The sequence below is a fragment of the Nomascus leucogenys genome, chromosome X, assembly GCF_006542625.1.
Source record: "Nomascus leucogenys isolate Asia chromosome X, Asia_NLE_v1, whole genome shotgun sequence".
NCBI lineage: Eukaryota > Metazoa > Chordata > Mammalia > Primates > Hylobatidae > Nomascus > Nomascus leucogenys.
This window is the reverse complement of record NC_044406.1, coordinates 100,130,000-100,202,088: the sequence shown is the minus strand read 5'-3', so window position 1 is coordinate 100,202,088 and position 72,089 is coordinate 100,130,000. Positions and strand designations below refer to the sequence as shown.

The following is a 72,089-nucleotide window of genomic DNA, read 5'->3' as shown; positions in this document are numbered from 1 at the left end:
AATGATAATAATTAGTATTTTTGAAATCTCTTTGATTTGCATACACTTCATACTTTGGAAGTGCTCTCCAGGATCTTGTAATCTCACATAAATATTCTAAATCTTGTAGATCATAGGAATAAGTTCCTAGAACACTACATTTCAGTGGGGCTTATTTTGGGGCCGAGGGAAAAGTTATTTCCTTCCCTTGAAAGTAGGCTGTGTATTTATGTCTTTGCTAAAGGATAGAACCCCCAAGTCCGCATTCTTTCTCTGTGTGAGGAGAGGGGAGAGAGAAAGAGAAAAAGAGATAAAAATATTTTAAGGATGAAGGTGGGAATGTCAACATACACTGTCCTGAGAGATAGCAATTTGGATTGCAGCCCTCCTCTGTTAGAATGGGGTGGAGGATTGAAGAAAGTCACGACCTCTTATATTTCCTTCCAAGCCAAGCTTCTGGCTCCCATCCTGGGTTATCAACTTTTTACATTTGTGCATTTGATTTCTCTGTAAGTTTCAAGATTCTTGAAAACAAGGGTCATATTTTTGTGTACTCTGCAGAGCTTATCACATCAGAGGTGAAGATATAAAATAGATGTTTGTTTTTTAATTCAGTGCCACAGAGGCACACACAGATATACACACAATTAGTTGTTTGTTCATATAAAATTTCCCAGGCTTCCTGACTTTAGCACTTGAGGATATATGGCCTAGCTCTTTCTTACCAATTCCCAATTCTCTACAAGAATGTCAGCAGCATCCATTAGGGCAGGCTTAATCTCCTGAGTTCTAAGGAAAATTTATACCCCTCATTTCTTCTACTGGCCAAAGTCACCTTCGCCATATTCTTTAGGGAGATCTTAAAATAGCAGAAAGATCCCAGTTTCCAGTTCCAACCCTATTCCAAATTGGTTTTGCAACCTTAAGAAAATTACTTAGCCTATTTGTGCCTCAGTATTCTCAACTCTCAAATCAGGTTCATTAGGCCTCACTTACCTGTTTTACTTGTTTGTAGCAGTTACCAAATTAGTGAAGAACATCAAATGGTGTCACTGAAGAAAGAGAACTTAGAAATCATCTAAAGCAGCCTGATGTTTTAGAGAATCACTGATATTCATAATTACCCAAAGTCACACAAGAGGAAATCTGTGCCTGTGTTTCACTTTTGTATTCTAGTACTACTTTCTGTTAAGATTCTGAAAGCACCTGGAAAGGTGCAAGTGCAAAATGTTATGATTGGTATTTGTTATATGACTCCTTCAAGCTCTGCAAGGAATGCTGAGGATGATGAAACTCATGACAGCAATGCCTTTATCAGTGGTCATAATAAGATACTGGCACTTCAGCTGCCAAGGAAGGGGTAGGAAATTAGGCAGTGTCTTTTAATAAATTAAAATCGAAGTCTCCAAGATAATAATGAAAACAGCATCTGCATATAGAAAAGATAGCTAGAACCCGGGACCTGGCTTTTGTTTCCCTAGACTTGCCTTCCTCTTGAGAGTGTTACTATTCCATCTTGCCATCTCCATGCTGGCTATAAGGTGTAGTGATGGTTAGCTAGCGGGGAAGAGGTCGTTTCCCTTTTGTTCCCGTGGATGGACAAATTACAGATAATGAGGTATTCATCATAATTTTCTGTAGCACAGCTGAAATCAGGCTCTTATTTTTCACAAGATGAATAAACATTTAGAGATAGTAGGAGGGAAACAAACTCAAAAACATGTAACTCTATAATCTTATTTCTAAAATCCAAGATACTCATCCTCAGCTTGTCATTTCCCAAAAGATACATTCAGACCAAGCTTCCAGAATACCTCCATGTGGCCACTTTAACCACTACTAGAAACGTTTGCAGTTATGTAAGATTTCCTAGAATGACGTGCTTAAGAGGAACTCTATTTTCCTTGCTGTTGTTGCTTACGACTCACCTTTTATTTTGGAGGGGAATTAAAATATCAACTTCAATGTATTGTTCAGTGAAGATAGCAATATTTGAAACAGCATGTATAGTAGGTCACCATTAGTGTGAAAAAATGGTATACTCACACATACCTACATACAATATGCTTGTAAATATATGGAGTATCTCTGGAAGGATCCATAAGTAACTGGTAACAGTGGCTACCTTTGGAAAATTTGACTGGAGGATTGAGGCCAAGAGTGGGAAAGAGGAAAATAAACTTTTTACTGTATACCTTCTTGTAATGTTTGACTTTTTACCATAGGCATATGCTACTTTTTAAAAAACAATTTATATGTTACAATTTTTTAAAGAATACAAATAAATACCAGCTTTATAGCTGATAAGCTGAATTGGAGAATGTGGCTTGGACCTGAAGCTGAAATGAACTTCTACCACAAATCTAAGGACTTTCAGATCCCCCACTCCGAGGGGACAGAGTTGAGTCTACATAGCATATGTTTGGCAGGCTAGGTAGCGAAGGACTGCAGTCTTTTCCACACCATGCTGTGTGGAATAGGCTCAAGAGCCAAGAGGGGCCTAGGCTGTCTATCCATTATAACCCTTCTCTGAATCTCATCAAGTTATTCCTCCTCCCATGCATAAGATTGAATGAGTGGCAAGAGGAGATGGGTAGAAACTTGCTTCCAAATATTTTTGAAATATGCAAGACTTTTTTTCCTTGAAGACTTACCTTTTAAATTTTAGTTTTCTTTGTGATGATTTGCTTCTTCCCCCAAATGACTGTGGAAAAGTCTATTCCCATTAAGAGAGATCTATCTCCAACCCGGTTCCAATCTTCTCAGGGGGATTAGCAAAGGCCTTGGCTGAGACTGCCTCACAGATCACTATTTCCCTTTTATAATCCTACTTCTTTCACTTCCCTGCAAGTTTTGATGCCAAGGTCACTTCCTAATAAACTTCCTGAATGCAAATCTTGACCTTAGGGTCTGTTTCCCAGGTAACCCAATCTAGGAGGGATGGTTTCAGAAATAATAGAAGGAAGCAGGCTCTAAAATGGGATTTTGCAGCTCGTTTTGCTGCTAATTTGCTGGCAATTAGGGTCTTCATTGCTAGGGGTAGGTAATGCACTGATAATCCCTGACATACAAAAACTTATTAACATTTTCACAGGTTGTAAAATAGGCCTTTGAAATATTTGGGTGGAATATTACTAATAAGGGCAATGGAATCAAATGTTTTTTTGTTAAATGCCATCAATTCACTGGAGAAAAAGAAGGAAAGGCTAAGGGTGGGTAATTAATCAGAAATGGAAGTTCAAATGTGAAAGCCATAGGAACTGTTTGGGATCATGTAAACAAAATGTTATCTCCTGTAGTGATAGGGCAGAAAAAGCTAAGGATTTTGTCCAGGACCTGATCATAAGAGTAAAAGAAGGGCTGAGAAAGAGGAATGCTCAGTTCTAAAATATCTGCTTGCCAAGATCAAGGCCTGGTTATTAGGAAGGGTGGGACCCTGATACTGGGGGATGGAAACATTTGTACTGATTCATCAAAAACCTTGAAAGCCTAGATTCCCCTGAAGTAGCTCATTTCTCCCTGTTACAGGCTGCCTCTGCAGTATTGCTTGAAGACTATGCAAAAGCTTCCGCCTTGCCAATCAACTTGCATCTGTATCAGAATATGCTCTCACCTCCCCTCCTGTTCCCTGGGCCGGCCATTTAAGGGAGAAAAGGGACTAAATTTCAAAAGGAGCTGAGGGACCCAGCCAATACCTACCAGCAGAAGCTGGGAAAATATACATGTTGACTATCCTAATCTAAAAATGTAAACTCTGAAATGCTCCAAAATATGAAACTTTTTGAGTGCCAACATGATACTTAAAGGAAATTCTCACTGGAGCATTTTCGATTTTTAGAGTTTTGGATTAGGGATGCTAAGCCAGTAGTGCAAGTATTCCAAAATCCAAAAAATTGTAAAATCCAAAACACTTCTAGTCCCAAAATTTTGGTAAGGGGTACTTAACCTCTGTATGGTACTGGATCATGAAGTTCTGGATCAAGGAAAAGCAGAAGATAAGGTTGGATAAATGTGAGTTTATTCATATGGGCACATTCTCCCATGATATAGAATTTGACTTGTGACATGAGCTTCTGCTTCATTTATCTTTCACTCATACCTTATAATCAGTAATAGTGGGAATCTTTTTTTAGGTTTCTGTATATTTTAAGCCACTGTACCAAGCTATTAACCTGTTGCTCACATTTTGCCCACTCTCTTCCTGGAATTCCATTACCACCTTTCTTTACTTGATTATATCCAGCTCATCCTTCATGATTTAGCTCATCTCCAAATCCCTAGCTAGGGCTAAGTATACATTCTTAATTTTCGGATAGCACCTTTTTCAGATCTCTTATATGGTGAGCTCATTTATTTATTGAAGTTTGTCTCCCACTTCATTCTCACTGTCAAGAATTAAGTTTTATTTATCTTTGTATTCTTTATATCCACCATGATTCCTTTCACATAGAGGCACACAACAAGTATTGGCTGAACTACATGAAACACAATTACAAGTGTCATTTCCTATGTGAAGCCTTTTCCAACCATCAGCAAAGCTTTGCTTACAGCTATAGTCACTGTTACCAAGCTGCAGGTTGAGGCTACTACTTTTGTGGATTGGTCAGTGAATGAGTTTTAAAGTTATTGTGTAAATACTGTTTGATATGTGGTATATATTCTGTGAGAATAACCCATTTCTCAATGTAGGGAAGATTTCTTTCTAGACGGAGAAAGAGGACAGTAAGTAAACTGGGTAAATTAGCTTCCCAAGTTTGCTGCATCTGGTCTAATTCCCCTTCCATCATACAACACATAGAAAAGAATCCTGTCTTAGTATGCTTTATGCTGCTATTACAGATACCACAGACTGAGTAATTTATAATGAACAGAAATGTATTTGGCTCACACTTCTAGAGGCTAGGAAGTTTAAGATTGAGAGAACGCATCTGGAGAGAACCTTCTTGCTGCATCATAACGTGGCAGAAGGCATTACATGAGCAAGAGAGAACAAGAGAAGGGGCCAAACTCATCTGTGGTGAGTAAAGACTTCACTTCCTTGATAACAAACCCATTGCTGCAATAACTACATTAATCCATTCATGAAGGCAGAACCCTCATTATCTAATCACCTCTTAAAGATCCCATCTCTCAATACTGTTTCATTTGTATTAAGTTTTCAACACGTTAACTTTGGAAGACACATTCTAATTATAGCAAATCTAATTCTACTTATATCAAAGATTTTAGCTATAGAGAGATCAGTTGCCTTTCGGTTAACAAGGGTTTCGGTTGCATCAAGAAAAATTGATTAAAACTCACTTATTACAAACTATAAAGCCAAAACTTAGAGTTCAAAAATAAATGTAAAAATATCTCAGCATTTTTCTTCTCCTAATATTGGTAAAAGCAAACTCTAAAACTCTGGAATGCTCTATTCTGCTCTTTAAGCTTTGTTGTTGAAGTTAAATTAGCTAGTATGATATCACATATTTTTCAATTTGATAGAAGAGGATCGGGAATAATGATCATTACGCATAAATGAAGAGAGTGGCTGCCCTCTTTACTATGAATTTAGTTTGCCAAAAAGACCACCCACATCAGAACATTGCCACCTGTTGAAGCCTAAAATTCTACTTAAATTCCAGTAGGACCCTGCAACGTGACTGCAGATTCTGTGTATGCATTTGTTGGGCATATGTGTGCCAAGTGCAAGGCAAATTCTCCCAGGAGAAGCAACACGTTTACATGAATGAGCTCATATCAATGAAAAGGAGAAAGGAATCAATACTTGTGGAGAAGACAGTGTCAGTTTATAGAGGGAAAGTGTGAAGAGAGAAAGCTTGGTTGGGTGCGATGGCTCATGCCTGTAATCCCAGCACTTTGGGAGGCCGAGGTAGGTGGATTGCTCGAGGACAGGAGTTTGAGACCAGCCTGGCCAACATGGTGAAACCCCCCTCTACTAAAAATACAAAAATTAGCTAGGCATGCTGGCAGGCACCTGTAATCCCAGCTACTTGGGAGGCTAAGGCAGGAGAATTGCTTGAACCCAGGAAGCAGAAGTTGCAGTGAGCTGAAATTGCCCCACTGTACTCCAGCCTTGGCAACAGAGTGAGACTCCATCTCAAATAAAGTAAAATAAAATAAAAGAGAAGGCTGATGCTATAGGGAATAAGTTGGCTACCTCAAAATTAATCTCAAAGCTTTACCTGGTTGAGAAAGCTCATATTAAATATATACTTTTAAAAATTTCCAAGCAGAATGGATCCTTGCCATTGTTAGTTTCTTAGGCTATGAATTGTCTATGAGCTTTAGAGAACAGCAGGGAGGAAGGTACTGTAGGAATATCTTTAGAAGCACATCATTCATGTCATTGGGAGGAGTGTCAGAGGATCCAGTGTAATGGTAGTCAAGGGACTTTCAAGTATCAGGTAGTCAACATAATCACACAGTAACTGGTAACCCTTTAGAAAGTAAAAATGATGCCTGATTAAGCAAGGCATGTATAGGAACAGCACAAAACTTTTTAGGTAAGATGTCTATTTGGGAGGTTGCAATCAGTCTGCAGAGATAAGACTTGAATGCCTTATTAAGTAGGTCAGCATTTATCCAGTGATTTTTTTTTTTTTTTTTTTTTTTTTTTTTTTGGAGACAGAGTTTTGGTCTTGTTGCCCAGGCTGGAGTACAATGGTGCAATCTCGGCTCACCGCAACCTCTGCCATACGGGTTCAAGAGATTCTCCTGCCTCAGCCTCCCGACTAGTTGAGATTACAGGCATGTGCCACCACACCCGACTAATTTTGTATTTTTAGTAGAGAGAGAGATAGGGTTTCACCATGTTGGTCAGGCTGGTCTCGAACTCCTGACCTCGGGTGATCTACCAGCCTTGGCCTCCTAAAGTGCTGGGATTACAGGTGTGAGCCACTGTGCCCTGCCTAGCCAATGATTTTAAGCAGAGACATGACACCATGTTCATATTTGATAAAAATAACTCCCAGATGGTATGTAGAATGGGATGGAATGTAGAAGATAACAATGTAGAAGTCCAGGCAAATGCAGTCGTCATCTAAGGTCCATTTACATCAGAATTACCTGGGGGAAAGGGGAAAATTATTGTTAACTTCCAGTTATCAGGGTCCATCCCAGATCTACAAAATTAGAATTTCTAGGCACAAGGCTTAATCTACTTTTTCAAAAATACCCCAGGGAAGATGTTAGACACACTAAATTCTGCTCTAAAGGAATAAATTCTCATACTTTAGGGCTCACCAATATCACTTATGCGTAGCTAGGTGATATTGGCTCCCACCCTTGGGATTCTGATTCTAAATATCTGAAGCTCAGGAATCTTTACTTCTGAAAAGCTCCTCCATCTGCTCAGTTCTGGGGCAAAAATAAAAATAAAAAGCTCCTCTGTTGATTCTGATAATTTTCCAAGTTTAAGAAGTACAGAAAGAATTAATTGATATTGAGAATGGAAAGAGGTTATTTTCTTCAGAAAACCTATTCATGATATAATAGATAAAATACAATGCCAGATTTATATGTTAAAAGTGAGGAAAGAGTCAAAGACAGAATGACTTAATGGAAAGAAAACACTATTACGATTCTGGAGACCTCACTGTACATCCTGCCTCTGTTCCTATTAGCTGTTGTGACCTTGGGCGCATGATTTATTTCTCCCTCTGTGTTCTGTAAAATGTGAAATAAATGAGTGAGACTTTATATGTGTTACCAAATGCGATCCACAAGTGTTACACAGATGTGATACACTTGCACAATAATGGTTTGATGGGTAAATATTTTTGAAAATTTGACTTTAACATATGAAACAGTTCATTTACAGGTTAACATATCAGAACACTTAATGTATTTACATGTACCGTAAAACTATAAAAAAAGAGTTGAAAATGAAGTGTTTTACATATTTATTTGACCACACACTTGTTTTTGAGGAATATTTGATTTACTTAATCCTTTGCAGAATGTAGGACTATGTGATTTTTTAAGCTATTCTATCTAACTCCAAAGTGCTTTGAGATCTATAGTGCCTATCCAAGGTGACTAAGAAAGAGGTGAAACAATTAAGTAGGTATAAAATGGAGAGACAGGGAAACATTCAGTTTGGGGATTAAGGGTTCTTACGTGCCTTGGTTCACAAATGAAAGCACTTGTTGACATGATGATGGAATTATAAAGTCCTCCAGAATATGTAGTAAGTAACTTTACAGGAGACGTAAACATAAAGCATTTGGAGTCTGAATTTGCAGCTCAGTGTCAGCCAGGTAGCTTATCTTGCCTGCGTGTTTATTGTGGTTTAAAATTCCTGTCTTTAGTTTTGAAAATTCATAATCATGAGATCTTCTTGCACTGCTTCTCCATCAAATATTACTTTTTTTTTCTTTTTTCTGTGGTTTGGTTATACATTTAGAACTCCAATTGAGTGCAGTGGTTTGACTAGTACACCAGGTTCCCTACTTTCCTTATTGCTTTTTAACCTTAGTCTGTTTTGTCACACCATGTTCCTTTGTCTCACTCCATTTCTGGCTCATTGTCTGATTGCAAGCAAATCACTTAATCTTTCAGCAAATCAATTTCTCTGTGTATAGAACAAGGATGATATGGTTACCTCCTGCCTAACTTGGATGGATGGTATAAGGATTAATGGAGTGAACCATTGAAAAGAAGTTGTAATCCCTAAGGGAGTGGAATCCTAGAAGTATAATCCATTGTCCTCATTATTATGTTTCAGTTTTGTTGCAGAAGAAGCCAGCATCCACATTTTTGCCACCAGAAATCTTAGCACACAGGTGGGAACTGTAATTATTTAAAAATTGCAAATGTTGTAACGTAGTTTAGCTATTTTTTTTCCACGGAATCACAAAATTGTAGTTCCAAAAATTGTCTCCACACATATGTGCCTCTTTTATAGAGTTCCTAAATGTGTTCATGAACTATGTTTTTGAAGATGTTTCTCTCCAATTTGTTGAAATGATGGAGAGGCTGTTTTACAATTACGTTAGGCTGTCAAGCCTTAGCGTTAAGTGAATCAATACTGACATCGATCTTTTTTCTCCAAGACAGGAAGAAACATTATGTGCAACTAAAGTTAGGTAGAAATTCTGAGTCTAAGCTGTTGGTGTTACTTTGGCATAATGTAAAAATCAAATAAAATCCTTGATATTTGTGATAGGTGCCCTCCTAGGGAAAAAGAGGAAAGCTGTTTGGGGTTTTCATGTCTGTTTATAAATTGGAGTAGTGAAACAGACCAAAAGAAAAAAAAAATCTTGGTTGGTTCATGGATCTAGAAGAGCAGATTTGGAATTTGTGAAAAGATGTTTTAATTGTGGGACTTTTAATAACAGATTCATTCATCCCAAAATATTTATTTAGTACTTACTGTGTGTCATCGTCTATGAATTTTGAATAGCATCATTGCTATTTCAACACCTAATACCACGTTGTTGGGATTATTCAATGATTGTCAAGTTAAATTGGTAATGAACAAAAACAGGTTGTGTAACAGAAGATATCTTGCTTAGTTTTCTTGTTTTAGGACTGTTCATTCTGTTTAGAAACAGAAGAAAGGAGGCCAATGGTATGAAATGTTAAAAATGCAATCAAATGCCAGGCGCAGTGGCTACGTCTGTAATCCCAGCACTTTGGGAGGCCCAGGTGGGCGGATCACGTGGTCAGGAGACGGAGCCCATCCTGGCTAACACAGTGAAACCCCGTCTCCACTAAAAATACAAAAAATTAGCTGGGGTGGTGGCGGGCACCTGTAGTCTGAGTTACTCAGGAGGCTGAGGCAGGAGAATGGTGTGAACCCAGGAGGTGGAGCTTGCAGTGAGCCTAGATAGCGCCACTGCACTCCAGCCTGGGGACAGAGAGAGACTCCGTCTCAACAACAACAACAAAAAAAAAAAAAAAAAAAAAAAAAAAAAAAAAAAAAAAATTCAATTAAATGACATTAGAAAATAGTATGTTGGCACATGCAAATCATAGAGACTATTTCATGTTATATATAAGGCATGTTTGTGTCGCCAGGGCACAATATCTCTGTCAAGAAATTCCAGGCAAAACCAAAATCAATTAAGCATACCTCCAGACTTCGGAATTTACTGCCATCCTGTTGCCAGTTTTTCACGTTATTTTGTTCATAGAATATTGGCTACAAAATATTTTGAGACATAACCTTTAAAATATTTGTTCATCTCAATTAATATTATTGAACACATTAAAGAGCTTTTTGACAAATAAGCAATACAACAAAGAGATGGTATTTACAATACATTTTGGGTTCTTTTCAATGGTTTCTGTGGCAATAGCATCGTTGCCCTCAGTCTAATCACTGAGTTATTATGTTTGTCTTCAGATCTTTTCTTTATTCTCAAGTTGGCAGCTCTGACTTAGAGCAAGTGCACTCTTTACTTGTCATTAAGCACACTGTAATAATTATCAGTCTGGTTTATAGTTGGATAGTTCCACCTACCTTTATGTAACTTTGTGAGTGAAAGATAAGAAAGAAACAGAGGAAGTTGAGTGACCAGATTTCCTCTGGGTAATTACAATATCTCTCTGTGTGTGACTTAGAAAATACATTTAAAAATATTTTCCCAAAGGATTTTCCTTTTGCAGGTAATTGGGGGTGCATTCTAATTTCTTCTTACCTAGGGATAGGCCTAGCAGAAAATGGCTGTGCACTTTTTCATTTTGCCAAATTCATCTTGGCCAAATATTTTCTTTCCTGTAGCTATTTTGTAGTTTGAATTGCCTTCATCTATAATTAGCTTTCTCATATCCTGTTTCTCTAATCAGGTTCTTTATGGGTCCTGAAACACAGCTGGTATCCCCTGAGGGCTGATAGAGGCAGTGAGAGAATTAAAAAGTTACAAAGGGAATAATGGGATAAATACAACTTTCTGACTGTATTAAGTACTATCGGATTTAAAAATCATGGATCACTATTTCCCTCATAGGAACAAGTATAGGAAGGTAGTGTATAGGTGTTTCCTCGAATGTTCTTATGTAAGAATTTCTTGTGGAATTTTAGTGATGTCCTTATTACACAACTTTATTATAACCTAATGAATTCTTTTGACATTTTTTCCCTTTTATTCCACCATTATTTTGAGCTCTTCTTAAGGTCACAGCTTTTCTACTAGTACTCGTTTTGTAATGGAAACATGGAGTTCACTGGGTGGCTCAGTAGTGGAGTTTGAAATAGAATAAAAAGAAAATTAGTTTAGATTTAGTAATGTGTGAACCTGGTATGTAAATCTTGAGTATCTGGACACTCACCTGTGTTAACTTATTTTGGTAAGGAAAGCCTAGGTCCGCTGCTGATACCAAATCTGAGTTCAGATAAATAGAACATTGACATTAATAAATAAAAAGAAATAGAAAAATAAACAAGCTCAGTATTACGTAGAAGTAAAATATACTGTGATTTAAAGGATACTAGGAATGTGTCCCTTACTCCAAATGTCTTGCTGTACCATTTTAGTTGCTCCAATAATATTTATTAGCAATGATTAGGTTTTATCATTACTTGGCCAGTAATTCTCTTTAGCTAAAAATTTCCTTTGAACAGCATATCAATGATTTTTTAGAATGGATGAGTTTATTAGACTATTCATTGTCACAGAAGTGGCTGAGGGAACATGAGGATACTGAATGGCCGGAGATGAAAAGGATGTTTTTAGCAGGAGAAAAAGAGTGTCTATAGTACAATACCTATTTTGCACGTTCGCTTGACACACACTCTTTAACCTTCAACTTTCCTACCAAAGCTTATGCTGTAGTACTTGTTCAGAGGTTTATGAGTATTTCTAAGATGATTATAGGCCGAATAAGAGACAATGTGGAAGTCTGGAAATTCTGCATACCTTGAAAAGTTATGAATTTGTTCATTTTTATTCTAGATTTACATGAAGAATTCATAGGAGTGTGTAACTTGGTGATGCCTTCAGTGAAGTTGCTGATTGTCGTATTTGCCTCTTATGTCCCAATTGTCAAAACAAATGTATAACATGCCTATTCTAAAGGATTCAACAGGTGTTTTATCGGTTCTGAAAGCTGGAGTCCACCTGGTGCAGCAAACAAACCCCAAATTTCTGTTTCCATATTTTTGACATTCATTTAATGCTTAACAAGACAAAGTTTTACTCCTTTATATCCAAAAAACTGAGACATGATGGCTTAACACCAATATTTCACATTCCAGAGTATAAACCCCTTAGCTTTCCATTTGCTTTCGTGATTAAATCAGAATAGCACATCACTTATATAAGGTAGTCTTTCAAATATCAGTGACAGCTTTTTAAGACTGGTAATGTCTTCAGAAGTGAACTTTTATAAGGAAACATCTGCCAATATTTTAGCCAAGTCTCAGCTCTAATCTTGATCAATCAGATCTGTTGAAGTATGATAAATACCTAAGTGTATCAGAGGGTAAGTGGACATTTCAGCAAAGTTTTGATTGGTCAATAATGTATTCAGGAACTTAAGAAGATTTTAAGATTTATTAAATCTTCAAAATGGTCCTTTCAAACAGATAGAGTATACTTTCTGAGATGGGCATGAATTAACAGACATGCAGAATTAATCTTCTATGAAGAAAATTTCTCTAGGTATATATATTGAATAATTTATTTTTGGTAGTAAATATGCAACTAATGAATTATTCTTTGAAATCACAAATGCTAAAACTAGTAAGAAGAAAATGAATAACTTATAGGCCATTGAACCTAGTCTTCAAGGCTCAATGAGGATCTACCCATAAAAAAGACAATGGGAACTTTAGTGCTACATGTTCCAGAAATTTAGGAAGTATGAGGTTCTGTGGATGCATCAATCATCTCAATGTAAATGTTTTAACACCTTGATCTCATCTCACCTTGTGAATTGATGAAGTTACTACAGAAGAAGAAAGACACTTACAACCTCTACTTGGACTAATTCAAACCAGAGTGAACACTTTAGAGGATGCTTCTATTTGCCCCAAATAGTAAGAGATTGGGATTTAGAAATCTTATTAAGGGTTTCACTAAATTCACAAAGTGGAGAGGAATAAAGTTTAATGCATTAATTAGGGTGAGATCAAGAAATCAGAACCACTGTATATATGCAAAGTATGAAAGTTTTAGTTGGGGGAATTAAAAGTTACTCAACATTTGAAAGGAAAAAACAGGTGGAGCAAAGGTCAAGGAAGCCACAACCAATGAATTCAGCCTTCAGCACTGAAGCAGATGGTTCTCCTAAGGTCATCCCAAAGCCACAGCAAATCCCAGGAACATTTAGAAGATTCCCTAACTATTTCAATCTGCAGCAATGAAGTGAGCGGGTCACAAGAATGTCCCTTGAAGCTGCTGTGAATGCCAGAAATGTTTGGAGGACTCTAACCAACTATAACCATACAAGTATAATATACAAAACAGGGATGTTGGTGATTCTTAAGAAGTTCCTTCAAACTTCATGTCTGCCCACTTGTCTGACTACAGTTGTTTCCAGAGAGTAATGACCCCTCCTTCTCTTCTGTTTCCCATATTCTGTATGTCTTTCATTGGCAAATTTTAACTTAAGGAAAGATACTCTGGGAAATGTGGTTCTCAGCTATTTCACTGTATTGCATAGGCGACTATGAGGGTGGTTGACACAGAGTTAATACTAGACAATATAGTGTACCTATTAAGATGTAGGTAATGACGGAATTTCTTTTTCTACTAGAAAGTCTCTATTCTTTATCTGTTGAAAGGAATGGCATAAACTACAATGACTTTTGCACCAACCTAGTATGAGCATAAGGGGCAATAGTGATATTAGTCAAAGAGTCCCAGAATAAGGTAGTAAAGCTTTTGGGAGCTGATACATCACCATGACGAAACAACATGGCCATGAGAGGAGCAACATTTATTTACGTGGGGGGTGAGTTGTTGTGATACTTGTTACCAGAAAGATTCATTTTGGTGCTGGTGACATCCTTGTATACTATCCTGACGAGACATGTTTATCTGAGTACACATAGCAGTTGGAGGCAACATCAAATAACAGAAAAGATTTCAGGTGAAAAGGAGAAATTAAAGAGGCAGTAAATCTTAAGCTTTAAAAGAAATCTTGTATATCTGAAGGAGATTTCTGTATCCTCTATCTCTCAACCAACAAACTGGAACCAGAACACAAAATTAGCAGCTTGGAAAGGACTTCCCTGCTCAGGGTTTGAGTTTCTAAGATTAGAGTGGAGCACACTTGTTCTATTTTTCTCCTCATTCATTAGCTGGAAGCAACCTGTTGACTCGTAGAGAAGGACAGGTTTTCACAACGTTTGGCGTCATTCTTTATGGAGTGGGTCTCTTCCACTTTCAATGCACAGAGAAGAACAATGTTGTTGACAGGTAAAGGGCTTAAGAAAATGTGTGTAATTGTAATAGTTGTTGATCCTAAAGGAAATGTTTTAATTCTTACGTACTCCAGTTGGCAATCCCAGGGCATATCCCCAAACTTTCATAACAGTGTTATTTGGAAATGTTATTGTTAGAATATAACATTTAGAAGTATTAACCAATATGTTTTCCAATTTTCTTGAATGTCCTTTTACCTCGAAGCTCTGTCCATTTCAAACTAGACCTTGACATTCACTGCCTCAGGACATAAAGGTTATGGAAGAAATGCAGAGAAAAAATCAATTTAAAGTCTATTTTGGAACTAGTGGTAAAGAAACAATTTAGAGAGAAAACTTTCAGAAGCCTAGGCATTGACAGTCAGAACCCAAAGTCATAAAAAATTGATTTGGAAGAATACATAATCATGTATAAGCAAATTTCCCCACACCAAAGGAAATAAGAGATCCTCTGAACTGGAGGAAAACAGAGAATATTTAAGCAGCAAGAGACGAAGCTCTGGTTAGTACTTCTCAGAAGTGATTCTGAGACTTCCTCTTCACAAGCTGTGTCCCTGAGTTGGGGTGGGGGAAATAGAATCTGAAAATAGGTTTGGGTATCTGAAAGAGAGAAGCACTCATGCTTTATACTTCAGCTGAAGTCTAAGGTGGTCATAGACCTTGAAAGGTCTCTGGTGCCACCATGGTTCAGCAGCAGTACCATGGAAATGGTGGTGTGGTGGGTCTATAATAGAGGGCCTGATACAGTTCCAGTAGTTTTCTGAGGCCCAAGAGAGGGAGGGAAGGGTATCTAAATATTTTCTATCTGCTATTAGTGGAGAACGTGGTAGCTAAGAAAAGAATGACAGACCAAAAGATAACAGAAGTAGGAGGATACAGAGTGTCTCACGCGGACCTTTGGCGGGATGTTATATGGATTTTGGCAGATGCTAACAGAAATATTGGCCAAGGACCAAGAAATAGACACCCCTTCCCAACAATGCTGTGGTATTAGACCCTTGGAGCTTTCATGTGCTGGGAAAAATGCAGGGTGTGAGGAAGTAACACAACTTGACTGAGAAGAGCTTATATTCATTGATTTAAGCTTGAATCACCTAAGATGAAGTGTTCAACAACAGAAAATGGAGCCTCGAGATATAAATTAGATTTCGTTTTAGGGAAAAAATCATTTTGCATACTAGTTTGTGTTTCATGGAATTCACAGTAACTACATATTTTACTCTGTGAACAGAGGACATATATGACACATACAGGATGGGAATGCATCAAGACGATTTAATCTAAAACTATTAAGTATTGTGTGGAACTAACAAAAACATCAATGTGATGCAAGTAAACAGTTAAAGAAATGAGCTACATTTTCTATTTTAAAGGATGGCAGACATAGCACATTAATGAATACCTAGCGGTTTCTATTTTAAAAGCCCAGTGTCTCAGAAATCAGGCTAAAATGCAATCTGAGTTATGCCTGTTCTTGGCATGGACGTGCTCTTCAAAATGTGGCAGAAAGTGATTTAGCACTTTTAAGAGAATTTACATATGTTGAAGATGGTAATCTGAAATTGAACCTTTTAGAATATTTCCCTGATATACTCTATGCCATTCATATTTAATAGGAATTTATATAATATTTAAATATTCAATCTGTCTTTGTCATTATAACTTGTCCAACAACTTACATTTCCCACCATTTTGGCGAGGTGTCTCCAAAGCCTCTCATACAGGCTCATTCAGGGACTGGGAAATTGCCCTGTTCTTTAGCAGCTGCAGATGTTGAACTGTCAACTTTGATTCAGGTTGGCCTAGAAATAAAAGCATTTTATTTTATTACTTTTATTATTTTATTACTTTAAAATGTGTTTATTTTTTAGCTTTGAATTTGATTGATTCATTTCTTACAAAATTCTTGTACAATTGAAGACTAAATTAAGCCTTGACTGTATCTATTGGCAAAGAGGGACACTTTATATTTTTGGTTAGTATAGCAAGATTTATGATAAGACTGGGTATCCATAGACATCTCAAGAATTCTGGGAAATTCATGATAGTCACCAGAAGTCTCATTTGCAAGAGTACCTCAGGTCCCATGGAAGAAAATGTGAAGTGGGATTTTAGTAGTATGTTTATCAGGTCTCTGAAGCCCCCAGATTAAGAGCCTTGCACAAAAGAAAGACGCCTTCCAGAGCTCTATGGGCATGGGTCTTGGAAATTCTTGAGAATTATTTCTATTTAAAAACCGTAGAACTTCCGTATGGCACAATTTCAGGATTGGTTGAGCAATGTTAAGGCTATTGCACAATTTCTGGATTTGGCAAGCTTTTCCCAACAGAGGGTGCTGTAAACCTGAAAGAGGTACCAAATATTTGTGAGCTTTTAGAAGCCAGGTTGTTTCTTGACTGGAAAGGTCTTTTCTGTCTAACACAGAAATCACTATGAATCTTGCTTAAGCAGTTGGAAGTTGGTGGTTGACTCTGAAGCAGCTATGTAACACAACCAATGCTACAGCAGCAGCAGAGAGAAGTGGCCATACTCTGAGCATGAAGTTCCTATAGGAAAACAGAGGACTGTTTCCTTTCTGACCAATTCCTTTTTTCAGAGGGAGATAAGGTAGCAACAGGGGATAGAGCATTTTTGGGGTCGGAATTTCAGTAAAATTTAAATTAGGTGGCATCAAGAGCCAAATACATCTGTTACTATAATTCAAACCCTAATTTTTTTTTTCAGTAATGAATATGACCTGGGAAATCAATTTCTACTTTTAAAAATATCCATTTCATAATATGAAAACAACCTTTGTAAAACAGATACGTTGGAGGAGGTGCAGGTAGGTAGGGTAATTTGCTCAGCAAGTCCCTTCATTTGCTCATAGTTAAAATCAAAAGTAAGGCTGGGTGCGGTGGCTCATGCCTGTCATCCAAGCACTTTGGGAGGCCGAGGCGGGCGGATCACCTGAGGTCGGGAGTTCGAGACCAGCCTGACCAACATAGAGAAACCCTGTCTCTACTAAAAAATACAAAATTAGCCAGGCTTAGTGGTATGTGCCTGTAATCCCAGCTACTCAGGAGGCTGAGGCAGGAGAATCACTTGAACTGGGGAGGCGGAGGTTGTGGTGAGCCAAGGTTGTGCCATTGCACTCCAGCCCAGGCAACAAGAGTGAAACTCCGTCTCTAAACAAAAGTAAGATCCAAATAAAGCAACTAGTATCATTTCCTTATACGGTCATGTATTGAGCACTGACATTGCATCTGTACCATGCTAGGCACCAGGAATATACAAATTTTTTTTCTTTCTCTGCCTGCTCTAAAAAGAAAACCAGATCTCAATATTATTGACTCTTGTTATTGTGGCCACTACCTGAAGTTTAATGTGTAGTTAAGATATAAAGATATAAACAAACATGTACACATTTTTAAAATATTTTAATTTATATTTTTAAGAAGGGATAGACACTCAGGAAATTTTATAACCAGACATTTTTTAGGTGCTAGGAAAATTCTGTCTCAAACATTAATAGACACTATCAGAGAAGATTTAATGAATTTTGGTTAAAGATTCACAAATGGTGAAACTGGGTCTCAGTTTTTCAAGTTTGTATATCCTCCTACCTTGTTGAGTGGTAATGAGCAAAATCAAAGGCAGGTAACTGAGCTTGTGTGTATTGGGTTAAATTTATCCCATTACTGGCTTGGCTAGCAACAATTATTTATCTTGGAAATCAGTAAAATTCTTTACAATGCATTTACCTCATGAAGAAAGTATTATGTAAATAATATTTTTTCAACATAAATTAATAGTATGGCAGAAGGTAAAAGACCATCTTTTTCAGACCTACTTTTAAATCCCCATGTTAAGAAAAAAGACTAGGGAGTTGAATCCAATCGCTTCCCTCTACTACAAAACCCCATTGTTGTAATTCCCCTTGAATAAAATATTCCTTGCTTTCTCTGAAAGAAAAGAAAAAAAGGATCATTTTTAATGACACATCTCAAATGATGGTATAATTCTGGAGATAATTCCCAACCTGTAAAATAAATATGTGTTAATATCCTTAGGTATTTGAGTGAATGGAAATCCAGACACTGGTGGTTGGATTGGCATGTTAATCTCCTGTCACTCTAATCCATTCCAATTCCTGAGAAACTTAAACTCAAGAATAACAAAAACCACTCAGTCCTACCCTCAGAATTCTTTTTTTTAACTTCTAGAGAAATGGCAGAGTCCGTAAAACAAGAATGATGGAAAAGTTTACCACAGTTTTTCCTTGTCACTTATTTTGAAAGTCAGCTGCAATTTGTAATTTTCTCAGGTTGGCAAATGTGTCCAAATGGGGAATGCTCTGTAATCTGTCAAAACCTCACAGATGTCATCATCAAAAGGAGCATATACACTTAATGTGTTTGTTTAATCTTTTATTCTGCATGTGGAGCTATACTTTGAGTAAAGACTCACCAAACAGATATCATTCCTTCAAAAAATTCATCAAGACCTTTGTAAATAAACTCACATAGTAACAGAAGTGCATTATCTAGAGAGTGGTTGTGCTGATGCAAAACATTTGAATCTGTTTTTTAGTTCCTATCTCAGATTGTTTCACAGGCTGTGTAAACTACATAAATAGGAAGAAGTGAGAAAATGAAGCTCCTAGATACTTCTCACACCTTGAAAAATCACATCTTTTTGATTCAATAGAACTCTAGTGGTGGCCAGAACTGAAATAATGGCAATGGGAAAGAGAAAGGCAGATTAGGGAGCCTTTGGAGACTTCCTGCATTTAGTTCTCTTTGCTTGTCTCTCCCCTCTTCTTTACCAGTGAATGTTGGGTGTGACAGTTCTTGGTTCTTGCATCTCTTCTCTACCTGTACTCTTTCTCTAAGTGCTCTGAGTCAGTCTTATAACCACAAATGTTATCTGTACCCTAAATTTCTGAAATCTCTCTCTATATATACCTAATCTATCCCTGAAATTTCTTGATTGATATTCCTTCTGCATACTTGACATCTATACTTGGATGCCTCATGGGCGTCTGAAATTTAACTTTACCTCATACCTCTATCCACTTTTTCTGTTTCAGTGTTTCATATCTCTGTAAATGGCAGTACAAGCAACCTAGATTTACAAACCAGAACGCTTGGAGTCATCCTTAATATTTTTCTTTCATTACCCTATGTGGACAATCATTCAGTGAGTACTGCTGTTTATAATTTCTAATTATAAATATCAAACGCATCTATGTCTCTTCATCGCTACTATCATCAACATAGTTTTGGTTACCAGCAAGTCTCTCAAGAGGCCATTTCTAGAGTCTTTTAAATGGTCTTTGTACTTCTGTTGCCTCCTCCACATCATTGCCATATGTAGAATTCAAAGAGGTATTTTAAAAATATAAAATTGTATCATGTTTCTCTATTGATTAAAAGACTCATGACTTTTCTTCACTCTTAGGATAAAATCCAAATTAATTCCATGGCCTACAAGGCCTTGAGTGGTTCATCCCCTAACTACTACTTCAACTCAGTGTGGGCCATTCTGCCCTTGCTCACCACTCTACAGTCATACAGGCTTCCTTTCGGTTCATGGCACATGACAGGCCCCTCCCCACTCCAGGGCTTTCATGCATGCTCGTTCTTCCATCTAGAATAGATTTCTTTCTCTTGCCTGCGTGAGTGGCTCATTATCATTCTTCAGGACTACCTTAAGTGTTAGCTCTTTAGAGACACCATCCCTCTTATCGTACCCACCATGGGGCCCTCATTATACTTCACCATCTGTTATGTATTCATCTTCTTCATCAAACATAATAATTTCATTTATATCATTACTTGATTCTTTAATTATTTCTTTTCTGTCATTCCTACCAGAATGTAAACTCCATAAATTTAGGCATGGTATTTGTTTTATTGCCCAATGTATATTTATAACCTAATAAGTTCTCAATGACTATTAATACAAAAATGAATATTGACAGAACCAGAACCAAAATATAATCCAGCATTCTATCTTGTTATTTATATATCTGTGCTCTAAGAAAATCTGACTAACGTTAACTCTAGTTTTTAATCTCTACAGCGATGTAGTGTCTAATTTAATTGTAAATATGTGCATGGGGCTGTTCAATATATATCTAATGTGAACATGTCAGATAAATGCATTTTCCAACAATAAAAACAACAACTATTCCTTAAGTGCTTTATACTATTCACTGAACTGTATTTTAAGTGCATGATTTCATGTAGTTCCTGAGAAATAGGTAATATTGTCCCATTTAACAGCTAAAGAAACTAAAGATTGGAGAGAGGTCAAGCATTTCACCTTATCCAATCAATTTGAAACCAATGTCACTTACTTCAAAGTCCATGCACCTGGCAATAATTGCATTATGACTGGCTCTAATTCTCTCAAGAAAAGCCATGTGCAGTTCCTTCAGGAAGAAATGTACAAAGGAGAAATCTGAGGGGGAAGCAGTAAAATGATGGCTTAGTAGTTCCGATCCTTTTATTATGGTCTTAATATTAACTTTTAAAGGGTTAGGATGAAGGGTGAAATATTACGTGTTTTGCTTAGAGAGACTGATTAAAAAGGGAATAGAATATTTGAAGAACATTATCTGGGGTAAGGCCACAGAATTTGAAGTCAGATTTTCATTTCAACATACTAAGTTTCTAATAATTGATTTCATCAGAGTTTCATAGGGCATCCAGCAATGTATTCTAAGTAATGATTTCTCTGAGTCCTTCCTCATTACTTAAAGTGCATTTGATACTCATGGATATTAGGGTGACCATGTTTTATAAAATCAAGGGATTGATATTTCAGATATCTTGGATTATAGTTTCATTTCTCTAATTCTGACTTTTTTATTTTTCATTTTTAGTGGTACGTTTTAAAGAGCAGAAGTTTTCAATTTCAATGAACTCCAATTCATTATTTATATTATTTTATGAATTGTATTTTCAGCATCACATCTAAAAATTCTTTGAATAACCCAAAGTCATAAAGATTTTATCCCCTTTTTTCTAAAAATTATAAGTTTTAGCTCTTAAATTTAGGTCTATAATCCATATGGAGGTATTTTTTGCATATTATCTGAGGCAAAGGTCTAAGTTGATTTTTTTTTTTTTGCATATGGATATCCAGTTGTCTCCAGTACTGTTTGTTGAAATAATTATTATTTCTCCATTGCATTGTCTTGGCAAAATCAACTTATCAAAAATGTAAGTGTTTGTTTCTGGCCTCTTAATTCTGTTTCATTGATCTATATGTGTACCATCACACCAGTTTTATATAATTTACATACAGCCTATGCTTTTCTAAGCACATTATACCTCTTTCCATTAAAATATAATCCCTTTTACTTGATTAATTTGCAATCTTGATTGAAAGACAAGTCTAACTTCAAGATATGTAATTGATATAATAAAATGCCAAATAAGAGTAGATAATACAGGGTTGTGGCCAAGATGGCCGAATAGGAACAGCTCTGGTTTGCAGCTCCCAGCAAGATCAACGCAGAAGGTGGGTGATGTCTGCATTTCCATCTAAGGTACCCAGCTCATCTCACTGGGACTGGTTACACAGTTGGTGTAGCCCACGATGGGTGAGCCGAAGCAGGGTGGGTCATAACCTTATCCGGAAAACTCAAGGCATCGGGGAACTCCCTCCCCTAGCCAAGGGAAGCCTTTAGGGACTGTGCCGTGAGGAACAGTGCATTCCAGCCAAGATACTATGCTTTTCTCACTGTCTTCACAACCCACAGAACAGGAGATTCCCATGGGGTGCCTATGCAACCAGGGCCCTCGGTTTCAAGCACAAAACTGTGTGGCTGTTTGGGCAGACACTGAGCTAGCTGCAGGAGGTTTTGTTGGTTTTTGGTTTTTTGTTTTTCATACCCCAGTGGTGCCTGGAAGGCCAGCGAGACAGAACCATTCACTCCCCTGGAAAGTGGGTTGAAGCCAGGGAGCCAAGTGGTCTGGCTCAGTGGATCCCACCCCGATGGAGCCCAGCAAGCTAAGATCCACTGGCTTGAAGTTCTTGCTGCCAGTACAGAAGTCTGAAGTCAACCTGGGATGCTGGAGCTTGGTGGGGGAGGAGCATCTACCGTTACTGAGACTTGAGTAGGCAGTTTTCCCCTCACAGTGTAAACAAAGGGGGAGTTCGGACTGGGCAGAGCCCACAGCAGCTCCTCAAAGCTGCTGTAGTCAGACTGCCTCTCTAGATTCCTCCTGTCTGGGCACGGCATCTCTGAAAGAAAGGCAACAGCCCCAGTCACGGGATTATAGATTAACCTCCCATCTCCCTGGGACAGAGCACCTGGGGGAAGCGGCAGCTGTGGGTGCAGCTTCAGCAGACTTAAACTTTCCTGCCTGCCAGCTCTGAAGAGAGCAGTGGATCTCCCAGCACAGCATTCAAGCTCTGTTAAGGGACAGACTACCTCTTCAAGTTTGTCCGTGAGCCCCATGCCTCCTGACTGGGCGACATCTCACAGCAGGGGTCCTCAGACATCTCATACAAGAGAGCTCCGGCTGGCATCTGGTGGGTGCCCCTCTGGGACAAAGCTTCCAGAAGAAGGAACAGACAGCAATCTTTGCTGTTCTGCAGCCTCTGCTGGTGATTCCCAGGCAAACAGGGTCTGGAGTGTGCTTCCAGCAAACTGCAGCAGACCTGCAGCAGAGGGGCCTGACTGTTAGAAGGAAAACTAACAAACAGAAAGGAATAGCATCAACATCAACAAAAAGGACATCCATACAGAAACCCCATCCGAAGGTCACCAACGTCAAAGACCAAAGGTAGATAAATCCACAAAGATGAGGAAAGTCCAGCACAAAAAGGCTGACAATTCGAAAAACCAGAGCACCTCTTTTCCTCCAAAAGATCACAACTCCTCACCAGCAAGGGAACTAAACTGGACAAAGAATGAGTTTGACAAATTGACAGAAGTAGGCTTCAGAAGGTGGGTAATAACAAACTCCTCTAAGCTAAAGGAACGTGTTCTAACCCAATGCAAGGAAGCTAAGAACCTTGAAAAAAGGTTAGAGGAATTGCTAACTAGAATAACCAGTTTAGAGAAGAACATAAATGACCAGATGGAGCTGAAAAACACAGCATGAGAACTTTGTGAAGCATACACAAGTATCAATAGCCCAATTGATCAAGCAGAAGAAAGGATATCAGAGATTGAAGATCAACTTAATGAAATAAAGTGTGAAGACAAGATTAGAGAGAAAAGAATAAAAATGAATGAACAAAGCCTCCAAGAAATATGGGACTATGTGAAAACACCAAACCTACATTTGATCGGTGTACCTGAAAGTGATGGGGAGAATGGAACCAAGTTGGAAAAACACTCTTCAGGATTTTATCCAGGGGGACTTCCCCAACATAGCAAGACAGGCCAACATTCAAGTTCAGGAAATACAGAGAACACCACAAAGATACGCCTCAAAAAGAGCAACCCCAAGACACGTAATCATCAGATTCACCAAGGTTGAAATGAAGGAAAAAATGTTAAGGGCAGTCAGAGAGAAAGGTCGGGTTACCCAAAAAGTGAAGCCCGTCAGACTAACAGCAGATCTCTCAGCAGAAACCCTACGAGTAAAAAGAGAGTGGGTGCCAATATTCAACATTCTTAAAGAAAAGAATTTTCAACCCAGAATTTCAAATCTAGCCAAATTAAGCATCATAAGCAAAGGAGAAGTAAAATACTTTACAGACAACCAAATGCTGAGAGATTTTGTCACCATCAGGCCTGCTTTACATGAGCTCCTGAAGGAAGCCCTAAGTATGGAAAGGAAAAACCGGTACCAGCCGCTGCAAAAACATACCAAGTTGTAAAGACCATCAACACTATGAAAAAACTGCATCAACTAACAGGAAAAATAACCAGCTGGCATCATAATGACAGAATGAAATTCACACATAACAGTATTAACCTTAAATGTAAATGGACTAAATGTCCCAACTAAAAGACACAGACTGGCAAATTGGATAAAGAGTCAAGACTCAGCCGGGCGCGGTGGCTCACGCGTCTAATCCCAGAACTTTGGGAGGCCGAGGTGTGCGGATCACGAGGTGAGGAGATCGAGACCACAGCGAAACCCCGTCTCTACTAAAAATACAAAAAAAAATTAGCCGGGCGTGGTGGCGGGTGCCTGTAGTCCCAGCTACTCGGAGAGGCTGAGGCAGGAGAATGGCATGAACCCAGGAGGTGGAGGTTGCAGTGAGCTGAGATTGCGCCACTGCACTCCAGCCTGGGCGACAGAGCGAGACTCCGTCTCAAAAAAAAAAAAAAAAAAGAAAAATGAAAATTAAAAAAAAAAAAAAGAGTCAAGACTCATTGGTGTGCTGTATTCAGGAGACCCATCTCACGTGCAAAGACACACATAGGCTCAAAATAAAGGGATGGAGGAAGATTTACCAAGCAAATGGAAAGCAAAACATAAGAAAAGCAGGGATTGCAATCCTAGTCTCTGATAAAACAGATAAACCAACAAATTTCAGAAAAGACAAAGAAGGGCATTACATAATGGTAAAGGGATCAATGTAACAAGATGATCTAACTATCTTAATATATATGCACCCAATAAAGGAGCACCCAGATTCATAAAGCAAGTTCTTAGAGACCTACAAAGATACTTAGACTCCCACACTATAACAGTAGGAGATTTTAACATCCCACTGTCAATATTAGACAGATCAATGAGATAGAAAATTAACAAGGATATTCAGGACTTGAACTCAGCTGTGGACCAAGTGGACCTACTAGACATCTATAGAACTCTCCACCCCAAATCAACAGAATATACATTCTTCTCAGCACCACATTGCACTTATTCTAAAATCAACCACATAATTGAAAATTAAACACTCCCCAGCAAATGCAAAAGAATGGAAATCATAACAAATAGTCTCTCAGAGCACAGTGCAATCAAATTAGAACTCAGGATTAAGAAACTCATTCAAAACTGCACAACTACATGGAAACTGAACAACCTGCTCCTTAATGACTACTTGGTAAATAACGAAATGAAGGCAGAAATAAGTAAGTTCTTTGAAACCAATGAGAATAAAGACACAACGTACCAGAATCTCTGGGACACAGCTAAAGCAGTGTTTAGAGGGAAATTTATAGCACTAAATGCCCACAGGAGAAAGCAGGAAAGATCTAAAATTGACACCCTAAAATCACAATTAAAAGAACTAGAGAAGCAAGAGCAAATAAATTCAAACGCTAGCAGAAGGCAAAAACTAACTAAGATCAGAGGGGAACTGAAGGAGATAGATACATGTAAAACCCTTCAAAAAATCAATGAATCCAGGAGCTGTATTTTTGAAAATATTAACAAAATAGATAGACTGCTAGCCAGAATAATAAAGAAGAAAAGAGAGAAGAATCAAATAGACAGAATAAAAAATGATAAAGGGGATATCACCACTGATCCCACAGAAATACAAACTACCATCAGAGAATACTATAAACACCTCTATGCAAATAAACTAGAAAATCTAGAAGAAATGGCTACATTCCTGGACACATACAACCTCCCAAGACTAAACCAGGAAGAAGTTGAATCCCTGAATAGACCAATAACAAGTTCTGAAATTGAGGCAGTAATCAATAGCCTAGCAACTAAAAAAAAAAAAGCCTAGGAACAGATGGATTCCATCAAATTCTACCAGAGGTACAAAGAGAAGCTGGTATCATTCCTTCTGAAACTATTTCAAGCAATAGAAAAATAGGAACTCCTCCCTAACTCATTTTATGAGGCCAGCATTATCCTGATACCAAAACCTGGCGGAGACACAACAAAAAAAGAAAATTTTAGGCCAATATCCCTGACGAACATCAATGTGAAAATCCTCAATAAAATACTGACAAACCAAATCCAGGAGCACATCAGAAAGCTCATCCACCATGATCTAGACGGCTTCATCATCCCTGGGATTCAAGACTGGTTCAACATATGTAAATCAATAAATGTAATCCATCACATAAACAAAACCAATGAGAAAAACCACATGATTATCTCAATAGATACAGCAAAGGCCTTTGATAAAATTAAAAACCCCTTCATGGTAAAAACTCTCAATAAACTAGGTATCGCTATAACATATCTCAAAATAATAGGAGTTATTTATGACAAACCCACAGCCAATATCATATTGAACGGGCAAAAGCTGGAAGCATTCCCTTTGAAAACCAGCACAAGACAAGGATGCCCTCTCTCACCACTCCTATTCAACATAGTATTGGAAGTTCTGGCCAGGGCAATCATGCAAGAGAAAGAAATAAAGGGTATCCAGATAGGAATAGAGGAAGTCAAATTGTCTGTTTGCAGATGACACGACTGTATATTTAGAAAACCCCATCGTCAGACCAGGCGCGGTGGCTCACACCTGTAATCCCAGCACCTTTGGAGGCCCAGGCAGGTGGAGAACAAGGTCAGGAGTTCGAGATCAGCCTGGCCAGTGTGGTGAAACCACATCTCTACTAAATATACAAAAAAAAAAAAAAAAATTAGCCGGCCATGGTAGCACACGCCTGTATTCCCAGCTACTCAGGAGACTGAGGCAGGATAATTGTTTGAACCTGGCAGGCAGAGGTTGCAGTGAGCCAAAATTGCACCACTGCACTCCAGCCTCTGCGACAGAGCAAGACTCCATCTCAAAAAAGAAAAAGAAAAAAGAAAACCCCATCGTCTCAGCCCAACATCTCCTTACGCTGATAAGCAACTTCAGCAAAGTCTCAAGATACAAAATCAATGTGCAAAAATCACAAGCATTCCTATACACCAATAATAGGAAAATCATGAGTGAACTTCCATTCACAATTGCTACAAAGAGAATAAAATACATAGGAATCCAACTTACAAGAGATGTGAAGGACTTCTTCAAGGAGAACTACAAACCACTGTTGAAGGAAATAAGAGAGGACACAAACAAATGGAGAAATATTCCATGCTCATGGATAGGAAGAATCAGAATTATGGAATGGCCATATTGCCAAAAGTAATTTATAGATTCAATGCTATCCCCATCAATCTACCATTGTATTTCTTCACAGAATTAGAAAAATCTACTTTAAATGTCATATGAAACCAAAAAAGAGTCAGTATAGCCAAGACAATCCTAAGCAAAAAGAACAAAGCTGGAGGCATCATGCTACCTGACTTCAAAATATACTACCAAGCTACAGTAACCAAAACAGCATGGTACTGGTACCAGAACAGATATCTAGACCAATGGAAAAGAATAGAGGCCTCAGAAATAATGCCACACATCTACATCCATCTGGTCTTTGACAAACCTCACAAAAACAAGCAATGGGGAAAAGATTCCCTACTTAATAAATGGTGTTGGGAAAACTGGCTAGCCACATACAGAAAATTGAAACTGGACCCCTTCGTTACACCTTACACAGAAATTAAGATGGATTAAAGACTTATATGTGAGACCTAAAACCCTGGAAGAAAACCTAGGCAGTACCATTCAGGACATAGGCATTGACAAAGAGTTCATGACTAAAACACCAAAAGCAATGTCAACAAAAGCCAGAATTGACAAATGGGATCTAATTAAACTAAAGAGCTTCTACACAGCACAAGAAACTATCATCAGAGTGAACGGGCAACCTACAGAATGGGAGAAAAGTTTTACAATCTGTCCATCTGACAAAGGGCTAATATCCAGAATATACAATGAACTTAAATAAATTTACAAGAAAAAAACCCATCAAAAAGTGGGTTAAGCATATGAACTGACACTTCTCAGAAACAGATATTTATGTGGCCAACAAACATATGAAAAAAAGCTCATCATCACTGGTCATTAGAGAAATGTAAATCAAATGCCAGTTAGAATGGCGATCATTAAAAACTCAGGAAATAAACAGATGCTGGAGAGGATGTGGAGAAATAGGAATGCTTTTACACATTTGGTGGGAGTGTAAATTAGTTCAACCATTATAGAAGACAGTGTGGCGATTCCTCAAGGATCTAGAACCAGAAATACCATTTGACTCAGCAACCCCATTACTGGGTATGTACCCAAAGGTTTTTAAATCATTCTACTATAAAGAGACATTTACACGTATGTTTAATGCAGCACTGTTCACAATAGGAAAGACTTGAAAGCAACCCAAATGCCCATCAGTGATAGACTGGATAAACAAAATGTGCCACATATACACCATGGAATACTATGCAGCCATAAAAAGGATAAGTTCGTGTCCTTTGCAGGGGCATGGATGAAGCTGGAAACCATGATTCTCAGCAAACTAACACGAGCAGAAAACAAAACACTGCATGTTCTCACTCATAAGTGCGAGTTGAACAATGAGAACACATGGACACAGGGAGAGGAATATCATACACCAAGGCCTGTCAGGGGTTGGGGAGCTAGGGGAGGGATAGCATTAGGATAAATACCTAATGTAGATGACAGGTTGATGGTTGCAGCAAACCACCATGGCACGTGTATACCTATGTAACAAACCTGCATGTTCTGCATATGCATCCCAGAACTTAAAGTAGAATAAAAAAAATTTCCCATACAAAAATAGATAATAATAAATGTAATAAATATTAGAGCTTAGAGTTATCATTGTGATCCAAAGTACTCAAAGACAATTTACTTGAAGTTTGGAGATGCTGTATCTGGGCAACCTGGGATCGATCTAATTTCACTATGGCTAATTTATCTGACTTAAGGTTTTATTTGTCCTCTTTATTGTAAATCTTCTCTAGGTAGGGAAATATAGCTAAATCAGTATATCCAAAGTGAAACATAGGTTTTATTATTATTTTTTATTCTGTGGTAAAGGCCCAGTGAAACTCTCTTGATAAGTAGCAACATGATCAGTTCATGTCCCAACCTAATTGCTATATTGACTGTTTCAATCAGATAGATTTAGGTTTTTATGAGTATTAGTAACTCGTGTCAGTGCACTGGATTGACTCTGAGGAGCCTGAACATTTCTAAATGAGTATTCAATGAATGACAAATAGAATGTTGAACTGAGAAAGTCACCACTGTTTACCAAACCCTTCTGCTAAGGAAGGGCAAGATGTCACCACTATTACCATCCCCTCATTAGAAACAAATAAGCTGGTAGCCAAGAAAGTGAATGGCTTTTGCAAAGATCACACTTAGAATGAAAACTAAAACCAAGAATAGACACTATATGATTGTCTAAAATACCTTAGCATGATTGCTAACTATGTGATAACTTTGGCTCTCAGCTGATTTAGGCTGAATTAAATTATTATTGAAACTAAAATGTCTCATTCTCAGGGAAAAATGTGAAAAATTGTTTAGATAAATTCTTCAAAGATTTGGGAGCACCACTAGAATATAGCTGACAAAAGCTTGAAATAAAATCCATTGTAGGGTAATTTAAGAAACCTATCTAGGTTAATGGGTACAAAAACAGAATGAATAAGATCTAGTATTTGATAGCACAACATAGTGATTACAGTCAACAATAATTTATTCCACATTTGAAAATGACTAAAAGAGTATAATTTGAATGTTTTTAACACAGAGAAATGATAAATTCTTGAGGTGATGGATACCCTATTTACCCTGATGTGATTATTATACAGTGTATGACTATATTAAAGTATCTCAGGTACCCCATAAATATACACACCTACTGTGCACTCCCAAAAATTAAAAAAAAAAAAAAACATTAAAAAGAAAGCTATCCAACTGATCCATCTCCAGGGAGTAACCAACGGACCTTATTAACACACAGGCTACACCATGATTTCTCTTCTGAGCTCCAGATTCATTTCCCAAGACATTTTCACTTAGTAGCTTTACAGGCACTTCACACCACAATGTCTAAAACCAAATTATTACTCATCCCTCCCTAGTATGCACCTCACCTTCTGTTTCCTATACTGGGATAAGGGGAATATATCAAGTAAAAATTTGAGATGGCCTTGGTCTGCATGCTTTGGATACACCACAATCACTCCATTAATCAAATCCTTGAATCCTTCTGTCTCACCCTCACATCCTATCAATCAGCGAGTGCTGCTGACTTACCTCCTTAGAAACAAGGGGACCCATATTGGTATGTACAGATCATCTGTCTTAACCAACATGTTAGATTTCCATGGTTCTCAATTAGATGCCTATTGAACAAACGGAATGATTGGGTTTGATCCCCAACACAAACCTGAAGGATTTCACAATTAGCAAGGAGGCATTGGTTTTACATTCCAGGCTCACCACAGGCAGTTGAACCACTTCAAAACAGAAAACATTCATGAGGCGTGTACTTCCTTTGCCCATCAAAGCAGTCTAACTGAATGTCAAGTTCTAGTTTAGAGTCAAAACCTGAGCTGAAGATAGAGTAAGTGAAGGAAAAGGTGAAACATATATCGAAAGAGAGAAAAAAGTGTCAGATATTATTGACTTTGGGTTAATTTACTCTTGAAGCTGCCAGTCTAAAGAAGGATCCACACTGTAGCCAGAAGTTAGCAAAATTTGTAGCAAGGCTAGATTGAAATCATCGGGGTACTGTGTTATGCTGAGAATGATATAATCGACTTTCAATGAATTGAAACTTTCTCTTCATTTTGCACCATTAGTCTCTCAATGACGTGCAACTACTTGCCTGCAGAATAATAAACTTGGAGAATTGAACCTAGTTAAGAACTCTAAATGTTAGATCTTTCACTTTCTTTATGTCTAAGCTTGAGCAGACTTTGGTACTTTTATAAACAAGCTACAGTGCAGGTCTGAACAGAGAGATGCTTCATTAGAAGTTTATAGCTATTGTATGTAGGAAATCACTTTAGTTGAGAAGTTTTAAATTTTTTTGTCCTTAAAATTTGAGAAATATGTATTACTGCCTAGCCCTGGAGCCTAGCACAAAGCCCTCCACATGTAAAACCCCAACAAATTCCAGCCATCTTTTGTATGGGTCACTGCTCTCTTTTCTTCCAGATCTTTTCCCATAACCACAGCTGGCTCTTAGCAAAATGGAGGGAGTTTTCAGTACTTTTTGATCACCTCCACATACTGCATTCACATCCCAATTTGTACAATCCCATAGGTGCAAATTATAGTTCAACCTTCTCTAATGCAGTGCCAAGTGTCACCCTCATAAATGGTGCCTTACATTCTGTACATAGTTTCACTTCTCCATCAACCTTGTCAAAAACAAAATGAAATCAAGTTAGAAAAAAACTTAAAGTTTATTGTGCATACAAAAAATCAGTTTGCGAACTGGGAGACCTCAAGCTGAAAGTGGTGAGAAGCCCTGCTCACAGTTGTTATAGCATAGTTTATAAAGCATCAAGAAGAAAGTACTTTGACCTTTTCTGTGATTGGCTGCTAACATTAACATTCTTGTTACGGCAAGCAAAGATGTTTAAATTGATTTGTCTATAGCTGATCGGCTTTATTTCACTGAATCATGTTGAAAGAACATGATGCTTACATTTTGTGTTAGGTTTATAATGAGAGCTAGTGTTTGGGGGAAATCAGAATGACGTAAATTTCAACTACATGGCTATAGGCGTTGGCTTTGAGGGTATATCTACACTGTGGCCTCCATTTTTATTCTTTAACATACTTTACCTTGCTGGTCATCCATTCCTGTTGGGCCTGCCAGCATCTAGTGGGACCCTTGGGAAGCAGTCTGAAAAATTAAGAGCTTCTCAACTATGAATGTTTTTTAAACTAAAAATTTTGTAGACATGATTAATGTCTCTGATAGTGAAATTTCAGATATATTGGGAAATATTAGTGAATCAGATATTGGAGTACAACTTAATCTACCTGTGCGTGATGACTAACCCTAACCCTTCACCTTGAACACCATTTGTAGTGTAAACGAGCTTTCAATGTGTGTTAAAGTAAGGCATTTATCTTCTCCTAACTTATGTAGAATGTTGTATGTCTTGGCCAGGCATGGTGGCTCATGCCTGTAATCCCAGCACTTTGGGAAGCTGAGGCGGGTGGATCACCTGAGGTCAGGAGTTCAAGACCAGCCTGGCCAACATGGAGAAACCCCGTCTCTACTAAAAAAACAAAAAATAGCCAGGTGTGGTGGCAGGCACCTATAATCCCAGGTACTCAGGAGGCTGAGGCAGGAGAATTGCTTGAACCCGGGAGGCGGAGGTTGCAGTGAGCCAAGATCACACCACTGCACTCCAGCCTGGGTGACAGAGTGAGACTCCAACTCAAAAAAAAAAAAGAAAAAAAGAAAAAGAAAATTATATGTCTTGCCTGTGTACTCTAGCTTTAGAAGATCAGGTTTATGTGAGAGCATATGGCTTATGTTATCAAAAGTCAGCGATATATACTTTTCTGTCACATAAAAAAACTTTAATTAGTAAGTTTGTACCAACACTTTCTCTATAGCCCAGTGGCAAGATCAGTCTGGCTTACAGGAAGAAAAACTGAATTAGGACTCTAGCCACTCTTTCCTTTTTTTTTTTCCTCTGTAATGTGAATGATTTGAATGAGGGGATCTCTAAGAATTCTTCCTGCTCCAACATTTTTACTAAATGTTAAAGGCTTATACCAATATTTTATTGAACAAATTTCCTTACCTATGTGATTACATTAGGCTCTGACAAAAATTTGGAAATGAGTGATGTTGTGGTTTATTGCTTCTTTGCTGCCACCCTTTTAGCATGTCTGTTAAATGGCTGTGCTCCTGAAATCCCACCAATTTAAAACTTTGCTGTTATTATTGCATTACATGATTCTTAGCAAATGATTTATCTGATAAGGGCTTATGGAGCTCCCCTAACCAAATGTATTTCTATTGAAAAAGAAAACTTTAGAAGATAGAAATATGTTTTAAATCCAAAAGAATGCTTATCTAATAATGTAATGTTAAATATTATAATATGTGTGTGTGTGTGTGTATGTGTGTGTATTCTGAACAAAGCCTCTAAAATTTGATCACAGAATAGTTTTGATCCATCTGCAAAGCCAGGTTTATACAGGTCAAATATAACAAAATATAAGATGTACAATTTTGGGGAATTTTTCTACAGAAAACACTGCACAGGTACTTACATGTCCTTGTTATTTAAATGGTATGCATGCACCTTTGGAAAATAAAATATTTGGGATAGCATTTTCAGTTTTGTTAACAAAAATCCCTAATAGCAAGTAAAGATATGAGAGTGCTCACAGATGGACAGGGATGTCCAATCTTTCTGGCTTCTCTGGGCCATATTGGAAGAAGAAGAATTGTCTTGGGCCACACATAAAAGACAATAACACTAACCATAGCTGATAGGCTAAAAAAAAGTTGCAAAAATTCTAATGTTTTAAGAAAGTTTATGAATTTGTATTGGGCTGCACTCAAAGCTGTCCCGGACCACATGAGGCCAGTGGGCTGCAGGTTGGACGAGCTTAGACTGTAAGAATGAGGCACAGAGGGGCAGGGAACAGCTTCTCTTTTAAATCAATCAAAAGTCATAAGAAGTCATGAGGTTTGGGTTTTGTTTTTTTTTTTTGACAGAGTCTTCTGTCACCCAGGCTGGAGTGCAATGGCTTCATCATGGTTCACTGCAGCCTGGAACTCCTGGGCTCAAGCGATCCTCCCATCTCAGCCTGCCATGTAGCTGGAACTACTGGTGTGTGCCACCATGCTCCTCTAATTTTCTTTTTTTTTTTTTTTTTTGAGATACAGGATCTTACTATGTTGCCAGGGCTGGTCTAGAGTTAGCTCCTGGGCTCCTGGGCTCAAGTCATCCTCCTGTCTCAGTCTCCGAAAGACATGAGAATACAGGCTTGAGCCACTACTCCTGGCCAGGAGGTCATGTTTTAATTTTTGTAATGTGCACCTAGAGACTCATTTGATCTACTACAAACAAAGTTTACAACAGATTTTAGTTCTTTCTAAGGGGAAAAATGGCGTCGGGTAAGGAAGAGAATAAACAAACACACATAAAGAGGCATTTCTATAAAAGGTGTTTTGTTTTTAAGCGATAACAAATATTTTATTTTCAAGTGATCTTAAGGAAAAAATGCTATTTTAAAAGTAAAAAGGAAAAGGAAAAAGTTATAGCCACCTGAGACCAAACTATCCAAGTGCATTATTATCTAAAGTGTTACACGCACACACATATTAACTAGCAGAGAGAAGGGTTGTGGCAGTCTCTTCCCTTGATCATTCCAACCAACATCTTAAAATGGATTAATACACTTAAAGCGTACACTTTAAAAAGAGAGAATGAACAGGCATAACTTTCCTGATAATTCCTGCTATCTATGATCTACTCTTCATGTGGCATTCAATATATAAGTCAAAAGGAGGGCCTTTAATGTGGGAAGGATTTGAAGATGTTATATGAGTAGAGAATTCTCCCCATTGCACTGTAAAATACACGTTTTGAGAGCATGTGAACAGAAAAATAACATCTGGTGAATATAGACTCTTGCTCTCCTGGAGAGCATTGTGTAGACACCAGTTCAGTCTTAATTCTGAAACACTCTGCAAACAGCTCCACCATCAACGTTTTACAAAAAGTATATATTTTAGTCCTCTTGACGAGGTGGGGTTACAGTGCCTAAGATCAAGTTCTAGAAGAAACCCCAGTAGAAATAATATTTACAGTTCATCTCTTATGGTGGATGATTTCTCCATATGAGCAATCTAATCCATTTATTGATCCTAATCAGTGTAAGCTTTGGAGAATGATGTTTCCTGACCTTTTCTCATAATTTCAGAGCTACACCCTAATTAGAGTCAGTGGTCTATTCTGCAATGATTAGGCAACCAATCAACATTTGAGCAGGTAATTTAAGCTATATATTCAACTATGAGGATTGATTTTTCTTCAGAATCTTGGTCTTGGTTAAAGTTCCTCTCGACAGTTAGCTGTGATTAGAGCAGAATCAGTGGCCCAATAAGCAAGTGGAGCTAGCCTTCTGTTATGGTAGGATGCTACTGTTGATCATTAATCATCAGAAAACTTAATCAGCACACGACTAAATCATTGACTTAGGCATCACTAATGGTTACATCTTAAATTTGTAATTCATGAATATTGGGTGAATATCTGTACAACTGGCAGGACAATGTTATTCATCCTCCTTATCTGAACTTCAACCTAGTGGCTTAAGGTAGGAGTAGAAACAGAACAGATTATTCATTCATTAAGAAATCTGTATCCATTCAGACCTATAATCACTCTTGGCAGAGGCTAGACAGATCAATCAACTCTTTATAACCATTCCTACCCTAATTTCACTACCAACAATTAATTAAATTTATTCTTTCATTAAGCATAGATTTTTTATATGATATCTACTACATACTAACAATTATGTTAGGTACTACAGCTATAAAATGAACAAGGGGAACAAAAATTGCATACCCTTTAGTTGCATACAATCCAGTGGATCAGAAAACAAATAATAGAACAATTACAAATACTGGAAAATAATCTTTTTTTTTTTTTTTTTTTTTTTTTTTTTGAGACAGATCTCACTCTGTCACCTAGGCTGGAGTCCAGTGGCATGATCTTGGCTCACTGCAACCTCCGCCTCCCAGGTTCAAACAATTGTCCTGCCTCAGTCTCCCGAGTTGCTGGGATTACAGGCATGCGCCACCACGCCTGGCTATTTGTTGTGTGTGTTTAGTAGAGACAGGGTTTTACCATATTGGCCAGGCTGGTCTTGAACTCCTGACCTTGTGATCTGCCCACTCAGACTCCCAAAGTGCTGGGATTACAAGCATGAGCCACCACTCCTGGCCTCAAATATAATAAACTTTAAGATAGAGTAAATAACGTGTGCTGTGTAATGATGGAGAATGACCACCTAACCCAGTTTTGGAGGATTAAGTTATAACTTTTAAGAATAAGGGTCTAAACTGAGTTCTGAAGAATGTCAAATTTGATGTTGAACATTCATTTATTTAAAGGAATTGGTTGAATACTTCAATCAAATTAGCAGACCTTAGCAGACCTGTAGTCCCACATAGACATAATCACAGGAGTTACTTAATGCCTTTAGTGAATACGTACTAGAGAAGCAGTGTGGCTGAATGAAAAAAAGAATAGAGAATGGGACAAAAGACTTAGGTTCAAATATGAGATGCTTTTCATGTACTTCAAAACTGGTTTATCAGACCTATTTACATTTTACAAACTAGTTTTATATATACAGTATATATTTCAATTGCTATTTTACTATGAGTTTGAGTACAGCATATATAATTCTGATCTTGTCTCTTCTATTGTTGTGGAAAGTCAGGGACCCCAAATGGAGGGACCAGCTGAAGCCATGGCAGAAGAACATAAATTGTGAAGATTTAATGAACATTTATCAGTTCCCAAAATTAATACTTTTATAATTTCTTATGCCTGTCTTTACTGCAGTCTCTGAACATAAATTGTGAAGATTTCATGGACATTTATCACTTCCCCAGTCAATACTGTTATAATTTATTATGCCTATCTTTAATCTCTTAATCCCATCTTCTTCATAAGCTGAGGATGTATGTCACCTCAGGACCCTCTGATGATTGCAGTAACTGTACAAATTGTTTGTAAAATGTGTGTTTCAACAATATGAAATCAGTGCACCCTGAAAAGGAACAGAATAACAGCAATTTTCAGGGAACAAGGGAGATAACTATAAGGTCTGACTGCCTGCCGGGTCGGGCAGAATAGAGCCATATTTTTCTTCTCACAGAGAGCCTATAAATGAATGTGTGAGTAGGAGAAATATTGCTGAATTCTTTTCCCAGCAAGGAATATTAATAATTGATAACCCTGGGGAAGGAATGCATTCTCAGGGGTAGGCCTATAGATGACTGCTCTGGGAACATCTGTCTTATGCGGTTGAGATAAGGGATGAAATATGCCCTGGTCTCCTGCAGTGCCCTCAGACTTACTAGGATTGGGAAATTCCAGCCTGGTGAATTCTAGTTGGACCAGTTGTCTGCTCTCAAATGCTGTTTCCTGTTAAGATGTTTATCAAGACAATGCGTGCCCAGTGGGACATGGACCCTCATCAGTAATTCTAATTTAGCCCTTGCCTTGTGATCTTTCTCTGCCCTCTGCCTTGTGATCTTTTATGACCCTTTGAAGCATGTAATCCTTCTGACTTACTCCCTGTTCGTACATCCCCTCCCCTTCTAAAATCCCTAATAAAAACTTGCTGGTTTTGTGGCTCAGGTGGGCATCACGGAACCTTCTGATGTGTGATGTCACCCCTGGAGGCCCAGCTGTAAAATTTCTCTCCTTGTACTCTTTCTCTTTATTTCTCAGACTGGCCGACACTTAGGGAAAATAGAAAGGAACCTACATTGAAATATTGGGGGCTGGTTCCCCTGATATTCTGTAAACTGGGAATAATATTAATATTGCTAATATTAACTTTGTAAAATTTAAACTGCTACTCAAATTTTAGACATTTCTGTATTATTATTATTATTGTAAAGTTTTGGGCAACGCAAATGATATACACATAAAAGTTTTCATTTGTTTGCCTTGGGGTTATATCTTTCAAACATTTCTACATATTAAAATTATTTCACGGGAAACAAACATTTCCTTTTCTGGGAAACTAAAACACTTATTAAATTTAGGGGTAGATTAAAGTGACTGAGGTTTAGTTCAAAGGCTAGAGAATAAATATAAATGACCTTTCAAAATCCTTTTCAATTCAACGACGCTATAATACTTAGTTATCTTTTAGAAGTTTGCAACATAATTTATCACCATTATCAAAAGATACATTCCAAAATAGTATTTGTCAATACAATAATGTTGACACTTACAAGGCAGGAACAGTGATGAAATGGCTATAATCTGTTTTGAATGACATAAAATTGTGTTCCATGCTAAAACATGAAATAAAACAAATGGCTGCTTTGGAAATTCTAGTTTCAATGTGTCGTTAGAAAAATTACCTGGTGTCAAATATATACACCACCTGGTGGACTAATGCCCCAAATGATGACTGAGTGGTTATCTATCAACAGATGTGCAAATACTCTATTACTACGGAATGTCTGGTGGAAGGAAATTGACAATCACAATTTGACAATTAGACACTGGTTCATTGGTTGATAATACCTATGAGCCAATGTCCTTGTACTTCGTTTTTTGTTGTTGTTGTTTTTGTTTTTTGAGACGGAGTCTCACTCTTTCGCCCATGCTGGAGTGCAGTGGTGCGATCTCCGCTCACTGCAAGCTCCGTCTCCTGGGTTCACGCCATTCTCCTGCCTCAGTCTCCCGAGTAGCTGGGACTACAGGCGCCTGCCGCCCCGCCTGGCTAATTTTTTTGTATTTTTAGTAGAGACGGGTTTCACTGTGTTAGCCAGGATGGTCTTGATCTCCTGACCTCATGATCCGCCCGCCTCGGCCTCCCAAAGTGCTGGGATTACAGGCATGAATGTGCTTGTACTTCTATTTGTTGGTTTTTAAAATTAGTTGCAGTGTTTTCATGGTGGAGAATTTAGCTTAAAAATGACAATAATTTCTTTGCTCTTGCAACTAATCACTTGTCATTTAACATTTCAGTAAATTATTAATACTTATTGTGAGCATAAATGCATTTGAGAAATTCAATTAAGTCTACATTTATCTCAGAAGTATAATTTTCTTTTGATTTTATATTATAATGAAGTAGTAATTAACTCTCCATATGTGAAATATAGTTTACTGCCATTTACATGACATTATTCTGATAAACAGAAATCTGTTGGTACAATCATATAAGGATGTTTTCAAGGTGAAATCAGTAGTAGGCTGTGAGAAGATTAAATTTCTGTTGTATTTTGGATGGACTTCTTGCTTGTTTGATTATGTTCAATAGCTATCTGAAATATATACAATATAAAGGGAGTTGCCACTGTGTGTTTCTAAAAATTTTTAATGCTGTGTCTGAAGTAAAGTTATTGGACAGCAATTGACCAAAGACTACAAGCAGAAAATGGAAATATTCTCTTGCAAAGTTCTTATACTACTCATAAAGTAGTAGCGTATCACTTGAAGACAGATTATAAGAAGTTAAAGAAGTATATTATACCTCTAAAACAACTCCACACATACACACAAATAAAATAAGTGGATATCTCTGTGAATAAAAAAGAAGACCTTTTCTCTGCCTCTCACCATATATAAAAATTCGCTCAAAATTCATCATAGATCTAAAATAGATTTCTTAAGATGTAACAATACCAAAATACCTCACAACCTATAAAAGATCAACAAATTAAACATTTTAAAAATTAGAAAAATCCCTTTATTCTTCTAAGAAAACTGTTAGAAAAAATAATTTTAGAGCAGGAGAAATATTTTTACAAAACATACCTCACAGAGAACATGTATCTAGACTACATAAAGAACTTCTACAACTCAGTTATAAGACAATCTAATTAAATATAGGTTAAATATTTTAACAGACAATCAGAAAAGATATGCAAATGGAAAATAAGCTCTTGAAAAGATGCTCAATGTCATTAGTCATTAAAGAAATGCAAATTAAAACTGGTAGTAGAGAATACTATAATCCAACTTAAGTGACTTCAATGCAAAACTCTGACTATAGTAAGAGTTTGCAAGGTTGTGAAGCCCTGGATCACTTCTGTAATGCTGGTGGGAATGTAAAATGCTACCAACACTTTGGAAAATCATTTGGTATTTTCTTAAAACTTTGAATATTCTCCTATCAAAAGTCACTCCTAGATATTCACCCAAGAAAAATGAAATGCTGAACCTTTTAAGATAATATTTTGCGGCCAGGCGCGGTGGCTCATGCCTGTAATCCCATCACTTTGGGAGGCCCAGGCGGGCGGATCACGAGGTCAGGAGATCTGAGACCATCCTGGCTAAGGCGGTGAAACCCCGTCTGTACTAAAAGTACCAAAAATTAGCCGGGTGTAGTGGCGGGCGCCTGTTGTCCCAGCTACTCTGGAGGCTGAGGCAGAAGGATGGTGTGAACCTGGGAGGTGGAGCTTGCAGTGAGCCAAGATTGCGCCACTGCACTGCAGCCTGGGTGAAAGAGCGAGGCTCCGTCTCAGAAAAAAAAAAAAAAAAAAAGATAACAGTTTGCTTTGATATCAATGAATGGGAAACCGAGTGCCAAAAAATAATAATCAAGTTAAAAGTCTGTATTTTGGAGTTTATATCGTGTGTAAAAGTGAAAAATTGAACAACACTAACACAACTATTTGGAGAGTTGTAAATGGTATTATACTCTTCTAAGTTTCTTATTTTGTGTGTGAAATGGTATAATAAGGACTTAAGTCATACTGAAATAAGATTAAGATGCGTATTTTAATCACTAAAGCAACCATAAAAAATAAAATGAAGAGCTGTAGCTAAAAACTAATGAAGGTGTTACACTGAATTTAAGATGGCCTAAATAAATGAAGAGATATAATATTTTCATGGATAGGAAAAAATAAAAATTTTAAGATATCATTCTCCCTAAACTTTTCAGTACATTCAACATACTTCCTCCAAAATTTCTGCAGCTTCCTTCTTTTAGAAAGTGACAATATGATTCTAAATTTTATATAAAAATGAAAATAATCTGAAATAGCCAAAAAAAAGTTGCATTATGAAGTACAAAGTTTGATGACTTAACACTATCTAATTTCAAGATATCTATGAAGCTACTGAAATGTGAGTTCCCTTATCTTCCCCCACTGCTCAAACCCCTAGGAGAAACATGCAAATGGGCAGGTCGTGGGGAGTGTTTTTAGTGTCCGACTCCCCGGCAATGTTTAGGGTTGAGTGCTTACAGCCCCCGAAGCCCAAGCGGGCATGTATTATAGTGCGCTTTTTCATCTTTGCCATCTGCAGATGGCTTGTATTAATCAGCTCAATTAGACCCTCTGCCTTATTGCAAGGACAGAGGGCTTTCTATATCCTGGGTTCTTGCCCTAGTGTACCAGACAAATTGGATCACACGTGGGCTTGGAGGATGAGTGCAAGGTTTTATTGATTGGTGGAGGTAGTTCTCGCCGAGATGCATGGGGAACCGGAAGGGGAATGGAGTGGGAAGGTGGTCTTCTCCTGGAGTTGGGCCTCCCAGTGACTGGACTCTCCTCCGACTGCCCCCGGCTGAATTCCCCTTGGTGTCTGTGTCATTCCACTGCTGCTGGTCTGCTAGTGTCTGCTGATATCTGTCAGTGTATTCTTCTGTTCCTCTTGACATCCAGCCGCTTGTGTGTGTGCCTGCTGGGGTCTTGGGTTTTTATGGGCTCAGGATGGAGGCATGGTGGGCCAAAAAGCAACTTTTTGGGTGTAAAGACAGAAATGCCTGTCTTCATTTAGGTCTGCGGGACAGGTCTGAGATTGGAGCCCTCACCAGGGACTCTGCCCTTCTCTACCCAGCACTTCCCTGCCCTCTCCCGTATCACTACGATAATTAGGACATTGTGGGATTGGCATAAATGTAGACATGAGGACTAAAGTAAAATAATAGAATGTCAGAAATAAATACATACATATATTAACTGGTTTCAAATTCAATTCAATGGGTAAAGAAAATGTTTTACAACAAATTGTGCTGCAAGAAGATATTCGCATGAAAAACAAAGGAACTCTATCTTCTACTATGTACCAAAAATTATTTAGATGTTTATTATTATTTATTATGCACCTAAATATACCAACCTAATATTTTAATGATTTTAGATTAGAATGTAGGAATAAAAATTCCAAAATAAGATATAAGAATGGAGATTAAACACATTAAAAGGTTCTTAGTACCATTATTCTTCTGGGCAATTCAAACTAAAAGTACAATGAGATACAACAACCATCACATGCTAGAATTTCAAAAGTAAAAAGTCTAAACAAGGCAAGGATGCTCACTCTCACTACACTTATTCAACGTATTACTGAAATTCCTTGCCATTGCAATAAGGTAAAAAAAGACATACTGATTAGAAATGATAAAATATATTTTCTTTATTTACAGATGACACAACTGTCTATATAAAAAATTCCCATGGAAATTACAAAACCAAAAACCTCCTAGAACTAATAAGAGAGTTCAGCAAGGTCTCAGGATACAAGATCAATACACAGAAATTTATCTGATTTCTGTTTTCTAGCAATGATCATGTGAAAATCAATATTAAAAGTACAATATCATTTACAATTGATAAAAAAGAGACATACTTTGGTATAAATCAAAAAGTAATATAGGAATGATATGCTATAAATAGTAAAATGCTGGTGAAAAAACTAGAATATCTAAATAAATGGAGATACATAGCATGTCCATGGAATGAAAGACTTAACATAACAAAGATGATATTTATCCCCAAACTGATATATAGACTTAATGCAATGCCTATTAAAATTCTATCAAGAGTTTGGGTAGATACTGACAAGCTTAAACTAAAATTTATATAAAAAGGCAAAGTAGCTAGCATTGCTAAAATAATTTTCTAAAAAAAGAATAAAATTGGATGAATCATTCGATCTGATGCTAATAGCATCAAGAGAGTGTGTTATTGACTGAGAGAGAGATACACAGATCAATGCAATAGAATTGAGAGACCAGAAACAGACCCACACAAATACCCTAGCTGATATTTGACAAAGCTATAAAAACAATTCAGATGAGGAAAGCCAGTCTTTTCAACAAATACTTGTGGAGTAATAGACAAAATATGAACTTCAGCCTAAAGCTCTCACATTATACACAAATTATTTGAAAATAGGTTATGAGTTTAAATGTAAATCTATCAAACATTTAGAAGAATTCTTGGAAGAAAATCTTTGGAACTGGAGGCCAAGTGATGAGTTCTTACCCATGACACCAAAAGCATGATCCTTCAAAAGGAAAAATGATAAATTTCACTCTATCAAAATTTAAAAGTTTCGTTTTGAGAAAGGCTGTTAAGAGAATAAAAAGACAGGCTCCAGATTTGGGAGAAATATCACACACAACAAAGAACCTGTATCTAGAATGAATAAATGATGCTCAAAATTAAAAAATACCCCAAAAGATTGAATTAGAAAATATGCAAAAGATGTGAAGAGACATTTGACTAAAGAGATGTATGGAATGCAGATAAGCATGTGAAAAGATGTTCAACATCACCTATAAAAACAGCTGAACTAAAACAAATTAGTGGTTAATATCAAATCCTGGTGGGGATGAAGAGAAACAGATCACTCCTACATTGCTGGTAGGAATGTAGAATTGATACAACCACTCCTGAAGATAGTTTGGTAGTTTCTTATAAAACTAAACATGCCATCACCATACAAACTAGCAATTGCGTTCTTGAGCATCACACAGAAACCTGTACATGAATTTTCACAGCACCTTTATTTATAAATTCTGGTATATTAATTTCATAGACCATTACTCGACAATAAAATGAAACAAACTATTGATACATCCATCAAATTGGATGAATCTCAAGAGTATTATGCTTAGTAAAAAAAAAAAAGTCAGTCTCAAAGGGTCACCTAATGAATAATTCCATTTATATAATACATTCAAAATAATAGTTGTAGAGATTGACAATACATTAGTGATTGCCAGAGCACACAAACAAGATATATCTTGGGTTGTTGGTGCAACTAAAAACGGATAGCACTGGAGTATTCCTTTGTGGTGGTGGTTATAAGTGGGATATAATTGCATAGAACCACTTATAACCACCCCGAACCCTGCCACACACACACAGGTGCATACCCAGGACCCATTCAAATGAGCACATGTAGAAACTGGTGAAAATTGAATAAGGTTTGTAGTCTACTTAGCAGAATTGTAGCAATGTCCACTTCCAAATTATACTAAAGTAACGTATCACCACTTGGGGAGGCTAAGTGAAAAAAGTTGACAGCACTCTACGTATTCTTTTTTCAACTTCCTGTGAATTTATAAGTGTTTAAAAATGAAAAACGAAAGAATGAGAGACTGAGAAAAACTATTAGAAAGGATGGTGGAGTAAAAGAAACTCTCAAACCTTTGGAATAAAGCTTTGGTAGTTTCTAAAAATATTAAATAATCAACTACCTCTGACTCAGCAGTTGTCCAAGATTAATGAAAACATATATATACAAAAAAGATTTTTACAATAATGATTAAAGCAGCCTTGTTCAAAAAAGCCCCAAACTAGAAATAACCCAAATGTCCACTATCAGGACAATGGATAACCAAATTGTGAAGCAGTCATATATTGGAATACTATTCAACAATAAAAAGAAATTGACTACTGACACGCACAACAACATGGATTAATCTCCAAAATATGTTGAGCATAAAAAGCCAGATACAGTGTAGCATAAACTTAGTAATTCCATTTATATGAAATTTGAAGGCAAACAAAACTATATATAGTAGAAAAAAATCAGAACAATGGTTGCTCTTGGGTGGGAAGCTTTAATTTTAAAGGGGCATAAGGGAACTTTCAAGGTAATGGAATTATTTTTTATCTTCTTTAGGTTGATGGTTACATGAATGAATGTTATAAAAACTCAATGAACTGTGTAATTAGGATCTGTGCATGTTAATATATCAAACATAAACCTTAATAATAAAAAAGGAAAAGAAAAAAGTGATGGTTCAAAGTAATTGTGGTAACACTGACAATGCTTTTCATTTTAATTTTAGGCGGAATAAAATCAGAATGCAAATTTTTAAAATGTAGTATATTTACAAAAATGTTAGCAAAAAGTAATGAAAACATGCCTAAAATAACTAAAAGGAAATATGTCAATCTGTTAACCAAGGGTTGGTCCATGGCTATTTTTTTCCTTCCTATCTTTCTGTGGCTCCGTAATTTTTTAATGAGTATACATTATTATGAACATTAGAGCACATTTAAAAATAAATATGTTTCAAAAGAAAAATACAGAAATTATGATTCAGTGTAAGACTTTTCATACAAATCATTCTCAATCAAAACACAACCACACAAGAAATAGATAACAATTTGACTTATGTTGTGTGATACTTTCTTAACTGGTTTATTGAGTGACCAGGACTCAAAGGAATGTCAGCAGAAAGCAATTTTATTTGTTTATTCCGTTGTCCCTTAAAACCTGCCCTGGGATTTTATTTTTTTCTACCCCTTGCTGAAAACTCACCCATATCCCAGAGTTTTTCTGTTCCTCTTAAGTCATAAGCAAATATTTCCTTTGTTTTAACATTTAAGAGTCTAATCCAATGTCATGGTTACATTACTTTAGTTCAGTACGGCATAATAGCCAAAAATCTTTTTTTTAATATTTTTATTTTTTATTATTATTATACTTTAAGTTTTAGGGTACATGTGCACAACGTGCAGGTTTGTTACATATGTATACATGTGCCATGTTGGTGTGCTGCACCCATTAACTCGTCATTTAACATTAGGTATATCTCCTAATGCTATCCCTCCCCCCTCCCCCAAGTTTTCATCTAATTTAAATCTTTTCTCTTCTTCTAGCTGGGATCTGAACCAAACAAAAAGTCCAGAGTTGGTGGAGCTGGGAAGGATAGCACAGTAGATCACTTGTCTCTTTTCTAATCCATCTCTTTCCTTCTTATTATCCAAAGGTCCTGGCCTCTACAGAGCTTTGGTAAGGGGGAAACATAAGGTGCAAAAAGGTGGTAAACTAGCATGTTTGTCTTTTGAATGTGGAGAATGTAATATTATTTGTTCTTTCACTTGAGAGTTTCCTTATGGAGTTTCCATACCAAGGACTACCACAATGTAGATATTTTAATGAGAAAATGTCTCTTCTTTAACTGACTTCTTAAAATCTTCTCCTTTATCTCATGAGTTTTGGGTTTCATCACAATATCAGAGTCAGATCATCTCACCATTGTCCCTTTTGAGAACCACCAGAGTTGTTTTCTATAAAGAAGTCAGCATTTGCTTCTTAAAAACGTGCACCTTGGCCCTACTTTCTGTGGAAGTTCAGCCTGCTGTCAACAGAGCCCTCTGTTTTTCTGCCCTACACCAACAGTACTAGCTAGTCTTTTATGTTTAGCTTCCTCAGGCAATTGTGAATCTGTTTCACAAATTACATAAACACTTTTTCATAAAACTTTCCCAATAATACCCTTGAAGCCTCTCTCTCTAACTCATTTAAGATAAAACTTAAGAAAAGTACAAGTCCTCTTGTTCCCCCTTACAGAGCATGCACAAAAATGAAACTCTCTCTAAAGATAGATTAATCCACTATTCATTTTCACATCAAGTCTTAAATATTCACCAAGTGGATGAATAAATAATATTGACAGAACAAATTTTATAATCCAGTAGCATGTCTGGCTTCAAAGCTACCACATCTAGTCAAAAAACTTGTCTTGTGCATAAAGGCACCTAGCAGAGAGGGTGTTTGTCTCACCAAGCCCTGTGCTAACCAGTGAGACTAAGCTGGGTGGGTGGTCTTCCTCAGAGCTTGCACGGCACACTGTGCATCCTTCTCATTCTGTCACTGCCACAATACCAACTGGGGGTTCATTTGTCCCTCTTCCTCCCTAGGTGGCAAGCCACTTGATAGCAGAGTCTGTCTTTTCTCTCTGTATTCATAGGGCCTGACATAATGCTTGCCACTTCATTAAATAATCGATAAGTGGTTGCTAAATAAATGAATGAACCTATCTTCAGCTTATACTCTAATGGGAAAATAGACCCTAGTGCCCTGTTCTAATATGTCATCCATTTTTTGATCGTTGCTTTACTATTTGACATCTTTTGTGCACTGACAACATAGCAAAGGCTTTCAAGATAGAGTTAAAACTTGGCCCCAGAGGAGGAGGCATACAAACTAATTGAGATCATTTTGTTGTAAAAAGCAGAACAAATATAAATTTCAGGTTGGTCACAATTATTGAATTAAGGAGAGCTTTAAAATGATTTCCACAGAGTTAATTAAGAATGTCTCTTGTTATCTAGGTTCTTAACTGGTTTATACTGTTTTCTTAGTGACCAAGTAACTTCAGGAGAGGCTCAGCAGACAAAAACTGAATAAATTATCATATGTTAAGCAAAAATGTGTAAATATTCTTAAGTGAACAGGCTGACGGTAAAGGCAGTTAAAAAGGAGCTCTTGTAAGGCAGGCCTGGTGGTGACAAAATCTCTCAGTATTTGCTTGGCTGTAAAGGATTTCATTTCTCCTTCACTTATGAAGCTTAGTTTGGCTGGATATGAAATTCTGGGTTGAAAATTCTTTTCGTTAAGAATGTTGAATATCGGCCCCCACTCTCTTCTGGCTTGTAGAGTTTCTGCCGAGAGATCAGCTGTTAGTCTGATGGGCTTCCCTTTGTGGGTAACCCGACCTTTCTCTCTGGCTGCCCTTAACATTTTTTCCTTCATTTCACCTTTGGTGAATCTGACAATTATGTGTCTTGGGGTTGCTCTTCTCGAGGAGTATCTTTGTGGCGTTCTCTGTATTTCCTGAATTTGAATGTTGGCCTGCCTTGCTAGGTTGGGGAAGTTCTCCTGGATAATATCCTGCAGAGTGTTTTCCAACTTGGTTCCATTCTCCCCATCACTTTCAGGTACACCCATCAGATGTAGATTTGGTCTTTTCACATAGTCCCATATTTCTTGGAGGCTCTGTTCATTTCTTTTTATTCTTTTTTCTCTAAACTTCTCTTCTTGCTTCATTTCATTCATTTGATCTTCAATCACTGATACCCTTTCTTCAATTGAGTTTGAATATTTCAATAAATATGCTTTGGCATATTTATCATTTTCAGTTAAGAACACTTGGAAAACAGGAGATGCAAGAAGGGCACTCTGACCTTCCTTTTTCTTCCTGAAAACAGGTGAAGATAAAACTCTTGTGTGAAAGGTGTCCTTGCTGCGCTAGCAAGAACATTCTTATCACCAGAGATGAAAAGTTGAGACCAAGAGATAACTGTACAGAAAAAACATTAGAATCATCTTTATCTTCCCAGTCACCTTTCCACAATTAACTGCCTTTTCCCCAAACCTTTTGGCTGGTCAAATTTTCACAATTCACTACCCTTTGTCTAACCTAGTATATAATCTTTTGGTCCTAACTACTTCTTTGGATCTTCATTTTTCTTGTGAGAGCCCTGTGGACATGCAAACATTATGAAACAAAATTTGTAATCATTTCTCCTGTTAATATGTCTTATGTCAGTTTAATTCTTAGTCCTAGCCAGAGATCCTAAGAGGATAAAGGAGAAATTTTACCTCCCTTACAACTTTTAGAAGAAACAAAAGGAGGAGATCTTTGTGACCCTGGGTTAGATAAACATTTATTGAGTATGTTATTAAAAACATGACCCATTAAAGAAAAAAATTGATGTATTTAATCAAAATTTAAAAGTTTGCTCTGTGAAAGATAATATAAAGACAAGCTGTGGGCCAGGCACAGTAGCTCACACCTGTAATCCCAGCACTTTGTGAGGTAAAGGTGGGAGAACTGCCTGAGCCGAGGAGTTCGAGACCATCTTGGGCAACATAGTGAGACCCTGTCTCTACAAAATTTTTAAAAAAGATTAGCTGCGTGTGGTGGTTCCTCCTTGTAGTCCCAGCTACTCAGGAGGCTGAGATGGGAGGATAGTTTGAGCCTGGGAGTTTGGGGATGCAGTGAGTGGTGATCATGTCACTCATTGTACTCCAGCCTGGAAGACAAAGTGAGACCCTGTCTCAAATAAATGAATAAATAAATAAATAAAATAAAAGCTGTAGACAGAGAAAAATATTTGCAAATCCCTTTTATCCTAATATTTAAAGGTCACTCAAAACTTAACTATAGAAAAACAAACAACCCAATGAAAAAATAGACAATATGAACGGATACTTCACAAAAGAAGATATTTTAATGGTAAATAAGCACAGGAAAAGATGTTCAAAATCATTAGTCATTTAGTAAGGTGCAAATTAAAATCACAATAAGATATTGCTGCATACCTATGGATTGACTGAAATCCAAAAATTTGACAATTCCAAGAGCTGAGAAGGATATGGAACAAGCAGAACACTCATACTTTGCTGATAGGAATGCAAAATAGTACTGCCACTATGGAAAATAATTTGGCAGCTTCTCAAAAGGTTTAACATATTATATGAACCAAAAAAATTCCTCCTCCAAGTATCTACCTGAGAAAAATGGAAACCATATTTCACCAAAAATCTTGTATGCTAATGTTCTCATAGCAGCTTTATTCATAATAATCATAAACTAGAAACAGCTCAAACATCCCTCAGTTTGGAAGCTAAGAAACATACTGTGCCATATCCATACAATTGGAATATTCCTGAGCAATAGAAAGGAGCAAATTATCAACACACCCAGCAACATAGATAAATCTCAAGTGCCTTATGTTAAGTAAAAGAAACCAAACTCAAAAGGTATGATTCCATGTGTGTGATACTCTGGGAAAAGCAAAACTGTAAGGACAGAACACAGTTGCTAGCATCTGAGAGTCTGGGGAGATTTTAAAATTTCAAAGGGTTCATACAAGGAAATTTTTTTAAATTGCAGGATAATAGAAGTTTCCTGTGCAACAGCTGTAACAGTTACACAATCACATGCATTAGTTATAACTCATAGATCTGTATCCCCAAAAGAATGAATTTTACTGTATTTAAATGAATACATAATATATACTTAAACCATAAATAAATAAATCAGTAAAATAGCTGTGATGCCTTTTTCAAAGTCCATATCTTATTGTGAGGAAGATATTCCATCATTCGATTTTTAGATTTTTATTGTTTATGTTAAAAACATACCTCTTTATTAAAGCTGCTGAATTTGCAACTATACTTACCACACTCTTGTCTTCCAAGCTGTATCTTAATTGTGCTTTAAAGAAACAAATACCTAGGTTGCAATTTAGCACTTAATTAATGTTAACTTTTTATTTGTGAATTTTGCCTGAAATTGTTAGACTTTCATAAAAGTTATTTTTAGCAGTTTATATTATTCTTCTGAGCAGTTGTGGTATTGAGCCGATGCACATAATTTGACACTTGACTTTTTCAAAGGTGTCTCTTCAGATACTCCAACTCCATGGCATACTTCTTAAGTCTCTGGAGTTAGATTGGGAAATAACCTATCTAGACCTCATCTTAGTGCCTTCCCAAAATTTGAAGAAGAAAAAAGATCCCCGTAAAATAAGGTGGGAAGACAGTTTGGTTTTCTCCTCGGGATGTGTACTAACAACAATTTAAAAAATTCCTATGTGGGAGCTAAGCTATGAGGATGCAAAGGCGTAAGAAAGACACAGTGGACTTTGGGGACTCGGAGGGAAAGAGGGAAGGAAGGGGGTGAGGGATAAAAGACCACAAATTGGGTGCAGTGTATACTGCTCGGGTGATGGGTGCACCAAAATCTCACAGATCACCAGCAAAGAACTCACTCATGTAACCAAACACCACCTGTTCCCCGGTAACCTATGGAAGTAAAAAAAAAGAATTAAATAAAAATTCCTGGACATCTTCCTTCTTATTTCCTGAATGCTGTTTTCTAGCACAATAAGATCACTGTTCACGTTGAGCTTTCTGCATCAGTTTTCCATGATTATCAATTTCTTCCCAAACGATACGCCTGAGAAATATTATCTAAAAAATCACTAATAACCATTCACTACAACATGCCAAGATAGGTGTGGGAGCAGAGATACATAGTGGGTATAATTTATCAGAGTATGTATAGCTTAATAAGCACTCAATGTATTATAATTTTAATATGAAGAATTCTCATCCCGGTTTAATGTCACATGTATTTTAATACTACAATTTACTAGTAAATATGATATGATTTGAAGGAATGTTTGATCTGTCAATGGTAAACTTCATAGTGGCAAGTAAGCTCCAAGATGTAATGAAGGGTGGTAATGCTTTTTAATTTTCTGTCCAGCATATTTAATCACTCTATCTGATAACAACCTTCATCTCCCCTTTCTTTAGGAAACAGCTTTTCCCCAATTCCTCGGTAGCTGCTACACTCAGCCAATCATATAACACATTTTCTTGAATTCAATGATTGTTCTTCAGTTTAGTTCTGAAATATTATATACAGGTGCATATGAAAAGTTCTCTTTTACAATTTTGGTTTTCAATACTGGGTAAATGTTGAACTGAATCCATCAGTGGTCAACATTGCCTGCTGCATGGCAGGAGCCTATCTGCAATAAGGGAGCATAAAACAAGAAACTAGCAGAAAGAAAAGAAGAGAGACTGGATGTTGGAGAGACATAAATAAGGAGACTTGTCCTAAAAGAGCTGATCGTATCATTTGATGTAAACCAATAACTCTCCTTTTCAACTTTTGTTCGATTGGGTTGGGCCCTTGTAGCTTGGAATAAACCTTAAAACGCAAGAGCAGGAATAAAGTCAATATTACAGTTAGCAAAATGGCAAAATGTATATCCTTTGAAATGGATCACATCATATAGAGTGAGACAGATTTAAGAAACTGGTGCAGATAGTGACAAAGAGAATAATGAAATATGATATATGGAAGACAGATAAGAATGAAATAACCTAAACAACATAGGTGTTTCTGAAGATGAAAGAATAACTAGAATAAGAACAAAAATAAATGTTATAATTTTTAAGAAATGAGTTTAATAAAAAGACAGTAACTCTTTTAGTGCCCAAGGGAGGCCAGAAGTGTTGGGTAATTCCCTACCCCAGCATTCCTATGACTCTCAGGAGTGGTTAAATAGCATAGCTCTTTCACAACTCAGATGGCATAATCCTGAGGTGTGTGTTTTGCACTTCGAGTTTACTGGTGGAAATAAACTTCAGTTGCTCACTGTGGTAACTGGTTTACTAAAGCATCTCTACTGACTTCCTTCCCTTTCCATGGCCACTCTCCTATTGTTGACTCCTGCATTTCCCAAATAAACTACTTGTATTCAAATTCTTCTATCGAGGTATGTTTTAAGGGATGCTTTCCCTGGTTGTCTAGTGATTGAGGAAAAAACATGAAGCCAAATACAAAAATAAGGAAGTGTACCAACTAAGACCACTAATCCTTTTGTTTCTTATTTCCCTAGTGAAACAGAATCAATCAGAAAAGATGTTCCACATGCTCCCTCCATGACATTTACCATCCCAACTGCAGACAACTTCAGTATGGTTCTCCACTGCATAACTAAAAGTGGAGCACCACTTTCAGTGTAGTTGGTAATTAATCTTCAGATCTTATTTTGTTTGATATAACAGAAGCATTTAACATGTTTGATAACTTTTTCCTATTTACGGGAAAAACTTTCTTTTTCTGTAACGTCCCTGATAATACTCTACAAGTTTTTTTGTTTTTTTGTTGTTGTTGTTTGTTTTTTGTTTTTTGGGGGGTGTTCCCCCCCCCACTAGCTGCTACTTCACAGTTCCCTTTGCTCAACCCCCTTCTCCTTGAATTCTCACATTGGAATACTGCAGAGCTCAGTTGTTTGCCACCTTACCTTCTCTGTCTATACTCAAGCCTCTCAGTCATCTCACTTTAAATGTCATCTACTCAGTACATCTCCAGCTCAGATCACTAACGCAACTTTATATTCTTTCATTCAATTATATTCTGGACATCTGCGTTTTGGTATTAAGCAGAAGAAGTGAACACCCACCCAATCTACCCCTCAAAAGGAGCACCTTCTGTAGTGTTCCACATCTAGGCAAATGCTATCCCCATGATTCCAGTTAGTCAGATCTAAATCCTGGTGTGATCCCTTATTTTTGTTTCTTTTACACCCCACACATTGTCCTTCAGCACATTCTGTTGACTCTGTTCGCCAAATATATCAAAAATATCATTGTTTGTAGATATTTTACCCTTAGTCAAATTGTTTTCTAGTTTATAAAGTGTATGCTGTATATGTGCTGAGTTTTGAGGTGTCCTACAAATAGTATTAAAACTACACTGTTTGCATTATCAAAACTTCAAACTGGTCTATTTTGGAAAATGGTGCCTACTAGAATATATATCAGAAAGAAAAGCATATTATAATTTCAAAGCTACAAATATCGCTCACATTCTTGAAGGAGCCTGTAATTTAAATGCTACTTTGTTACTTTGGAAGTAGAATTATTGTACTCTTAAGGATGTAACTTTCTCATAAGTAGAATAACAAAGAGCCTGCTATCAATGGTTACTGGTGAGCTGGGAGTGGAAGTTGAGCAGGATCCTTTCTCTTTCCTCTACCTATAGCTTTGTAATGTTTAGATTGCTCATCATGTGCATGTGTTATTTTTAACTACAAAAAAATGAGTAAAACTATCCACGTGATCTTTGTAAAAGAGTGCTATTGAGAATGAGACTTGTCCTAAAAGACATAAATAATTTTCACAAAGCCAATATAGTTAAATGTTGTTGTTTTGGTAGAATAATTATGAAATACAAATGTGAGAAGAAGCCATAGTAGCTAAAATAATTCAGATTATGACAAATGAATAGTATACTAATCAATAACGCAGATTTTAGAGCCAGAATACTGGGTCCAAGTTCTGGATATACTTTTTATTAACTATGTGAATTCTCTATGTCTCAGTTAAGAAACTATGATGCTCACTATTGACACTCATATTCAACATTGCACTAGTTGTATTTGGCAATGCAAATAGGTAATATGAATCACTTTATGGCAGAGGAATTCATAGGGAGAAAGCAAAACTATTTCTATTTGCAGATGATATGATAGTATACGAAAAAGAAAATCAATGATGAAAGTAACTCAAACCACAAACAATCCGTTATTAACAGGATATAAAATTAGCATACAGAAATCAATATACTTCACATAGGCAAACAATAATCAGTTATAGGAATGATGGTAGGAAAGTATTCAGTTAAGACAGCAACAAAGCAGATTAAAACTTTGGAATAAACAATAAGAAACAAAAATATATGTAAAGGAAATTTTAAACATTTATCAAAGATAGAAAAGTAGAGTAGAATAAATGACAGAACTTTTTTCATTCTTGGATAGGGAAAAAGCTATTTTATGGAGTTATTCAACCTCAATAAAATTCATACACAAAAGCAAACATGCAAAATAGGTAGGAAATCATTGAAGACAATTAAGTGGTGAAACTAGCCTTAACAGACATTAAAACTGATGAAATTTTTATACCTAAAACAGTGTGGCATATTAATAGACAAATAGACCAATGAAAGAGAATACAATGTCCAGAAGTAGATGAAACCACAGACAGAAATGTATTCGATAAAAGTAGCATCTCACATCAATTGGAAAATATAGGCTTTAATAAATTGCTCTAGAACATATTAGTGACAATTTGCAATAAGGTGGAATTAGAGTCCGGGCATGGTGGCTCACGCCTGTAATCCCAACACATAGGGAGGCTGAGGCGGGCTGATCACTTGAGGTCAAGAGTTTGAGACCAGCCTGGGCAACATGGTGAAACCTTGTCTCTACTGAAAATACAAAAGTTATCTGAGTGTGATAGTGCACACCTGTAATCCCAGCTACTCGGGAGGGTGAGGCACAAGAATCTCTGTTGAGCCTTGGAGGTGGAAGTTGCAGTGAACTGAGATCATGCTATTGCACTCCATCCTGGGTGACAAATGGGAATCTGTCTGAAAAATAAATAAAATAAAAAGAAGATAGAATTAGATTCATACTTCTCACCATATCGATAAATTTTAAATCGATCAGAGATCTAAATATAAGAAATGAGACCCTACAAGTACTAAAAAAAAGAATAAATTCTTCTTTAACATTGGCACAGGGAAAGTTATTGCAAGTATGTCTTAAAATTCAGGGGAAGGAAATGAAAGGATTGATAAATTTGACTACATAACATTGAAAAAAAGCCAAGCAAAAATCGTCATAAATTATGAAGTTGTCACATTTAGAAAGAATATCAACTGACAATTTACTAAAAATATATAAAACTGGCTCTAAAATGTATAAAAAGATATTCAAACTCACTAAGGAAATGCAAAATAAAACAGCACTAAGATATTATTTTTCACCTGAAAGATTAGTAAAAATTAAACAGTATGACACCACAGTCTATTGGTGAGCCTGTGAGAAACAGGCAATCTCAATGTATTAATAATAGGGATGCAAATTGGCACAACCCTTCTGGAGGTCAATTTAGCAACATTAATAAGACTACTTATATGTTTAACTTTGACTCAGTAATTACGATTCTAGATTTTACCCTGAAGATGCACTTCTGACAATATGAAAATACATATGTACAAATTATACATTGCAGCATTGCTTGCAGTTGCAAAATATTCGAAACTAAATGTCCATATATAGGAGAGTGGTTGAATAAGCCATGGTATATGCACAAACTGAAGTATTATGCAGGTTTAAGAAATTATGAGGAAAAATAGAAAGAATGAATATGACCTACTCTTTGATAGCACCACAGGGTAACTATAGTCAATAATAATTTAATTGTACATTTAAAAATAACTAAAAGAATATAATTGGATTGTTTGCAACATAAAAGACAAATGCTAGAGGGGATGGATACCCCATGTTCCATGATGTGATTATCACACATTGCATGCCTGTATCAAAGCATCTCAGATACCTCATAAATATGTACATTTACTCTGTACCCAGAAAATTTACAAATTTAAAAATTTAAAAATTCAAGGATGAGAAAGATCTATAAACTGGTATGGAGTGATTTCTAGTCTATATTAAATAAAAAAAAAAGCAAAGGTCAAAGAGTATATATCTATAGTGTACTACCTTTCATGTTAAAAGGAAGGGACTATAAGATGTACAAGTATTTTTTTTTTTTACAAAAACAAGAAGAAAGAACAAGAAACTAATGAGATTAGTTATGTATAGGAGATGGGGGAAAATGGGATGGGAAAAGCAAAGTAATGAGAATAAAAGTGATGAAACAATAAAAGTCATGAAGCTTCTTTGACTATTTTTAAAAATAGTTTTGACCTTTAGAACCATGGTAAAATTTTATGCAACCAATAAATAAATAGGTAGGTAGATACATTGATAGATAGACTAAATGAGAATGCAGAGGAGGGGGGAAGTAGAATGCAAACAGAAATAAGTGAGCCTAACATCATTTCAAATTAATAACATAGTGACATTGAGAGGGTCAAGGAAGAAAATAAGGAAAATGGTGTTTTGATATTATATATTAAGGCTAGGAGAAAAAAGAATTGTACATGAATATCATATGCTGGCTTATAAATTTGTTTTTCATGAAGGTATGAGTTAGCAATTCTGGAACTTGCATATAATAGGATTGAGCAAATAAGCAAATATATTTTCAATAATGAGAGCCAGGTATCCATAAAAATATCCTGGTATTATTTATTATACTAGTTATATGAGATTTTAACATTTGAGAGAGGTATGGAATGGGTTTACAGGAGCTCTGTGTTGCCGTATGAAAAACATGAGATCAAAATGGATTAAAGATTTAAATGTAAGACCTTAAACTATAAAACTACTACAAGAAAACATTAAGGAAAATCTTCAGGACATTGATCTGGACAAAAATTTCTTGAGCAATACCCCACAAGCACAGGCAACAAAGCAGAATGGACAGATGAGATCATATTAAGTTAAAAAGCTTCTGCACAGCAAAGAAAACTATCAACAAAGTGAAGAGACAAAATGGGAGAAAATATGTGTACGATTTCGCAAGTGATTTTGTAAATATAACATTATTTCAAAAGGAAACATTAAAATGATAAATCAATGGCAAAGAACGATATAACACATAATAAAATGTGTTAACTATGAGTAAAAAAATGATTGCTCATTACAAAATAAAACGTATTCCAGGTGAACATAAGAGGTTTTATGTATAACTTTTAAAACATTGGAAAAGCGTATATGATAATACCTATGTTACTTCCAGATTGAGAAATGCTTTATGTGCATACAACCAATATAAGACATTAAAAAGAAAGTAGATATTAATCATACAAAGTAAATATTTTATAAAGATATCATAATACTAGTTAAAAGGCAATGTAAAAATTGGGGTTAAAAACCTACCAAATGTTAGAAAAAGAATTAATATTTAGGTAGCATATAATGATCTCCTATGAAACAATAAAGGAGTATCTATCACCCCCGTAAGAAACTTGGTGTAGCTAAAAAATGTCTGATGAAGCAGGCTTTAAGATAAAAAGCATTACTAGAAGTAAATAGGTGATTTTATAATAATAAATGCTTCAATTCACTGGAAAGATATAGCAGGGTTACATTTGTATATTGCAAGTAGTAAAACTTCAAAATATATAAAGCAAAAATTGACAAAATCCAGGGAGAAATAGAATATTCCACAACCATAGCAAGAATCCTCCACAGCCATAACAGGAGAATTCATCATGTCTAAGTAATTAATAAAACAAATAAGCAAAAATTTGATAGAAACTTGAAAATTTGAAAGAAATGCATAATTGACCTAACAAATGCCTACAGAGTATTTAGTACAACTGTGAAATGCATATTTTTTCAAATAAGTTCGTAACATTTATGAAAATTGGACATATACAGCATTAGAGAGCAAATCTTACCGAAGTTCAAAGAACCAAAATAATACAGCATATTCTAAAATAAAAATATTAAGCTCCAAATCAATAATAAAATAACTGAAAAACATTTGCGAATTAAGAAATACACTTCTGTATTAGTCCGTTCTCATGCTACTATGAAGAACGCCTAAGATTGGGTAATTTATAAAGGAAAGAGGTTTGACTCACAATTCCTCAGGGCTAGGGAGGCCTCAGGAAACTTACAATCATGATGGAAGGGGAAGCAAACACGTCTTTCTTCACGTGGTGCCAGGAGAGGGAAGTGTCGAGCAAAAGAGGGAAAAGCCCCTTATGAAACCATCAGATCTTGTGAGGACTCACTATCACAAGTACAACATGGTGGTAACTGCCCCCGTGATTCATCACTTCCCACTGGGTCCCTCCCGCGATGTGTGAGGATTATGGGAACTACAATTCAAGATGAGATTTTGGTGGGGACGCAGCCAAACCACATCAACTCCTAAATAATTAGTTGCATCAAGTTGAAATAACGATGAAAGTCAGAAAATATTTTAGACGGTCCACAGAAAATGCTAAATATCAAAACGTGGGATATGCAGCTTCAGCAATATATGGAGATGGATATATAAATAGAAGAGAGGCTAAAATTATCTAAGTATATAATTTAAGAAGTTAGAAAAAGAGCAATGTAATAGATTCAAATAAAACAAAAGTAGTTAAATAACAAAGGTAAAATCAGGAATTAATCATTTAAAAATTTAATAAAGATAATCAATAAGGCCAAATTTTTGAACATACTAGCAATATTAAGAAACCTCAAGCACATTGATGGAGGGAAAAAGAGAGAAAATACATGCACGAATGCACACGTACACACAAACACATAACTTAGTAATTATATACAGGACCAAAGCATAAGTATACAATTCACAAATAATTACCAGTAGGTTATATACTTAATTCCAATGTCAAAAATTTTAAAAATAGAGGAAGTTATATAAAATGTTAATATTATGAGCTTGGGATAGAAAAATATTTCTTACAGGATCCACAAACAATGAAAACTAAAATGAAAGAGATTATAAAATTTAACTACATTAAAATTAAGAGCTACTACTTATTAAAAATAGCATAAATGGCAAAAAAAATCTATGAAATAGGAGAAAACAGTACAGTACATGTAACTGGAAAGCACATTATCAATTATATATAAATACTTTCCACAAATTGATTTTTAAAAACCTAATAGAAAAGGACAAAAGATATAATTAGCTATTTCACAGAATGAGGAAAAAGTAATAGCCAATAAAAAATCTATGATAGAAGCATACCCTTGTTAAATAACGTGGAAAATATATATTAAAATCATTTCATCTCACAGCCACTAGATAGGCAAATATTATAAATCGGACATTGCCAATTTGTGAGAATGTAAGACTTCTAGAACTCTCATGTACTCCTGGTAGGAGTATAAATTATCACAATCATTTTCGAAAAAAATATTTAGTATTATCTAGTAAAGTTGATGATACACATATCATTTGATGCAGCAATTTCATCTATAAATATAGACGTTAGAGAAAATCTCACATAAGTAGGCAACATAACATGTAGAAGAATGCAGATAGCAGTGATGTTGGAAAACAAAACACTGGAAACCAAATTTACACGAGGAACAAAACTGATAAATAATTGTGTATTCATACAATGGAAAACCATACAGTAATGAAATTGAAAGAGCTACAGCTATCTCAATATTGACGAATCTCACCAAGTTGAATGAACAAAACGATTGCAAAATAATAGTCTGATGCTATTTATATAATTTGCATATGTCCAAAATTAAAGAGCATAATATTTTGGGGCACATACCCAAGTGGTAATATTATAGCAAAAAGCAAAGGAATAATGAACAAAATTTAAGACAGTGGTTACCCTGGCAGGGAGGGAAGAAGATGAATAAGATCAAGGAGAGGGGTACACAGAAGACATCAAAGGTATACAGAATATGATACTTTGTGTGCTGGGTGTTAGGTACGCTGTGCTCTTTTTAGAATTTTTTTTTCACAAATAGTAAGAAAATGTTTCAATTATTTCATACCAAAATAAAAATAAAGCATAAACTGTAATATCAGGATTTTCCATAGTTCACTTCAAATTTCTTAATGTTTGGTAGGTGCTGTTTCCTACCAAATACATGTTAAATGGATGCTGGCAAATTAAGAGATTATTGTATGAGCTGATTCTAAAGTGACCACCCTCCTTTTGCTAATAATGTGTTCATCTGTTAGTCCTGTTCAGTAAGATATGTCTGCAATTCCCATGCATGAACCGTTGCTTCCAAGTTGAAAAGGAAGATGACACTTGGTACACTGTGTTCCACACAAGCAGCTACCTACATGTTTTTTTCCTTTTCATTCTGACCCAAAATGGAAACTTTGTTTGAAATTAATTTCCTTTTTGATTATGTGTAAGACGATATTTTCACAGTCACTGAACCAAAACGCTGGTAAAAACCTCGCCACAGAGACGCTAAATAGTGTATTTATTTAATTTTCTTATGTTTTTTCATGTATGTCAAGGCATATCCAAATAACTGCATTAATAATTACCACTCCTTACTACGAGCCACTTCATCTGTTCTTCCAGTGAGCTGAAATCAGGTTCGAAAGAGATATTATGCAAGCCAGCAATTCCCTACCAACTGGTCCTGAAAAGTTAGCTTTGGTGATTCAAAGGTCCTTTGGAATACTAAATTGCAACAATATCCCCAAAGGCATGTCTCTAAATTGCCCCACTAATATACCTGAGAGTAAATCAAATGAATCATGCTTTCTCTGATATTTATATTAGTTTTCTAAAGTTAATCCTTAAGGAGAAAATAAGTAGTTATTATTGTTGCTATTATTTCTAGGAAATTATCATTTTCAAAACTTGAAGATGGGTCTTGTCATTTACAAAATCCTATCTGATTTAATCAAATGGTATTCCTAATGCTTGTACTTCTGTTGATTTCCTCACAGAGCAAAATCAAGTGCCTTTCTTTTGGAAAACTCAAAACATCAAATTAAACAGCCCAGCATCCAATCTGTGTCATACATTTGAAATCAATTTACCAGCAAACAAAGAGTCAAAGATTGCAGAACTCAGAGGGAGAGAAAAGAGGTTGCTAATAGAAGCAAATTAGAGAAAGAAGGTGTTCAAATTATTCAAGGCTCCTGCCATCTGCTTGTCAGGCTGCTGCCGAATTTCAGATACCTCTTTCGCAGTGCTTTCTCCTTAATGTCCGGAATTTTACCTCCCACCCAATCTGCACATTATGATTTTGTTCAGCATGTGTAAAAACATGAACACAATGTATATCGTGAAGGTTGTCAATGTACCATGTTGACATTCAAATTCAATCTTTGGTGATAGACATTGGAATAACATGTCCCTGTAGGGGGGTGGAGGGTGGCAGGGTGAGGTGATTGACTGGATATAGTTGTGAGGGAAATTTCTGGGGGTAATGAGAATGTTATTTATTTTGAGCTGGGTGATAGGTAGATATACAGCAGTCCCCCTTTATCTATAGTTTTGCTTTCCTTGGTTTCAGTTACCAGAGATCAACCTCAGTCTTGAAAATACTAAATAGAAAATCCCAGAAATAAACAATTCGTAAGTTTTAAATTGTCCTCCCTTCTGTGTAGTGTGATGAAATCTCATGCCATCCTGGGATGTGAATCATCCCTTTATCCAGTGTATCCACGCTGTATACACTACCTGACTAGTAGTCAGTAGCTCTCTCGGTTATCAGATTTAGAAAACATAGTATATACTATATAGCAGTGGTCCCCAAACTTTTTGCCTTTTTGGCACCAGGGATGGGTTTCATGGAAGACAGTTTTTCCATGGGGGTGGCGGGCAGGGATGGTTTTGACATGAATCTGTTCCACCTCAGATAATCAGGCATTAGCTAGATTCTCATAAGGAGCACGCAACCTAGATCCTTCTCATGCACAGTTCACAATAACGTTTGCACGCTTATGAAAATTTAATGCCACAGCTGACCAGACAGGGAGTGGAGCTCAGGCGGTAAAGCTTGCCGGATGCTCACTTCCTGCTCTGCGGCCTCCCTCCTACCAGGCCACAGACCTGTACTGATCGGCAGCCCAGGGGTTGAGGGCCCCTGCAGAGTTCGGTACTATTCGAGGTTTCAGGCATCCACTAGGGATCTTGGAACGTATCCCCAAGAATAAGGGGGGACTAGTTTAGTTGTAAAAATTCACTGAGCTATACACTTAAGCTTTATGCATTTTACTCTAGGTAATTTTTCAGTAAAGTATTATTTGCAAAAAAAAAAACAAACAATGTTAATTAGAGAGTGTCATTATTTATGGCTTGCCACTATATTTAGAATAAAATCCAAGTGCCTTACTACCGCTTGTGAAACTCTACATAATCTAGTTCCCATATGTCTGTCTTCCTTTTCTAATATTCTTTCCTTTGCTTGATTTGTTTTTCTTGGGGTCTTTGCATTTCCTAGTTCACTCTGCCTGAAACATTCTTTTTCCAGATGTTTACACGATTGACTCCTTCATTTAATTGAGGTTTCTCATTGAATGCCACTTTCTCACAGAGGTCTTTCCTAGCCACCCACCCCTTGGTCTGCTTTATTTTTTTGAAGCGCATGTTGACATTCCACTTTATATATTTCCTTTTTGTTGTTTATTGTCTCTCTCCCTGTGGTAGTTAAGAGTAGGCTAACTGATAAAAATAGACCCAAACATGTGATAGCTCAATAGATGGAATTTTATTTATTGTTCACCTAACAGTTCCAGGTGGCTGTTTAGATTTCACTGTTGGCTCATCTCTATTCAATAGCACCTTCCATCTTATGGATTTGTATTCCCATAGAGCCTCATTGTCTTCTGCATCAAGCTGGCAAGAGGAGAAACAGCATAAGGGAAAAGCACATATGAATGGTGTTATGAACCAGACCCGAAATTATCACACTTTACTTTTATTTATACTTCCTTTGCTAGAACTCAGTCACATGTTCCTATAAATTCAAGAGAGACTGGAAAATGCAGTCTAGCTGTATTACAGAAAGAAGAAAAGATAGATATGGTAATCAATTAGCAGTTTTAGTACACTGCCTCGCTGAAATACATGTTTCATGATGGCAAGAACCTTCCTTGTCTGTTTGCTCATGGCATATGCCCAACTTCTAAAACAGTGCTGGTACATAGTATGCATTTAATAAATATTTTGGAGTGAATAAATACATTTCAGTGAAGCATACTATACTGAGCTTAGCTGGTTGAAGGAACACGGCTCCAACTTTACTCAGCTCCTCTAATTTTGGTCATAGACATTCTTAAGGGGATGCTACACCCACCAATGAAAATCAGTGTGAGCTCTATGCTGCCACTCTCTGTAAACATATCCCTCCAAATACTGGGAAAGAATACACATTTCTTAAGCCACAGAGCTAAGGTATGCCAAAATGGATTTAATTTGTGGCTCACAGTGATCTATATTCTGAGTTTTCATTCTATCGAGAATATAAAATATAATCTCAGTCAATTCTAGCTAAACCAATTAATTTATTGCTTAACATCAGTGAATTCAGAACTTTTTCCGCCTCTTTCTTCCTAGTAACACCTACGTTCCAGGAAGCTTATGTAACATCATGAATTCTGGTTCCAAGATGGCATCTTTTCGCCCTGCATCCTCAGATCATCCAGTCTCTAGTTCTTGACTGTCAGTATTGTTCCACATTGACATGTGTCAAGATGTCCTCATTCCCATATGCTCCACACAACTTTTCTCTGTAGCATTCCTTTATTACAACTGCATGACCTCATCAGGTCTGTCAACTTACTCTTTCAGCTATCTTCAAGCATGGTAAAAGCTGGCTTCTTTATCTTTCCAATTTGGATCTGAAGAAAACTCAGTGGAGCTACCCCCAGGTACTGTCTTATCATGCAGCTGTTTCTTATCTGCTGCTCTCGTGCTGCTTCTCAGGGTTCCAATAGGGAGAATACAGAAATCCTCTACTCGTGGATTCTTGGATCCAGATATTACACAAACGTGTAAGTCTATAGCTTGCCTTTCAACATTCTATTTTTCCACTGTTTCCTTTTGCAACTCTCCTCCTACCTTCATTTCTTGTTTTTGTGGAATCTTCATTAAGTCTAAGGGAGTATAGTATTTTTTACGTGTTTGAAAATTTTTTATTTGTGGTATAAATGTTATTCCCAAACTCTCATAGGTTAGAGAGTTGAACTGCAAAAATTCTCGTAATTAAAACTTGAAAAACATTTTTTTTATAAACTAACATACCTTTCAAGAACATTTTTGTTGTAGCTTCATTTTCCTGGGGCAATGAAGGTGGAATGCTATAGTTTCCTTGGCTAGAAAATACTGTATTAAAATCATGTTTTGGGGCAGTAGCATTATATGTTGTTTAATACTTCAAAATATTGTATAGCCATAGAAAGAAAGATAGATACATACACACACATAAAATTAGCATAACAGAAATGGTAATGCCTTTCTTGATGTAGAAAATAAGTCATAAAAATAGAAGACAGCAATCTATGCGGGCTTCATGTTAGGTGTGGTGGTCATCATGTTGGAATGCTTATGTGCCAAATATGTTTGCACATGTGGACCAAAGCATGTGAATGAATACAGATTTTTTAAAACTTTTGAGTTCAGAGGTACGTGGCAAAATGTGCAGGTTTGTTACACAGGTAAAGGGTGTCATGGGAGTTTGTTATACAGATTATTACATTACCCAGGTATTATGCCTGGAATCTATTAGTTATTTTTCCTGATCCTCTCCCTTCTCCCACCCTCCATCCTCCAAAAAGCCCTCGTGTTTGTTGTTCCCCTCTATGTGTCGATGTGTTTTCATCATTTGCTCCCACTTAAAAGTTAGAACATGCGGTATTTTGTTTTCTGTTCCTGTGTTAGTTTGCAAAGGATAATGGCCTCCAGATCTATCCACATCCCTGCAAAAGATATGATCTCATTCCTTTTTATGGCTACATAGTATTCTGTGGTGTATATGTACCACATTTTCTTTATCCGGTCTATCACTGATGGACATGCAGGTTGATTCCATGTCTTTGCTATTGTGAATAGTGCTGCAGTGAACATACACGTGCATATGTCTTTAAAATAGAATAATTTATACTCCTTTGGGTACATACCCAGTAATCGGATTGCTGGGTCAAATGGTATTTCTGACTCTAGGTCTTTGAACAATTGCCACACTGTCTTCCACAATGGTGGAACTAATTTACATTCCCACCAACAGTGTAAAAGTGTTCCTTTTTCTCCACAGCCTCACCAGCATCTGATACTTTTTGAGTTTTTAATAATAGCCATTCTGACTTGTGTGATATGATATCTCATTGTGGTTTTGATTTGCATTTCTTTAATAATCAGTGATGTTAAGTTTTTTTGTTGTATGTTTGTTGGCCAAATAAACGTCTTCTTTTGAGAAGTGTCTGTTCATATCCTTTGCACTATTTTTGATCGGGGTTTTTTTAATGTAAATTTAAGTTCCTTGAAGACTCTGGATATTAGACTTTTGTCAGATGGATAGTTTGCAAAATTTTTCTCCCATTCTGTAGGTTGTCTGTTCACTTTGGTGATAGTTTCTTTTGCTGTGCAGAAGCTCTTTAGTTTAATTAGATCCCACTTGTCAATTTTTGCTTCGGTTGTGATTGATTTTGGTGTCTTTGTCATTATATTTTTGCTTGTGTCTATGTCCTGGATGGTATTACCTAGATTATCTTTTAGGGTTTTTATAGTTTCAAGTTTTACATTTAAGTCTTTAATCCATCTTGAGTTAATTTTTGTATAAGGTATAAGGAAGGGGACCAGTTTCAATCTTCTACATATGGCTAGCCAGTTTTCTCAGCACTGTTTATTAAATAGGGAATCCTTTCCCCATTACTTGGTTTTATCAGGTTTGTCAAAGATCAGATGGTTGTAGATGTGTGGTCTTATTTCTGAGATCTCTATTCTGTTCCATTGGTCTATGTGTCTGTTTTTGTACCAGTACCATGTTGTTTTGGTTACTGCAGCCTTGTAGTATAGTTTGAAGTTGGGTAGTGTGATGCCTCCAGCTTTGTTTTTTTTTTTTTTTTTTTTCCTTAGGATTATCTTGGCTATACGGGCTCTTTTTTGGTTCCATATCAACTTTAAAGTAGGTTTTTCTAATTCTGTGAAAAATGTCAATGGTAGTTTAATGGCAATAGCATTGAACCTATAAATTACCTTGAGCAGTATGACCATTTTCATAATATTGATTCTTGCTATTCATGAGCATGGACTGTTTTTCTATTTGTTTGTGTCCTCTCTGTTTTCCTTGAGTAGCAGTTTGCAGTTCTTCTTGAAGAGGTCCTTCACATCCCTTGTTAGCTGTATTCCTAGGTATTTTATTCTCTTTGTAGCCATTGTGAATGGGAGTTCAGTCATTTTGGCTCTCTGCTTGTCTATTGTTGATGTATAGGAATGTTTGTTATTTTTGCACATTGATTTTGTGTCCTGAGACTTTGATGAAGTTGCTTATCAGCTTAAGGAGATTTTGGGCTGAGACACTGTGGTTTTCTAGATATAGGATCATGTCATCTGCAAATAGTGACAGTTTGCCTTCCTCTCTTCCTGTTTGAATTTGCTTCCTTTCTCTCTCTTGCCTGATTGCCCTGGCCAGAACTTCCAATACTGTGTTGAATAGGAGTGGTGAGAGGGCGTTTGTCTTGTGCCAGTTTTCAAGGAGAATGCTTCCAGTTTTTGCCCATTTGGTATGCTATTGGCTGTGGGTTTGTCATAAATGACTCTTATTATTTTGAGATTTGTTCCATCAATACCTAATTTATTGAGAGTTTTTAACATAAAGAGATGTTGAATTTTATCAAAGGCCTTTTCTGCGTCTATTGAGATAATCATGTGGTATTTGCCTTTAGTTCTGTTTATGTGATGAATTACGTTCATTGATTTGCATATGTTAAACCAGCCTTGCATACCAGGGATGAAGCCAACTTTACCCTGGTAGATAAGCTTTTTGATGTGTTGCTGGATTCGGTTTGCCAGTATTTTATTGAGGATTTTTGCATCGATGTTCACCAAAGATATTGGTCTGAAGTTTTCTTTTTTGTTGTATCCCTGCCAGGTTTTGGTATCAGGATGATGCTGGCCTCATAAAATGAGTTAGGGAAAAGTCCCTTCTTTTCAATTTTTTGAAACAGTTTCAGAAGGAATGGTGCCAGCTCTTCTTTGTACCTCTGTTAGAATTTAGCTGTAAATCCATCTAAACCTGGGCTTTTTTTCTTGCTGTTGATAGGCTATTTATTACTCCCTGAATTTCAGAACTTCTTATTGGTCTATTTGGGATTCGACTTCTTCCTGGTTTAGTCTTGGGAGGGTGTATGTTTCTAAAAATTTATCCATTTCTTCTAGATTTTCTAGTTTATTTGTGTAGAGTTGTTTATCATATTCTCTGATGATTTTTTGTATTTCTGTGGGGTCATTGGTAATAGCCCCTTTACTATTTTTTATTGTGTCTTCTCTTCTTTATTAGTCTAGCTAGTTGGTCTATTTTATTAATTAAAAAAAAAACCACTCCTGGATTCATTGATTTTTTGAAGGGGTTTTCGTGTTTCTATCTACTTCAGTTCTTCTCTGATCTTAGTTATTTCTTGTCTTCTGCTAGCTTTTTAATTTGTTTGGTTTCTCTAATTCATTTAGTTGTGATGTTGGGTGTTGATTTCAGAACTTTCTAGGTTTTATTTTTTACACTTTTTGTAACAGTAGTGTTTTTCAAGGTCTAGGTACATAGATGGTACTTTAAAAAATGCTTACTGAAGTATAATTTGTGTATAGTAAAATTCAAAAATTTTAGTGTACAGTTTCATAAGTTTTGACAAATGCATACTATTGTGTAGTTGCCATGAAGATTAAGATACAGCACATTTTCTATCAGTTCAAAAATTTCTCTCATGATCTTTGTAGTTAAACCCTTCTCCCATACCCAGTATCAAGCAACAACAAATGCGAAGCCCAGTGCAACTCTTGAGAAATAGAGGAAAATTCATTTAAAATATATATTCTACCATCTGTATTGTATACATGATATTAAATAATCAATTAAAAATGATGACATCAGAAAAAACTAACATTTTCTAAAAACAATCAACAAAACCAGCTTCAGAGATGAGCTAGATATTGGTAATATAAAATAGAGATTTAAAATTAACTATCATTAAATATATTAAAGGCTCAAGTGGAAAAGGAGGGCAACATAAATGAATAGATGTAGAATTTCAACAAAAAGATTGAAACTATATAAAACAATCAAATTGAAATACTAGACCAAAAAAAACATGGTAATAGAGATGATGTATGCCTTCAACAGTTTTTTAGGTAGACATCATCTAGCTGAGGAATGAATGAAAGAATTAGAAAGTGTCAACAAAAATTACCCAAATTATTATTCAAAGAGAAAAAAAGAATAAAAGAATAAAATATCCTATAATTGTGGAACAGTATCAAGTGGTCTAACATCTGAATAGTGATATCACAGAATAAGAGAGAAAGAAATGGGCAGGATAAATATTTAAGTGGTGCCATAGAGGTTTCTGAAAATCAAGTCATAATACCCTAAAAGTCCTAGAGAACCCCAAACAAAATAAAGAATAGCAGACTTAGAATCATCCTACTTAAACGGCTTAAACCCATGATTAAGAGAAAATCTTGAAGGCAGCCAGAGTTGAAAAAACACATTATATACAAGAAGAAAGAAAATAATTAGATTCATTATGTCATCAGCTGCTATGCAACTAAAAAACAATGCAATGACATCTGTAAAGTAATCAAAGAAAGTCACCATCAACTCAAATTCTATATCAAGTCAAAATATTTTTCCAAATAAAGGGAAAACATGCTTTTGCATACCAGAAAAAAAAGACTGAGAATTTATTATAGACCAAAAAAGTGGTTAAGGGATCAATTCATTACAACAAAAAAAAAATGTTAAAGCAGGTTCTCCAGGCATAAGAATATGATACCAGACAATAACTTGGATATGCATATATAGACAAAACAATGAAAAACTGCATATAGTTTAAATGAAGGTAACTATAATGTGTTTTTTTACTTTAATAACTCTAAAGTATAATTTACTGTATAGTAGAAAAATAGTACGAATATATTGTATGTTTATAATATATGTAGAAGTAAACTATGTAACAATAGCACAAAAGAGGAGAGAGAAAAATTTAAGCATACATTTTCATGGCTCTTATAGTAAATATGGAGCTCTGATATAGTTTGGATGTTTGTCCTTTTCAAATCCCATATTGCAATGTAACCCCCAATGTCAGAGGTAGAGCCTGGTAGGAGGTGTTTGGGTCATAGGAGCAGATCCCTCATAAATGCCTTGGTCCCCTCTCCATGGTAATGAATGAGTTCTCACTCTATTAGTTCACATGAAAGCTGGTTGTCTTAAAGAGCTTAGCATCTCTCTTGCTCCCCCTCTCAACATGCCACTGCCTTCCCCCTTGCCTTTTGCTATGAGTAAAAGCTTCCTAAAGTCCTAACCAGAAGCAGATGCTGGTGCCATGCTTCTTGTGTAGGCTGTAGAATGATTAGCCAAATCAACGTTTTTTCTTTATAAATTCTCCAGCCTCAGGTATTCCCAGCGATGTAAAATGGACTAATTCAGTCTCTAAGTATTATTTGGGTAGGCTGTGATAAATTAAAAATGCATGAAGTAAAGCTGGGAGAAACATTCCATTTTTCTTAAAGAATTTAAATAAGCCAATAGTGGAAGCAAATGAAATAAATAATTCAATAGCAGGCAGAGAGAAAAGAAACTATAACAGAAAACAATAAAAAACTCTCAGTGTGATAGATTTTAATCCGACCATATCAATAATTAAGTGTCTAAGGACACCAATACAAAGGTAGACATTTGCAAATTGGACATATGTGAAAACCACCTTCTAGCTATATATATTTCAAATCTAGATTCCCCACTACCCTTACATTTCTGGCTGTTCACTGCAGCACACATTCATAACATAACATGAGCTTACACTTTCCTGTCATAATGCAAGGTAAGTTAGCATAGTGAGCTGTAGGAGTATACTTGGAAGTCATTCTCATGCCAGTAATCCTAGCTATAATTATAGATGACAATAAGTGAGAACCAAAATTTCACACATTACTCCACAGCCAAACTAAATGTATTTCTAACACAACCTCTTTTCACCCTGATCCCCAAAATGCCTGTGCCCTCCAAAACTACATGAGAAAAAAAATGATGGAGAGAGATTTGAAGTATAAAGAATAGTTATTTAACAAATTGTGCTTAAAATATCTCAGTTTTGAAAACATTACAAGAATATGAGACCATGTGCGCATATTGATTTTAGGGCCTTGGAAAGTGTGTTTGTTCAGGTGAGGGGCCCTGAAGCTTAAATCTGGCACAGATACATATATATGTCTCAGGTCACATTTTTAAAATAAACTTTAAGAAATTTATTTTAGAACAGCTTTAGATTTATAGAGCTATTACAAAGATAGTTCAGCGAGTTCTTGTACACCTCCACACAGTTTTTCCTATTATTAGCATCTTAGTATAGTACATTTGCCACAATTAATAAATCAGTATTGATATATTAACGTTACTAAAGTACATACTTTCTTAAGATTTTTCCAAATTTTCCAAAGGTTATTTTTCTTTTATAGGATCCTATCCAGCAGATCCTATTGCATTTAGTTGTCATGTTTCCTTAGACTTCTACTGACTCTGACATCTCAGACTTTCCATGTTTTTGAAGTCCTTGAGAATTCAAGTAGTACTGGCCAGGTACTTTGTAGAATGTCCCTCAGCTAGGATGTATCTGGCGTTTTTCTCATTATTAGATTAAAGTTTTGGGGAAAGAAGACCACAGCAATAAAGTACAGTTCCCATCACATCATTTTAAGGGTATACACTATCACTATCATTTGTTAACATACGTGTGCATGTGTCTTTATAGTAGTACTGGACTTTAAGATTCTATGGATTTTCACAGATGTTTAATGTGCTATTGGTCACTATAGTATCATAAAGAACAGTTTCACTCCTTAAAAAAAGCCCTGTGATTTAATCCCCCACCTCCCTGTGCAGAAAACATGGCAATCACTGAAATGTTTACCATCTCAATGGGTTTATCCTTTCCAGAATGTCACATAATTGGAATAATACAATATGTAACTTTTATAGACTAGCTTCTGTTACTTTGAAATATAAATTTAGGTTTAATCCCTGACTTTTTATACTTTGATAGCTCATTTATTTTTTATCACTGAATGTTAATCCATTGTCTATCCATTCACCCATTGAAAGATATTATGGTTGCTTCTAGGTTTTGTTGACTTTGATGAGTATGATAATATAATGATTATAAACAAAATTTCTGCAAATATCCACATGAAGGTTTTTTTGGAGACATAAATTATCAAATCCGTTGGGTAGATACTTAGACACATGATTGCTGAATTGTATGGTAAGATGACGTCTAATTCTGTAAGATAATGGGTTGTTTTATAAAAGTCAATTAGATCCAATTCATTGATAGTGTTATTCAAGTCAAATATATCTTTACTCACTTTCTGCCAGTAGAATCTATCAATTACTGATGGAGATGTTTGTAAGTATGCTGATGAAATCCCTAACTTTAATAAAAGATTTGTTTATTTTTCCTTTAATTCTGTCAGTTTTTGCCTCAGGCATTTTGATGCTCTGTTATTAGGTGCATACATGTTTAGTATAGTTATATCTTTTTAGAAAATTGATTCCTTCATCATTATGTAGTATCCTTTTTATCACTGATCACTTGTTTTTGCTTTGAATTTTGTTTTTGCTCTGAATTTTGGTTTTGTGAAATTCATGTAGGTACTTCAATTTTATTTTGCTTAGTGTTAGCATGATATATCTTTCTTCGTCCCACTACTTTTAACACATAGGGCTCACTCTAATTAAGCAGATTTGTTATTGAATTATATATTACGGTCTTGTTTTTTTATATACTCTGGTAATCTCTGTATTTTAATTGCTGCACTTGAACCACTAATATTTAAAATGATTATTGATATATTTGAAATAATATTGTGGATTCACATCAAATGCATTTGTAATTGCTTTTATTCATGGACAGAGGCTTCTTTTTCTGCTTTATCTGGCTTTAATTGAACATTTTATATGATTATGTGTAATCTCTCTTGGTGTAACAATCATTGTTATGAAAAATAGCAGTTTTCCTAAAGTTTATAATATATATAT

General features: G+C 36.3%; 1 long non-coding RNA gene across 1 annotated transcript; it reads right to left on the bottom strand.

The window, feature by feature from the left end:
* Nucleotides 1–18,485: 18,485 nt before the first annotated feature.
* On the bottom strand, nt 18,486–37,524 carry LOC115833365. Its single transcript, XR_004028801.1, has 3 exons — nt 37,443–37,524; nt 36,021–36,028; nt 18,486–18,496 (listed from the first exon to the last, which is right to left on the bottom strand). It is a non-coding gene; the product is annotated as an uncharacterized LOC115833365 (long non-coding RNA).
* Nucleotides 37,525–72,089: the final 34,565 nt, after the last annotated feature.